We start from the raw sequence: 65,170 nt of genomic DNA, 5'->3' as shown, positions 1-65,170 counted from the left end.
TTCCCCCGCTCTCCCCACCAGCTCGTTCCCCGCTCTCCCCACCAGCTCGTTCCCCACCAGCTCGTTCCCCTCTCTTCCCCCGCTCTCCCCACCAGCTCGTTCCCCCGCTCTCCCCACCAGCTCGTTCCCCTCTCTTCCCCCGCTCTCCCCACCAGCTCGTTCCCCTCTCTTCCCCCGCTCTCCCCACCAGCTCGTTCCCCCGCTCTCCCCACCAGCTCGTTCCCCTCTCTTCCCCCGCTCTCCCCACCAGCTCGTTCCCCTCTCTTCCCCCGCTCTCCCCACCAGCTCGTTCCCCTCTCTTCCCCCTCTCTCCCCACCAGCTCGTTCCCCTCTCTTCCCCCGCTCTCCCCACCAGCTCGTTCCCCTCCCTTCCCCCGCTCTCCCCACCAGCTCGGTCCTCTCACTTCCCCCGCTCTCCCCACCAGCTCGTTCCCCTCTCTTCCCCCGCTCTCCCCACCAGCTCGTTCCCCTCTCTTCCCCCGCTCTCCCCACCAGCTCGTTCCCCTCTCTTCCCCCGCTCTCCCCACCAGCTCGGTCCCCTCTCTTCCCCCGCTCTCCCCACCAGCTCGTTCCCCCTCTCTTCCCCCGCTCTCCCCACCAGCTCGGTCCTCTCACTTCCCCTGCTCTCCCCACCAGCTCGTTCCCCTCTCTTCCCCCGCTCTCCCCACCAGCTCGTTCCCCTCTCCCCCCGCTCTCCCCACCAGCTCGTTCCCCTCTCTTCCCCCGCTCTCCCCACCAGCTCGTTCCCCCGCTCTCCCCACCAGCTCGTTCCCCCGCTCTCCCCACCAGCTCGTTCCCCTCTCTTCCCCCGCTCTCCCCACCAGCTCGGTCCTCTCACTTCCCCCGCTCTCCCCACCAGCTCGTTCCCCCGCTCTCCCCACCAGCTCGTTCCCCTCTCCCCCGCTCTCCCCACCAGCTCGTTACCCTCTCTTCCCCCACTCTCCCCACCAGCTCGTTCCCCCGCTCTCCCCACCAGCTCGTTCCCCTCTCCCCCGCTCTCCCCACCAGCTCGTTCCCCTCTCTTCCCCCGCTCTCCGCACCAGCTCGTTCCTCTCTCTTCCCCCGCTCTCCCCACCAGCTCGTTCCCCTCTCTTCCCCCGCTCTCCCCACCAGCTCGTTCCCTTCTCTTCCCCCTCTCTCCCCACCAGCTCGTTCCCCTCTCTTCCCCCGCTCTCCTCACCAGCTCGTTCCCCTCTCTTCCCCCGCCCTCCCCACCAGCTCGTTCCCCTCTCTTCCCCCGCTCTCCCCACCAGCTCGTTCCCCCGCTCTCCCCACCAGCTCGTTCCCCTCTCTTCCCCCGCTCTCCCCACCAGCTCGTTCCCCTCTCTTCCCCCCCGCTCTCCCCACCAGCTCGTTCCCCCGCTCTCCCCACCAGCTCGTTCCCCCGCTCTCCCCACCAGCTCGTTCCCCCGCTCTCCCCACCAGCTCGTTCCCCCGCTCTCCCCACCAGCTCGTTCCCCCGCTCTCCCCACCAGCTCGTTCCCCCGCTCTCCCCACCAGCTCGTTCCCCTCTCCCCCGCTCTCCCCACCAGCTCGTTCCTCTCTCTTCCCCCGCTCTCCCCACCAGCTCGTTCCCCTCTCTTCCCCCGCTCTCCCCACCAGCTCGTTCCCCTCTCTTCCCCCGCTCTCCCCACCAGCTCGGTCCTCTCACTTCCCCTGCTCTCCCCACCAGCTCGTTCCCCTCTCTTCCCCCTCTCTCCCCACCAGCTCGTTCCCCTCTCTTCCTCCGCTCTCCCCACCAGCTCGTTCCCCTCTCCCCCCGCTCTCCCCACCAGCTCGTTCCCCTCTCTTCCCCCGCTCTCCCCACCAGCTCGTTCCCCCGCTCTCCCCACCAGCTCGGTCCCCTCTCTTCCCCCGCTCTCCCCACCAGCTCGGTTCCCCCGCTCTCCCCACCAGCTCGGTCCCCTCTCTTCCCCCGCTCTCCCCACCAGCTCGTTCCCCTCTCTTCCCCCGCTCTCCCCACCAGCTCGTTCCCCTCTCTTCCCCCGCTCTCCCCACCAGCTCGGTCCTCTCACTTCCCCCGCTCTCCCCACCAGCTCGTTCCCCCTCTCTCCCCACCAGCTCGTTCCCCCGCTCTCCCCACCAGCTCGTTCCCCTCTCCCCCGCTCTCCCCACCAGCTCGTTCCCCTCTCTTCCCCCGCTCTCCCCACCAGCTCGTTCCCCTCTCTTCCCCCGCTCTCCCCACCAGCTCGTTCCCCTCTCTTCCCCCGCTCTCCCCACCAGCTCGTTCCCCTCTCTTCCCCCGCCCTCCCCACCAGCTCGTTCCTCTCTCTTCCCCCGCTCTCCCCACCAGCTCGTTCCCCTCTCTTCCCCCACCCTCCCCACCAGCTCGTTCCTCTCTCTTCCCCCGCCCTCCCCACCAGCTCGTTCCCCCTCTCTCCCCACCAGCTCATTCCCCTCTCTTCCCCCGCTCTCCCCACCAGCTCGTTCCTCTCTCTTCCCCCGCTCTCCCCACCAGCTCGTTCCCCTCTCTTCCCCCGCTCTCCCCACCAGCTCGTTCCCCTCTCTTCCCCCGCTCTCCTGTTAGCACAATCCTCCCCTCACTCCGCTCCTCTGTTTTATTCCAAGTTCTATGCCAAAGTGTCTGCTCTCTCTCTGTCGGAGGGAGATGTACATACTCTAGGATTTGAGCCCCATAATCCAGGCCGACACCCCCCCCCCCCCCCCGCCCGGTGCCAGTACTGAGGGAGTGCCGCACTGTCGGAGGTGCTGTTGATTGGGGTGAGGGGTTAAATCTAAGCCCTGTCTCCCTCTGGTGGAGGATAACTTCCTCATGGCTGCGAGTGCAAGGAAGTCGAGCGGTGTTGGGCATGGGCTAGGGCTGTTGCCAGTTTTCCCCGTGCTGTCTCGGGGTTGATATCTGCCTTTCAACATCACACACAGCCACACACAAAGAAATAAATTCTCTGGGTCGTCGTCACGTTGCTGTTTGCGGGATCTTGCTGTGCGTCAATCGGCTTTCCAGCCCCACACCAGTGAGCACGCTCTGGAGAACGCCCTTCGTCGGCTGTGAGGCGCTTTGTGATGTCGACGAGGCAGTGACGGGCGCTAGAGGAACGCAGGCGGCTTGGCGGTTGTTCCAGAGGAGCTGCTGAGCGTCACTGAGTTTGATATCTCCATGGCGACAGCTATTCTGGGAAGCGCAGCTCTCAGCTTGGAATCACTACTTACTTCCACTCCTGCTTTTCTCTCTCTCTTTCTGTGTCTCCCCAACCTCGTGTGCCCCCCTCCCTCTTGCGCTTGGAGCACCGTGCACAGTTCCGGTCTCCGTATCCCTCAGACCACACTGGGAGCACCGTGCACAGTTCCGGTCTCCGTATCCCCCTCAGTTAGACCACACTCGGAGCACCGTGCACAGTTCCGGTCTCCGTATCCCTCAGACCACACTGGGAGCACCGTGCACAGTTCCGGTCTCCGTATCCCTCAGACCACACTGGGAGCACCGTGCACAGTTCCGGTCTCCGTATCCCCCTCGGTTAGACCACACTCGGAGCACCGTGCACAGTTCCGGTCTCTGTATCCCCCTCGGTTAGACCACACTGGGAGCACCGTGCACAGTTCCGGTCACCATATCCCCTCGGTTAGACCACACTGGGAGCACCGTGCACAGTTCCGGTCTCCGTATCCCCCTCAGTTAGACCACACTCGGAGCACCGTGCACAGTTCCGGTCTCCGTATCCCCCTCGGTTAGACCACACTGGGAGCACCGTGCACAGTTCCGGTCTCCGTATCCCTCAGACCACACTGGGAGCACCGTGCACAGTTCCGGTCTCCGTATCCCCCTCAGTTAGACCACACTCGGAGCACCGTGCACAGTTCCGGTCTCCGTATCCCCCTCGGTTAGACCACACTGGGAGCACCGTGCACAGTTCCGGTCTCCGTGTCCCTCGGTTAGACCACACTCGGAGCACCGTGCACAGTTCCGGTCTCCGTATCCCCCTCGGTTAGACCACACTCGGAGCACTGTGCACAGTTCCGGTCTCCGTATCCCCGTCGGTTAGACCACACTGGGAGCACCGTGCACAGTTCCGGTCTCCGTATCCCCCTCGGTTAGACCACACTGGGAGCACCGTGCACAGTTCCGGTCTCCGTATCCCTCAGACCACACTGGGAGCACCGTGCACAGTTCTGGTCTCCATATCCCCTCAGTTAGACCACACTGGGAGCACCGTGCACAGTTCTGGTCTCCATATCCCCCTCGGTTAGACCACACTGGGAGCACCGTGCACAGTTCTGGTCTCCATATCCCCCTCGGTTAGACCACACTCGGAGCACCGTGCACAGTTCCGGTCTCCGTATCCCCCTCGGTTAGACCACACTGGGAGCACCGTGCACAGTTCCGGTCTCTGTATCCCTCGGTTAGACCACACTGGGAGCACCGTGCACAGTTCCGGTCTCCGTATCCCCCTCGGTTAGACCACACTCGGAGCACCGTGCACAGTTCTGGTCTCCATATCCCCCTCAGTTAGAAAACACTCGGAGCACCGTGCACAGTTCCGGTCTCCGTATCCCCCTCGATTAGACCACACTGGGAGCACCGTGCACAGTTCCTGTCTCCGTATCCCTCGGTTAGACCACACTCGGAGCACCGTGCACAGTTCTGGTCTCCATATCCCCCTCAGTTAGAAAACACTCGGAGCACCGTGCACAGTTCCAGTCTCCGTATCCCTCGGTTAGACCACACTGGGAGCACAGTGCACAGTTCCAGTCTCCATATCCCCCTCGGTTAGACCACACTGGGAGCACCGTGCACAGTTCCGGTCTCCGTATCCCTCGGTTAGACCACACTCGGAGCACCGTGCACAGTTCCGGTTTCCGTATCCCCCTCGGTTAGACCACACTGGGAGCACCGTGCACAGTTCCAGTCTCCGTATCCCTCGGTTAGACCACACTGGGAGCACCGTGCACAGTTCCGGTCTCCGTATCCCCCTCGGTTAGACCACACTGGGAGCACCGTGCACAGTTCCGGTCTCCGTAGTATAAAAATGAAATGGAGACACTGGAGAAGGAGCCGTAAACATTCACAAGGAATGATATCGGGACCGAGAGGTGATAAATATCGGGAAAGGCTGAACAGGCCGGGGCTCTTTACTCTGGGAAAGAGAAGGCTGAGGGGGGCTGGTGACCCGATCGAGGTCTTTAAGACGAGGGAAGGGGTTTCGATGGGGTCGAGGTAGAGAAGATGTTTCCCTCTTGCAGGGGGTGAGAGCAGAACTGGCGGCAGTGGGGGGGAGAGAGAGGGCATCGATATGAGAGAGTCACCGATAAATCCAATTGACGGAGGGGTGAATTCAGGAGAGACCTCTTTCCCCAGAGAGTTGGGGGAGGGGGGGGGGTGGAACGTGGGACCCGCTCCCACAGGTAGGGGCGAGAGGGACGATGCCGTGAGGGCGTGGTGTCCATGGTTGGTGTCGGTAACCCGAGGCGTGGCCTAACCAGGGCTCTGTGGGGCTAGAGCAATTTCAACCTCTTACCCCCTCCAACCTCGGTGACTGGTTCCTCGAGCTTAAAATAAGGGCCGGAGGGGAGGGGAGGGGGGTGGGTGGTGCCACATTGTTGACAAAACAGTTTTCTTTATTGCATTCATAAAACGACAAAGATCTGTTGACACCAAAACTGGATCTGGATAAAACCTTCACAAAATCACCTCCCCCCGCCCCCCCCCCCCCTCCCTCCCCAAAACCTTCCCCTACCCTCCCTCCCCCCACCCCCTTCCCATTCACCGACAGTAAACAAACACCTCGACAAAATGTAAAAAGCCATCGATTTTTTTTTGTTGTTCTTCCCGTTGACGTTGTTCTCCTTTGGGTCTCAGGCGGGTGCCCCGGGGGTTGGGGGGTGGGGCTGCTGATCGACGATTCCACCCGTACAAAATTCACGTCGGACTGTCGTCCCACCCCTCACCGGCCCAACAACCTGGCTCCTGCCAGCTGAAACAACTCGATTTGGAGAGCCGGGGAGTGCGGGGAGGAGGAGGGTTGGAGGGAGAGTTAAAGGGGTGATACAGGAAAGGGTTTTCGTTCTGCAGCTCTGGAAGGTGGGGGTAACCAGGATCCTGAACTCCAGCACCACCACCACCCCGCCTCTGCTTCTGCCAACTAAAACAGCTCAATTTGGAGAGCCAGGGAGTGAGGGGAGGAGAGGGAGAGTTAAAGGGGTGATAGTGGAAAAGGTTTTCATTCTCCAGCTCTGGGGGGTGGGGTTAACCAGGATCCTGAACTCCAGCACCACCCCTGCCCCCAACACCCCGCCTGGCTGCCCGCCCACCTCTGCTCCTGCCAACTAAAACAGCTCAATTTAGAGAGCCGGGGAGGAGAGGGAGAGTGCTCCTGCCAGCTGAAACAGCTCAATTTGGAGAGCTGGGGAGTGCAGGGAAGAGAGGGAGAGTGCTCCTGCCAGCTAAAACAGCTCAATTTAGAGAGCCAGGGAGGCGAGGGAGAGTGCTCCTGCCAGCTAAAACAACTCAATTTGGAGAGCTGGGGAGTGCAGAGAGGAGAGGGAGAGTGCTCCTGCCAGCTAAAACAACTCAATTTGGAGAGCCGGGGAGAAGAGGGAGAGTGCTCCTGCCAGCTAAAACAACTCAATTTGGAGAGCCGGGGAGAAGAGGGAGAGTGCTCCTGCCAGCTAAAACAACTCAATTTGGAGAGCCGGGGAGGAGAGGGAGAGCGCTCCTGCCAGCTAAAACAACTCAATTTGGAGAGCCGGGGAGTGCGGGGAGGTGAGGGAGAGTGCTCCTGCCAGCTAAAACAACTCAATTTGGAGAGCCGGGGAGTGCCGGGAGGAGAGGGGGAGTTCTCCTGCCAGCTAAAACAACTCAATTTGGAGAGCTGGGGAGTGCGCGGAGTAGAGGGGGAGTGTGGGGAGGAGAGGGAGAGTGCTCCTGCCAGCTAAAACAACTCAATTTGGAGAGCCAGGGAGTGTGGGGTGGGATAAAGGGGGCGAAAGGGGTTTTGTTCTCCAGCTCTGGGGGTGGGAGGGGATCCTGAACCCCTCCCACATCCCCACCGCCCACATTCCCACCATCCCCGATGAGGTGGTTGACGGGTGGCGATGTTCATCTGGGGCTGCGATTTCGGGGACCACGTGGTCCGCGGGGGTCGGAGGTCAGTGGGGTGGTTGAGGGGGGGCGGGAGCGAGTGGCTGAGCGGAGGGGCGGGGGTGCGGAAATCCACTGTCGCTGCGCGCCCCCCCCCCCCCCCCCCACACACTCGATCCCCGCCTCCCGGTCACCTGGTGTCCTCCAAAATGGCCGCCATTAGCCTTGTCGACGCCCACAATGGCTGTCGGCCCCTCCAGCTACCGATCCTCCACCAAAGTTGCCGAAGTCGACCCCTATCTTCCTCTGAAATGGCTGACAGGTTCTCCAAAATGGCCGACCAGGTTGGACGTGTGCCCCTAAGATGACCGCCTGTCCCCCTCCCCCGCCCCGCTCCCCATCTTCTAATTAAAAAGGCCACCAAAAAGAACACCCCCACCCAGCCACCTCTTTAAAACGGCCAACTGTGGGCTCCCGAATCCCTTTGGGAAATGGGCCATCGTGTCACGTGCTGAGCTCACCCGGCCAACAGCGCAGCCCTCCTCGAACGCAAATGGACCAGAATGCCCACCAACCCCTTCTAAAACTGCCCCTGAGGATGGCCAAGTGGTTCTCTCAAAATGGTTCCGACATTGGCCTCATTTCTCTCCCAAATGGACAACATTGGCCCCATTTCTCTCCCAAATGGACAACACTGGCCACATTTCTCTCCCAAATGATAGAAATTGGCCACATTCCTCTTCCAAACGGCCGACATTGGCCCCATTCCTTTACCAAACGGCCGATTTTGGCCCCATTCCTCTCCCAAAAGGCCGACATTGGCCCCATTCCTCTCTAAAATGGCCAACATTGACCCCATTTGTCTCCCAAATGGCGAACATTTGCCCCATTCCTCTCCCAAATGGCCGACATTGGCCTCACTTCTCTCCCAAATGGACAACATTGGCTCCATTCCTCTCCCAAATGATAGAAATTGGCCACATTCTTGTTCCAAATGGCCGACATTGGCCCCATTCCCCTCCCAAACAGTCGATATTGGCCCTATTTATTACTCAAATGGCCGACATTGGCCCAGTTCCTCTCCCAAATGGCCCCATTCCCCTCCCAAACGGCTGACATTGGCCCCATTCCCCTCCCAAATGGCCAACATTGACCCCATTCCTCTCCCAAATGGCCAATATTGTCCCCGTTTCTCTCCCAAATGGCCGATATTGGCCCCCGTTCATCTCTAAACTGGCTGACATTGGCCCCATTCCTCTCTAAAATGGCCGACATTGGCCCCATTCCTCTCTAAAATGGCCGACATTGGCCCCATTCCTCTCTAAAATGGCTGACATTGGCCCCATTCCTCTCCCAAATGGCAGACATTGGCCCCTTTCCCCTCCGAAATGGCCAATATTGTCCCCGTTTCTCTCCCAAATGGCCGATATTGGCCCCCGTTCATCTCTAAACTGGCTGACATTGGCCCGATTCCTCTCCCAAACGGCCGACGTTGGCCCCATTCCTCTCTCAAATGGCCGACATTGGCTCCTTTCCTCTCCCAAATGGACAACATTGGCCCCTTTCCTCTCCCAAATGACAGAAATTGGCCACATTCCTCTCCCAAAAGGCCGACAATGGCCCCATTCATCTCCCAAAAAGCGACAATGGCCCCTTTCCTCTCCCAAATGACAGAAGTTGGCCACATTCCTCTCCCAAAAGGCCGACAATGGCCCCATTCCTCTCCCAAAAGGCCGACAATGGCCCCATTCCTCTCCCAAAAGGCCGACAATGGCCCCATTCCTCTTCCAAACGGCCGACATTGGCCCCATTGCTCTCCCGAAAGGCCGACATTGGCCCCATTCCTCTTGAAAATGGCCAACATTGGCTCCATTTCTCTCTAAAATGGCCAACGTTGACCCCATTCCTCTTTAAAATGGCTGACATTGGCCTCATTTCTCTCTAAAATGGCCGACATTGGTCCCATTCCTCTCCCAAATGGCCGACATTGGTCCCATTCATCTCTAAAATGGCCGACGTTGGCCCCATTGCACTCTAAAATGGCCGACATTGTCCTCATTGCTCTTTAACATGGCTGACATTGGCCCAATTCCTCTCCCAAATGGCCCCATTCCCCTCCCAAACAGCCAACATTGGCCCCATTCCTCTTCCAAATGGCCGACATTGGCCCCATTCCTCTTTCAAATGGCAGAAATTGGCTCCATTCCTCTCCCAAATGGCTTCTTTCCTCTCCCAAACGGCTGACATTGACCCCATTCCTCTCTAAAATGGCCGACATTGGCCCCATTCCTCTCCCAAATGGCCAATATTGTCCCCGTTTCTCTCCCAAATGGCCGACATTGGCCCCCGTTCATCTCTAAACTGGCCAACATTGGCCCTGTTCCTCTCTAAACTGGCCGATGTTGGCTCCCGTTCCTCACCCAAACGGCCGATACTGACCCCATTCCTTTACCAAACGGCCAACATAGGCCCCATTCCTCTCCCAAATGGCCGACATTGGCCCCATTCCTCTCCCAAACGGCCGACATTGGCCCCATTCTTCTCTCAAATGGCCAACGTAGGCCCCCGTTCATCTCTAAACTGGCCAACATTGGCCCCATTCCTCTTCCAAATGGCCAACATTGGCCTCATTTCTCTCTAAAATGGCCGACATTGATCCCATTCCTCTTTAAAATGGCCGACATTGGCCCCATTCCTCTCCCAAACAGCCGACATTGGCCCCATTCTTCTCTCAAATGGCCAACATAGGCCCCCGTTCATCTCTAAACTGGCCAACATTGGCCCCATTCCTCTCCCAAACGGCCGACATTGGCCCCATTCTTCTCTCAAATGGCCAACGTAGGCCCCCGTTCATCTCTAAACTGGCCAACATTGGCCCCATTCCTCTTCCAAATGGCCAACATTGGCCCCATTCCTCTTCCAAATGGCCAACATAGGCCCCCGTTCATCTCTAAACTGGCCAACATTGGCCCCATTCCTCTTCCAAATGGCCAACATTGGCCCCATTCCTCTTCCAAATGGCCAACATTGGCCCCATTCCTCTTCCAAATGGCCAACATTGGCCCCATTCCTCTCCCAAACGGCCGACATTGGCCCCATTCTTCTCTCAAATGGCCAACGTAGGCCCCCGTTCATCTCTAAACTGGCCAACATTGGCCCCATTCCTCTTTCAAATGGCCAACATTGGCCCCATTCCTCTTCCAAATGGCCAACATTGGCCCCATTCCTCTTCCAAACGGCCAACATTGGCCCCATTCCTCTGCCAAACGGCCAACATTGGCCCCATTCCTCTGCCAAACGGCCAACATTGGCCCCATTCCTCTGCCAAAAGACCGACAGCGACTGTTTGAGGACCGAATGCACCTGCGCAGGAGACCAACCCCCCACCAAGCCCCACCGCCCCCCCCCCCTCCCCCCAACAAACACACTCCCCCCCCCCCGCCCCACTTCGCCCCTGGACTCCCCGACCCTCTCCGAAAGCCTGGAAACGCGGGGCTTTGGCGTGTCGGGGGACCCTCGGTTCGGCGCTGGTTGGTGGGGGTGGGGGGAGGGGGGTGTGGTGGTGGTGGTAGGGAGGCGAGAGGGAATGGAGGGGGGGTGGTGGTGGGGAAAGGGGGGAGGTTCGGGGGGAGGGGTCGGGAAAGGCTCAGACGGTGACCTCGGTTTTGGAGCCAGTGCGGGGCTGGGCCTGGGGGTGCTGGGCGGGGGTGGGGGCGGGGGTGGGGTGGGGGAGGGTGCCGCCGGCCTGGGGGGCCGGGAGCGGGGGCAGGGGCGGCGGCTGCTGCTGCTGCTGCTGGTTGGCGGTGGGGGGGTGGTGCCCGGGGATGAAGTGGAGCTGCTCGACGGTGCTGTGGCGCTTGGCGGCAAAGGCGTGCCGCCGCTCGGCGATGGCGGCCTCGCCCCAGGGGGCGCGGGGCGAGCCGGCGGCCGGGGGTGGGGGCTGGGGGCCCCCCGCTCCCCCGCCCCCGGCGGCCGGCGGGTGGGAGTTCATCTTGACGATCTGGTGACGGTCCAGCCAAGCGGCGGCCGGGGCGCAGACGTTGCTCTGGGACAGGGCCTTCTTGCCGAGGGGGCGCTCGGGGAAGACGGGGGGTTGGGGGGCGGGGGCGGGGGCAGTGGAGGCCGGCACCCCTCCGCCTCCCCCTCCCACTCCCCCTCCCCCTCCCCCTCCCCGCCGCACCCCACCTCCCCCACCCCCGCCCCCGCCCCCAACACCGCCGGCGCCGGCGAGCCGGTCCGGGGAGAGCAGACGCCCGCGGGCGATCGTGGCGTAGGCCAGGGGCGAGAGTCGGGGCGGGGGGAGCGGGGGCAGGGCGGGCAGCCCCTCCCCCAGCAGGCGGTCCTGCGACATGACCCGCCGGGTGTTGGGGGCGAAGTCGCGGCCGGGGGCCTCGGCGGGGTCGGTCTTCATGGCCCTCAGCGGCAGGGTGCCCCTCGCCATCACCTCGGCCAGGTGCCTCCTCTTGCAGTACTCGTCCACGTCCTTGGCAGCTGCCCCGGGGAGTGGGGGGTGGGGGGGGGGGAAACGAGAGAGGAGACTGAGTTACACATCGACGTTTCAACACCGAAAAATCAGACCGACCATCCCCCCCCCCCACACCCCCAACTCAAATCTCTCTAAAATTGGCATTGACATTGGCCCCATTCCTGTCTGAAATGGCCGACATTGGCCCCATTCCTCTCTAAAATGGCCGACATTGGCCCTATTCCTCTCTAAAATGGCCGACATTGGCCGCCATTCCTCTCTAAAATGGCCAACATTGGCCCCATTGCTCTCTAAAATGGCCGACATTGGCCCCATTCCTCTCTAAAATGGCCGACATTTGTCCCATTTCTCTCTAAAATGGCCGACATTGGCCCCATTGCTCTCTAAAATGGCTGACATTGGCCCCATTGCTCTCTAAAATGGCCGACATTGGTCCCATTTCTCTCTAAAATGGCCGACATTGGCCCCATTCCTCTCGAAAATGACCCACATTGGCCCCATTCCTCTCTAAAATGGCTGACATTGGCCCCATTCCTCTCTAAAATGGCGGACATTGGTCCCATTTCTCTCTAAAATGGCCAACATTGGCCCCATTGCTCTCTAAAATGGCTGACATTGGCCGCATTGCTCTCTAAAATGGCCGACATTGGTCCCATTTCTCTCTAAAATGGCCGACATTGGCCCCATTCCTCTCGAAAATGACCCACATTGGCCCCATTCCTCTCTAAAATGGCTGACATTGGCCCCATTCCTCTCTAAAATGGCTGACATTTGTCCCATTTCTCTCTAAAATGGCCGACATTGGCCCCATTGCTCTCTAAAATGGCTGACATTGGCCCCATTGCTCTCTAAAATGGCCGACATTGGTCCCATTTCTCTCTAAAATGGCCGACATTGGCCCCATTCCTCTCGAAAATGACCCACATTGGCCCCATTCCTCTCTAAACTGGCTGACATTGGCCCCATTCCTCTCTAAAATGGCGGACATTGGTCCCATTTCTCTCTAAAATGGCCAACATTGGCCCCATTGCTCTCTAAAATGGCCGACATTGGCCCCATTGCTCTCTAAAATGGCCGACATTGGCCACATTGCTCTCTAAAATGGCGGACATTGGTCCCATTGCTCTCTAAAATGGCCGACATGCCAGTACTGAGGGAGCGCTGCGCTGTCGGAGGTAGATGTATACACTCTAGGACATGATGAATCCTGCATCCTGCCCCCCCCCACCGTGTACCATCGCCTCCCGAAATGCAGCCTTACCGAGTCTCTTCAGCGATGAATATTTGTTGAGCTCTGGTTTCATCGCCATCTCGTATGAGGGAGGCAGGTGGGAGAGATTGTGGTAGGAACAAGAGGTGAGGAGGGCATTCTGTCTCCCGCAGGGATTGGCAGGGTTCACGTTATTCCGCCGGGAACGATCTGGGAGCAGGAGACAGGGAAAGGTTAGCAGAGACAGGGAGACAACAGGAAGGGGGAAGAGTGGGTGAGAGGGTTAATCCCCCCCCCCCCCCCTCCCTCCGATAGGGCAACGATGTCAGAAGGATCAAGCGAGGGGTGAACCTATCGTCTGAGCATTGAACGCCTCCCTGGAGGTGGGGGTGGGGGTGGGGGGTTTGGTTGGGGGAGAGAGAGAGTGCAGGACTGCGCCTTTCAGACTGAAGGTCCCCTTCAGCCCTCCGGCATCCTAATGCATCATCGAGCGAGCGCCGAACCGGTCTAATTGTCTGACCGGTCGAAATCCTGTCAGGGATAATGAGCCGGTCAGAGAGAGAGAGAGGGAGAGAGAGGGAGAGAGAGAGAGAGAGAGACAGGGCCCCCGAGGGCCAGAGCTGACCTTGGGAGAGGCAGAGGTCACCTCTGCCCCTGATCGACCTGCCTCTGCCCCCCAGCTGCCTCAAAGCGCCAGGCGTCTGACAGGGCCACGAGTTTGTGGGGGGGTTTGGGGGGGGGGGGGGTGGGTACGTGTCGGGCGAAAGGGTTGGCGAACGCCGGTAGACTCGACAGGGGAGGGAGGGAGCAGGGGGAGTCATTCCGAACCGGGGTGAGGGAGCGAAGGCAGCTGGGGGGAGGGGTGGGGGGGGTTGGGGGGGGCGGGGGGGCGGTGCAGGGGCGTCTCTTGACAGGCCCAGGGTTGGTTCCAGCTCCAGACTCACCGAGGGGAAGGGTCCCGGCGTGGGTTGGGCTCCTCATGGCCTGGTGACCCTGGTTGTAGTATCCGTCCCCTGTGTGTGTAAGAGAGAGAATGAGTGAGAGCAGGGAGCGGTGACCCGACACCAGAAGGGGACTACCCCATCCCCGAACGGCCTCAGCGACTCCGCACCCCACCCCACCCACCACAGGGGAGGAGGGGATAGAGAGAGGGGGTCATGCCCCACTCTCCCACCCGCCCGAAACCCCTCCAGCATCCCTGTCACTCTCCAACCTGAGCCCCATAATCCAGGCCGACACTCCCACCCCACCCCACCCCCCGCCCCCCAGTGCCAGTACTGAGGGAGTGCTGCACTGTCGGAGGGAGATGTATATACGCTAGGAATCTTTATTATTTTTATTCACGGGGATGTGGGCCTCTCTGGCTGGGCCCAGCATTTATTGCCTATCCCTAATTGCCCCTTGATAAGGTGGGGGGGGTGAGCCGCCTTCTTGAACCGCTGCAGCCCCTGTGGTGTAGGTACACCCACGGCGCTGTTAGGGAGGGAGTTCCAGGATTTTCTCCGTGTGGTGTAGGTAGACCCACGGCGCTGTTAGGGAGGGAGTTCCAGGATTTTGTCTGTGTGGTGTAGGTACACCCACGGCGCTGTTAGGGAGGGAGTTCCAGGATTTTGTCCCTGTGGTGTAGGTACACCCACGACGCTTTTAGGGAGGGATTTCCAGGATTTTGTCCGTGTGGTGTAGTTACACCCACAGCGCTGTTAGGGAGGGAGTTCCAGCATTTTGTTCCATGTGGTGTAGGTACACCCACGGCGCTGTTAGGGAGGGATTTCCAGGATTTTGTCCGTGTGGTGTAGGTACACCCACGGCGCTGTTAGGGAGGGAGTTCCAGGATTTTGTCTCTGTGGTGTAGGTACACCCACGGCGCAGTTAGGGAGGGTGTTCCAGGATTTTGTCCGTGTGGTGTAGGTACAACCACGGCGCTGTTAGGGAGGGATTTCCAGGATTTTGTCCCTGTGGTGTAGGTACACCCACGGTGCTGTTAGGGAGGGAGTTCCAGGAGAGAGAGAGAGAGACAGAGACAGAGAGAGAGAAAGAGAGACAGAAAGAGAGAGAGAGACAGAGAGACAGAGAGAGAGACGGAGAGAGAGACAGAGAGAGATAGAGAGACAGAGAGAGAGAGAGACACAGAGGGAGAGAGAGAGACGCGGAGAGAGAGAGAGACATGGAGGGAGAAGGAGAGAGAGAGAGAAAGAGTGAGAGTGAGACAGGGAGGGGGAGAGTGAGGCAGACAGAGAGAGCGAAAGAGAGAGAGAAGCAGAGAGAGACAGAGAGAGACAAGAGAGAGAGAGGCAGAGAGAGAGACAGAGAGAGAGATGCGGAGAAAGTGAGTGAGACGCAGAGAGAGAGAGAGAGACATGGAGGGAGACAGAGGGACAGAGACAGAGACAGAGAGAGAGAGAGACGGGGAGGGAGAGAGAGAGAGAGAGTGAGAGACGGGGAGGGAGAGAGAGAGACAGAGACAGACTGACAGAGACAGAGAGAGAGAGAGACAGGGAGGGAGAGAGAGAGAGAGCGAGAGACGGGGAGGGAGAGAGAGAGACAGAGACAGAGAGAGACAGAGAGACAGAGACAGAGAGAGAGAGACAGAGAGACAGAGACAGAGTGAGAGACGGGGAGGGAGAGAGAGAGACAGAAACAGAGAGAGACAGAGAGACAGAGACAGAGACAGAGAGACAGAGACAGAGCGAGAGATGGGGAGGGAGAGACAGAGAGAGAGCGAGTGACGGGGAGGGAGAGTGTGAGCAAGAGACGGGGAGGGAGAGAGAGAGACAGAGACAGAGAGAGACAGAGAGACAGAGAGACAGAGACAGTGGGACAGAGACAGAGAGAGAGAGACAGAGACAGAGCGAGAGACAGGGAGGGAGAGACAGAGACAGAGAGAGAGAGACGGGGAGGGAGAGAGAGAGACAGAGACAGAGAGACAGACAGAGAGAGAGACGGGGAGGGAGAGACAGAGACAGAGAGACAGAGACAGAGAGAGAGACGGGGAGGGAGAGACAGAGAGAGAGACGGGGAGGGAGAGACAGAGAGACAGAGAGAGACAGAGAAACAGAGAGACAGGGAGGGAGAGAGAGAGACAGAGACAGACAGAGAGAGAGGGAGGGAGGGAGGTTTGGGGAGGGAATCTGTGTCCGGGACCCCCTCTTGCCCCTGGGCAGGTGAAGGCTCAGGCCCCCGGTGGTGGTGGTGTTCGGGTTGGTTTTGGGGAGGTGCTGGCGCTGGTGGTATCGGGGGATTGGCAGAGAGGATTTGATGCCCTGTGCCTGGGCGGGGGTGCGAGCCTGTCTGTCTGTTGGGCTGCGGGCTGGGTCCAGGATGACTGCCATATTGCCTGAGCACTCGGAGTGCTTGCCAGTCTTGTACTTGTGAAGATGCTGCCATAGCAACCGGCACAGGCAGCGGAGAGCGCTCTTCCCTAAAACAAAAAAGCCAAATTTATGCATTTTCCGGTTTGGTTTATGCATCAGCTGTTCAGTCTCATTGTCACCCAAGTCAGAATCCTCACGGCAAATACCCTCTCCTCCTGGAGGAGGAGCGCAAGGCCCTGTCCACCCAGAATCCTGCTCAATGCACCAAGATACCTCCACTCCAGAGCCCCTGACTCTCCGTTCACCTGTGAGACTCACCGTCCCCATCCAACACTCCCAGGACAGGTACAGCACGGGGTTAGATACAGAGTAAATCTCCCTCTACACTGTCCCCATCAAACACTCCCAGGACAGGTACAGCACGGGGTTAGATACAGAGTAAATCTCCCTCTACACTGTCCCCATCAAACACTCCCAGGACAGGTACAGCACGGGGTTAGATACAGAGTAAAGCTCCCTGTAATATGTGGGAAGTCATGGGCGGTCTCTTGGAGGACCACACGTGCAGGAAGCGCTTTCAGCTGCAGAAACCTGAGCTGGAGCGGCGGCTGGAGTCGGTGTGACACGTCCGAGAGGCTGAGACCTACGTGGTGGATAAGCACGTTCAGAGAGCTGGTCACGCCACTGCTGAAGGGGCCTGGAGACAGAGGGGGTGGGGGGGGGGAATGGGTGACCACCAGGCAGGTTCGAGAGAAGTCGTCTGGAGTTTATCCCCCTGGGAATCAGATTCCCGCTTTGGAAGCCTGTTGGGGGGGGGGGGGGTCTTGGGGGGGGCGCTGGTCCCTCCGAGGGAGTGCAGTCGGAGCCTGGATTGTGGCACCTCGAGCAGCTCAGTTGTACAGGAGTGGGAGGAAGGGGGTTCATTGGTTAGGGGAGCAGACAGGCGTTTCTGTGCCCGTAGATGTGACCCCAGGGTGGTATGTTCCCCCCCCCACCGTTGGTGCCAGAGTCAGGGATGTCACCGATCGTCTGCAGGACATTTGGGGGAGGGAGGGTGATCAACCAGAGGCTGTGGTCCACTTTGGTACCAATGACTTGGGTAGGAAGGGGGAATGTGGTCCTGCAATCGGAGTTTGGGGAGCTGGGGAGAAAATTCCCCGGCAGGACCTCTAACCTCGTCGTCTCTGGATTACTCCCAGTGCCGTGTGCAAGTGAATACAGAAATAGGAGGATGAGGCAGATAAATGCGCGGCTGGAACGATGGTGCAGGAGGGAGGGGCGGTTCAGATTCCTGGGACACTGGGACTGGCTCGGGGGGGGGTGGGTAGATGGCCTCAGCACAAGCCAGATGGGTTGCACCTGAACAGAGACAGGACCGAGTTCCTCGCGGGGCGTTTTGCTAGCGCTGTTGGGGAGGGTTTAAACTAACTCTACAGGGCTGTGGGAGCCAAGAGAAAATATTAGCGAGCAATACCAGGGTGCACAAAATAACTGGGAGGGACGGATAGCACTAGTGTGGAAAACAGCAAGTTAATAGGTGAAGTCGGGGTGAGGGAGACAGTAGCCAAATCTAAATCAGGGTTACTATGCTTCTATGGGAATGCACTGAGGGATAGCAAATAAGATCGGGGAGTGACAGGAGCAGACTGCCATGTGGAAATATGATGTTGTGGCGATAACAGAGACTGGGTGTTAAATATTCCTGGGTGCAAGGTGTACAGGAGAGATAGGAAAGGAGGAGGGGTGGCGGTATTGGTTAAGGAGAGCATTGCAGTGCTGGAGAACGAGGATGTCCCATAGGGTGGTCAACAGGACTTGAACCTTGGAAGTGGTGGGGGTGAAGGGAAGGGTAAAACTCCAGGAGTTATGATGAATGGGAAACAAAGCAGCAGGTTAGCGTGTGGGGGGTGGATTCAACTTCATGGAAAATTATGAAAAAACTGAAAAGGAAGGAGAGCCCAGGAGAGACTATTGAAGTCTCCAGAACGCAAAATAGGACAGAGTGTTTGGAAAGGGTTAGGAATCTAACTTCAAGCACATCAGATAAAGGGACGACAATGAGAAAGGGGATGGGAAATACAGGACTGAAGGTGTTGTATCTGAATGCACGCAGTCTACGAAATAAGGTAAGTGAGCTTGTGGCGTAGATTGGAATTGGCAGGTATGATGTGATGGGCATCACAGAGACACGGCTGCAAGGGGATCAGGACTGGGAGCTAAATATCCAAGGATATACATCCTATCGAAAAGATAGGCAGGTTGGCAGAGGAGGTGGGGTTGCTTTGTTAGTAAGACATGAAATTAAATCGATAGCAAGAAACGACGTAGGGTCAGATGATGTAGAATCTGTGTGGGTAGAGTTGAGGAACCGCAAAGGTAAAAAAACCATAATGGGAATTATGTACAGGCCTCCGAACAGTAGTCAGGATGTGAGGCACAAGATACACCAGGAGATAGAAAAGGTGTGTAAGAAAGGCAAGGTTAAAGTGATCATGGTGGATTTCAATATGCAGGTAGACTGGGAAAATCAGGTTGGTACTGGATCCCAAGAAAAGGAATTTGTGGAATGTCTACGAGATGGCTTTTTGGAACAGCTTGTGGTGGAACCCACTAGGGAACAGGCAATTCTAGATTTAGTGATGTGTTATGAGGCAGATTTGATAAGGGAGCTTAAGGTGTAGGAACCCTTAGGAGGAAGTGATCATAATATGATAGAATTTACCCTGCAATTTGAGAGGAAAAAGCTGGAATCAGATGTAACTGTATTACAGTTGAATAAAGGCAACTACAGAGGCATGAGGGAGGATCTGGCCAGAATTGACTGGGAGATGAGCCTAGCAGAAAGACAGTGGAACAGCAATGGCAGGAATTTCTGGGAGTAATTTGGGAGACACAGCAAAAATTCATCCCTAGGAAGAAGAAGCATACTAAAGGGAAGATGAGGCAACCATGGCTGACAAGAGAAGTCAGAGACAGCATAAAAGCTAAAGAGAAAGCATACAATGCGGCGAAGAGCAGTGGGAAACCAGAGGATTGGGAAGCCTACAAAGACCAACAGAGGACAACTAAAAAAGAAATAAGGAGGGAGAAGATTAAATATGAGGGTAAACTAGCCAGTAATATAAAAGAAGATTGCAAGAGTTTTTTTAGATATAGAAAGGGTAAGAGAGAGGCAAAAGTGGACATTGGGCCGCTGGAAAATGACACTGGAGAAGTAGTAGTGGGGAACAAAGAAATGGCGGAGGAACTGAATAGGTACTTTGCGTCAGTCTTCACGGTGGAAGACACGAGTAACATCCCCAAAGTTCAAGAGAGTCGGGGGGGCAGAGGTGAGTATGGGGGCCATTACCAAGGAGAAGGTGCTAGGGAAGCTGAAAGGTCTGAAGGTGGATAAATCACCTGTATCAGATGGATTACACCGCAGAGTTCTGAAGGAGATAGCTGAAGAGATAGTGGAGGCGTTAGTGGTGATCTTTCAGGAATCACTGGAGTCAGGGAGGGTCCCAGCGGACTGGAAAATTGCTAATGTAACCCCCCTGTTTAAGAAGGGACTGAGGCAAAAGACGGGAAATTACAGGCCGATTAGCTTGACCTCGGTCATTGGAAAGATTTTAGAGTCCATTATTAAGGATGAGATTTCAGAATACTTGGAAGTGCATGGTAAAATAGGGCAAAGTCAGCATGGTTTCATCAAGGGGAGGTCATGCCTGACAAATCTGTTAGAATTCTTTGAAGAGGTAATGAGTAGGTTAGACAAAGGAGAGCCAATGGATGTTATCTACTTGGACTTCCAGAAGGCCTTTGACAAGGTGCCGTACAGGAGGCTGCTCAGTGAGATAAGAGCCCATGGTGTTAGAGGCAAGGTACTAGCATGGATAGAAGATTGGCTGTCTGGCAGGAGGCAGAGAGTGGGGATAAGGGGGTCCTTCACAGGATGGCGGCCGGTGACTAGTGGAGTTCCGCAGGGGTCAGCGTTGGGACCACAACTTTTCACTTTATACATTAATGATCTAGATGAAAGAACTGAGGGTATTCTGGCTAAGTTTGCAGATGATACAAAGGTGGAGGGAGAGGTAGTATTGAGGAGGCGGGAAGGCTGCAGAAGGATTTGGACAGGTTAGGAGAATGGGCAAAGAAGTGGCAGATGGAATACAACGTGGGCAAGTGTGAGGTCATGCTCTTTGGTAGGAAGAATAGAGGCATAGACTATTTTCTAAATGGGGAGAGAATTCAGAAATCTGGAGTGCAAGGGGACTTGGGAGTCCTAGTCCAGGATTCTCTTAAGGTTAACTTGCAGGTTGAGTCGGTAGTTAGGAAGGCAAATGCAATGTTGGCATTTATTTCGAGAGGACTAGAATATAAAAGCAGGGATGTGCTGCTGAGGCTTTATAAGGCTCTGGTCAGACCACATTTGGAATATTGTGAGCAATTTTGGGCCCCGTATCTCAGGAAGGATGTTCTGGCCCTGGAGAGGGTCCAGAGGAGGTTCACGAGAACAATCCCAGGAATGAAAGGCTTAACATATGAGGAACGTTTGAGGACTCTGGCTCTATACTCGATGGAGTTTAGAAGGATGAGGGGGATCTGACTGAAACTTACAGAATACTGAAAGGCCTAGATAGAGTGGACGTGGGGAAGATGTTTCCATTAGTAGGAGAGACTCAGACCCGAGGGCACAGCCTCAGAGTAAAGGGAAGACCTTTTAGAACAGAGATAAGGAGAAACTTCTTTAGCCAGAGAGTGGTGAATCTTTGGAATTCATTGCCACAGAGGCTGTGGAGGCCAGGTCATTGAGTGTATTTAAGACCGAGATAGATAGGTTCTTGATTGGTAAGGGGATCAAAGGTTATGGGGAGAAGGCGGGAGAATGGGGTTGAGAAACTTATCAGTCATGATTGAATGGAGGAGCAGACTCAATGGGCCGAATGGCCTAATTTCTGCTCCTATGTCTTATGGTCTTATGGGGTTCAAGGACAGAATCTATTTGGCTAGAGCTAAGGAACAAAAAGGGAGCAATTACGTTGCTCGGTGCAGTCTACTGACCACCAAATAGTGAGAAAGATGTAGAAGAACGAATCTGCGGGGAAAATGCAGAGAGATGCAGTCATTATAGAGTGACTATAAAGAGGAACTTTAATTACCCCAACGTAGACTGTGACAGTGGTAGTGTAAAGGGTGGAGAGGGGCCAAATTTCCTCGATTGCATTCAGGAGAATTTTCTACAGCAGTATGTGTCCAATCCAACAAGAAAAGACGCACTTTTGGACCTGGTTCTTGGAAATGAGGTGGGCCAAGTAGATCAAGTGTCAGCGCAGGAGCATTTAGGGAACAGTGATCATTGTACGGTACGTTTTAGGATGATGATAGAAAAGGACGATAAGCCATCCAGAGTAAGAATAATTAGCTGGGCAAGTGCCGACTTCGATGGGGCAAGAACGGAGCTGGTCCGGATAGACTGGAACGAAAGATTGGCAGGAAAAACTGTAGCTGAACAATGCAAAAAAAGACTTGGTTCGGGCACAGTCAAGGTATATTCCATCGAAAGGGAAAGGCAGGGCAAACACATCCAGAGATCCCTGGATGAAAAAGGAGATAGAAATTAGGATAAAGAGGAAAAAGTGCGTGTGTGACAGGTGTCAGGGAGAAAATAGAATTGAGAACCAAGAGCAACACAGAGGGTTCAGAGGGGAGGTGAAAAAGCATATTGGAGAAGCAAAAGAGGGCAGCAAACATAAAGGGGAATCCCAAAGTCTTCTATAAACTGTAGAAGGCTGGTGAAAGGAGGAGTAGAGCCCATTAAGGACCTAAAAGGGAATTTACACTTGGACGAAGGGGCCATGGATGAGGTGTTACGTGTATGTTTTGCATCTGCCTTTACTAAGGAGGTAGATGCTACCCAGGCCATGATGACAGAGGATGAAACTCAAGTCACGAGAAGGGTTCGAAATTGATAAGGAGGGAGTGTTGGACAGATTGTCGGTACTTAAAGTTGGCAAAGCACCAGGGAACCGATGAGATGCATCCCAAGAATATTGAAGGGAGTGAGAGTGAAAATCGCAGAGGCGCCGGCAATAATCTTTCAATGTTCCCTGGATCCGTGGGAGGTGCCGGAGGACTGGAGAATTGCAAACGTTATGCCCTTGTTCAAAAAAGATTGTCAGGGTCAGACCGGCCAGTTTAACTTCAGTGGTGGGCAAGATTCTAGAAACAATCATTCGGGATAGAGTTAGTAGTCACATGGAATAACGTGGGTGGGTAAGGAAGAGCCAGCGTGGATTTCTAAAAGGGGAAATCGTGTTTCACTAACTTGCTGGAGTTTTTTTTGAGAGGGTTGGTGAGGGTAACGCTGTGGATGTGGTGTACATGGACTTCCAAAAGATGTTCGAGACAGAGCCACACAACAAGCTTGTGAGGAAAGTTATTGCTCATGGAATAAAAGGGACAGTAGCAACATGGATACAAAATTGGCTGAGTGATAGGAAGCAGAGAGTAATGGTCAATGGATATTTTTAGGCTGGAGGGAGGTTTGTAGTGGAGTTCCCCAGGGATCGATATTGGGACCCTTGCTTTTCCTGATATACATTAATGATCTGGATCTTGGTGTGCAGGGGACGATTTCAAAGATTGCGGATGATACAAAGATTGGGAGTGTTGTGAACTGTGAGGAGGATGGTGTGGAACTTCAAAAGGACATAGACACATTGGTGGAGTGGGCAGATAGGTGACAGATGAAGTTCAATACGGAGAAGTGTGAGGTGATGCATTTTGGTGGGAAGAACATGGACAGGCAATATAAAATAAGGGGTGAAATTTTGAAGGGGGTGCAGGAGCAGAAAGACTTGGGTGTTTATGTGCATAGATCATTGAAGGTGGCAGGACAGGTGGAGAGAGCAGTTAATAAAGTATATAGCATCCTGGGCTTTATTAAAAGGGACAGAGAGTACAAGAGCAGGGAGGGTGTGTTGAGCTGGTATAAGACACAGACTGAGAGAGAGTGGGTAATAAAGCAGACAGTATCCTGGGCTTTATTAATAGGGGCAGAGAGTACAAGAGCAGGGAGGGTGTGTTGAGCTGGTATAAGACACAGGTTGAGAGAGAGCGGGTAATAAAGCAGACAGTATCCTGGGCTTTATTAATAGGGGCAGAGAGTACAAGAGCAGGGAGGTGATGATGAACTTATATAAGACACTGGGTTAGGCCGCAGCTGGAGTATTGTGCACAGTACTGGACGCCGCACTATAGGAAAGGATGTGAACACATTGGAGAGAGTGAGGAAGAGGTTTACGAGAACGGTTCCAGGGATGAGACACTTCAGTGATGAAGGAGAGATTGGGGAAGTTGGGACTGTTCTGTTCGGAGAGGAGAAGTCTGAGAGGAGACTTGACAGAGAGGTTCAAATTCATGGGGGGGGTCTGGACAGAGCCGATCGGGGAGAAGCTGCTCCCGCTCGGAAATGGAACGAGAACGAGAGGTCACAGATTTAAGGTGATTTGCAAACGAAGCGATTGTGAGGTGAGCAGCAGCTTTTTCACACAGTGAGTGGTTGGGGTTTGGAACGCGCTGCCTGGGAGTGCGGAGGAGGCTGGTTCACTCGAGGCATTCGAGAGGCAATCGGATGATTATTTCAATGGAAACAAGGTGCAGGGAGACGGGGGAACAGTTAGGAAAGTGGCACTAGGTCATAATGCTCACTTGTAGGGCCAATACAGACATGATGGGCCGAATGGCCACGTCCTGTGATGTTAAAATTCTGGGACTCCGTGATACACCGTCCCCATCAAACACTCCCAGGACAGGTACAGCACAGGGTTAGATACAGAGTAAAGTTCCCTCTACACCGTCCCCATCAAACACTCCCAGGACAGGTACAGCACGGGGTTAGATACAGAGTAGATCTCCCTCTACACTGTCCCCATCAAACACTCCCAGGACAGGTACAGCACGGGGTTAGATACAGAGTAAAGTTCCCTCTACACCGTCCCCATCAAACACTCCCAGGACAGGTACAGCACGGGGTTAGATACAGAGTAGATCTCCCTCTACACTGTCCCCATCAAACACTCCCAGGACAGGTACAGCACGGGGTTAGATACAGAGCAAATCTCCCTCTCCACTGTCCCCTCTACACTGTCCCCGTCAAACATTCCCAGGACAGGTACAGCACGGGGTTAGATACAGAGTAAATCTCCCCCTACACCGTCCCCATCAAACACTCCCAGGACAGGTACAGCACGGGCTTAGATAAAGAGTAAAGCTCCCTCTACACTGTCCCCATCAAACACTCCCAGGACAGGTACAGCACGGGGTTAGATACAGAGTAAATCTCCCTCTACACTGTCCCCATCAAACACTCCCAGGACAGGTACAGCACGGGGTTAGATACAGAGTAAATCTCCCTCTACACTGTCTCCATCAAACACTCCCAGGACAGGTACATCACGGGGTTAGATACAGAGTAAATCTCCCTCTACACTGTCCCCATCAAACACTCACAGGACAGGTACAGCACGGGGTTAGATACAGAGTAAATCTCCCTCTACACTGTCCCCATCAAACCCTCCCAGGACAGGTACAGCACGGGGTTAGATACAGAGTAAAGTGCCCTCTACACTGTGCCCATCAAACACTCCCAGGACAGGTACAGCACGGGGTTAGATACAGAGTAAATCTCCCTCTACACCATCCCCATCAAACACTCCCAGGACAGGTACAGCACGGGGTTAGATACAGAATAAATCTCCCTCTACACTGTCCCCATCAAACACTCCCAGGACAGGTACAGCACGGGGTTAGATACAGAATAAATCTCCCTCTACACTGTCCCCATCAAACACTCCCAGGACAGGTACAGCACGGGGTTAGATACAGAGTAAAGCTCCCTCTACACTGTCCCCATCAAGAACCAAATTTGGCTGTTTGCTACTCTCCGATTCCAGCCTCTCGAGTATCCACACCCCCCCCACATTCCCATCGCTCCACTATCGGTGGCCATGCCTTCAAACCACGGGGGCTTTCAATTCTGTAACGCCCTCCTTTGACCTCTCTCTCTCTCTCTTCCTTTAAGACACTCCTTAAAACCTCGCTCCTAGACCAAGCTGTTGGTCACCTATCCCTAATATCTCCCCACGGGGATCAAGGTCAAATAGTGTTCAGTAACAGATCCTACGGTGGGTCTCGGGGTCATTTCGCTGGGTTAAAAGTGACATACAAATGCAGGGCATTTAGGTGGTCAGAGGTTGTTGTGCGAGATGAGTGTGATATACGGAGACCGGAACTGTGCACAGTGCTCCGAGTGTGGTCTAACTGAGGGATACGGAGACTGGAACTGTGCACAGTGCTCCGAGTGTGGTCTAACTGAGGGATACGGAGACCGGAACTGTGCATGGTGCTCCGAGTGTGGTCTAGCTGAGGGATATGGTGACCGGAACTGTGCACGGTGCTCCCGGTGTGCTCTAACTGAGGGATACGGAGACTGGAACTGTGCACGGTGCTCCGAGTGTGGTCTAGCTGAGGGATACGGTGACTGGAACTGTGCACGGTGCTCCCGGTGTGGTCTAACTGAGGGATACGGAGACTGGAACTGTGCACAGTGCTCCGAGTGTGGTCTAACTGAGGGATACGGAGACCGGAACTGTGCACAGTGCTCCGAGTGTGGTCTAACCGAGGGGGATATGGAGACTGGAACTGTGCACGGTGCTCCCAGTGTGGTCTAACCAAGGGTGATACGGAGACCCAAAATGTGCACGGTGCTCCCAGTGTGGTCTAACCGATGGATACGGAGACCGGAACTGTGCACAGTGCTCCCAGTGTGGTCTAACCGAGGGATACGGAGACTGGAACTGTGCACGGTGCTCCCAGTGTGGTCTAATCGAGGGATACGGAGACCGGAACTGTGCACGGTGCTCCCAGTGTGGTCTAACTGAGGGATACGGAGACCAGAACTGTGCACAGTGCTCCCAGTGTGGTCTAACCAAGGGATTGATATCGAACCACTCTGCTTTTTAATTCTCTCTCTGTAGAACTGATTCCCAGTGCTTATTTTGGTGTTTACTGACCTCATTAACCGATGTTGTTCATTCTAATGATCTTCCTGTCTACCACCCCCACATCTCCCTGTTCATCTCATCCCACTTAACTCTTTAGTCTGCCGCTGTTCTGACCTGATTATACTTGCTGCCAAACCACAGTGAGCTCGGCTGAAACATTCTCAGTCGTTCTTACCCTGATTGACTTTGCTTATCTTGACCGGTGTGTACTGGCTCTTGGCCACGTGCGGAGTGGTGTCACTTTGCGAGGAATTGGTGCCCACGTTTGTCTGGTTATTTCTCTCCACATTACTCACTGAGACAGCTTGATGCCGGAGAATATCTACCAGAGCTCTGTACAGGAAGAGAGAAAGAGAGACAGAGAGAGATAGACAGAAAGAGAGAGAGAGATAGACAGAGAGAGATAGACAGAGAGGTGCAGAGAGAGACACAGAGTGACAGAGAGAGAGAGACAGAGACAGAGAGAGACAGAGACAGAGGGAGGCGCAGAGAGAGACAGAGAGCCGGAGAGAGACAGAACCAGACAGAGACAGAGAGAGACAGAGAGGCACAGAGAGAGAAAGAGAGAGGCGCAGAGAGAGAAAGAGAGAGGCGCAGAGAGAGAGAGAGAGAGGGCGCAGAGAGAGAGGGTGCAGAGAGAGAGGGCGCAGAGAGAGAGGGCACAGAGAGAGAGAGAGAGAGAGAAAGGGCGTAGAGAGAGAGAGGGTGCAGAGAGAGAGAGGATGCAGAGAGAGAGGGTGCAGAGAGAGAGAGAGGGTGCAGAGAGAGAGAGGATGCAGAGAGAGAGAGGGTGCAGAGAGAGAGAGGGTGCAGAGAGAGAGAGGGCGTAGGGAGAGAGAGAGAGGGTGCAGAGAGAGAGGGGTGCAGAGAGAGAGAGAAGGTGCAGAGAGAGAGAGGGGTGCAGAGAGAGAGAGAGAAGGTGCAGAGAGAGAGAGAGGGCGCAGAGAGAGAGAGAGGAGCGCAGAGAGAGAGAGAGGGGTGCACAGAGAGAGAGAGAGGGGCACAGAGAGAGAGAGGGGTGCAGAGAGAGCGAGAGAGGCGCAGAGAGAGAGAGGGACACAGAGAGAGAGGGGCGCAGAGAGAGGGGCGCAGAGAGAGGCGCAGAGAGAGAGGCACAGAGAGAGAGAGGGGTGCAGAGAGAGAGAGGGGAGCAGAGAGAGAGAGAGGTCACAGAGAGAGAGAGGGGTGCAGAGGGAGAGAGGGGAGCAGAGAGAGAGAGGGGCGCAGAGAGAGAGAGAGGGGTGCAGAGAGAGAGAGAGAGGCGCAGAGAGAGAGAGGGGCGCAGAGAGAGAGAGGGGCGCAGAGAGAGAGAGGGGCGCAGAGAGAGAGAGAGGGGTGCAGAGAGAGAGAGAGAGGGGTGCAGAGAGAGAGGGCGCAGAGAGAGAGAGGGGTGCAGAGAGAGAGAGAGGGGTGCAGAGAGAGAGAGAGAGGCGCAGAGAGAGAGAGGGGCGCAGAGAGAGTGAGGGGCGCAGAGAGAGAGGGGCGCAGAGAGAGAGCGCAGAGAGAGAGGCACAGAGAGAGAGAGGGGTGAGAGAGAGAGGGGTGCAGCGAGAGAGGGGTGCAGAGAGAGAGAGGGGTGCAGAGAGAGAAAGAGAGGGGTGCAGAGAGAGAGAGGTGCAGAGAGAGAGGTGCAGAGAGAGGGGTGCAGAGAGAGAGGGGTACAGAGAGAGAGAGGCGCAGAGAGAGAGGCGCAGAGAGAGAGGTGCAGAGTGGGGTGCAGAGAGAGAGAGAGCGGGGCAGAGAGAGAGACGGGTGCGCAGAGAGAGAGGCGCAGAGAGAGTGAGGGCGCAGAGAGAGTGAGGGCGCAGAGAGAGAGAGGGTGCAGAGAGAGAGAGGGCGCAGAGAGAGAGAAGCGCAGAGAGTGAGAGGCGCAGAGAGAGAGGCACAGAGAAAGAGGTCACAGAGAGAGAGAGGGGTGCAGAGAGAGAGAGAGGGGTGCAGAGAGAGAGGGCGCAGAGAGAGAGAGGGGTGCAGAGAGAGAGGGGTGCAGCGAGAGAGGGGTGCAGAGAGAGAGAGGGGTGCAGAGAGAGAAAGAGAGGGGTGCAGAGAGAGAGAGGTGCAGAGAGAGAGGTGCAGAGAGAGAGGGGTGCAGAGAGAGAGGGGTACAGAGAGAGAGGGGTGCAGAGAGAGAGAGGCGCAGAGAGAGAGAGGCGCAGAGCGAGAGGTGCAGAGTGGGGTGCAGAGAGAGAGAGAGCGGGGCAGAGAGAGAGACGGGTGCGCAGAGAGAGAGGCGCAGAGAGAGTGAGGGCGCAGAGAGAATGAGGGCGCAGAGAGAGAGAGGGTGCAGAGAGAGAGAGGGCGTAGAGAGAGAGAAGCGCAGAGAGTGAGAGAGGCGGAGAGAGAGCGAGAGAGGCGCAGGGAGAGAGAGGGGCGCAGAGAGAGAGAGGGGCGCAGAGAGAGAGAGGCGCAGAGAGAGAGGCACAGAGAAAGAGGTCACAGAGAGAGAGAGGGGTGCAGAGAGAGAGGGGTGCAGAGAGAGAGAAGCGCAGAGAGAGAGAGGGCGCAGAGAGAGAGAGAGAGGGCGCAGAGAGAGAGAGAGGGGCGCAGAGAGAGAGAGGGCGCAGAGAGGGAGAGAGGTGCAGAGAATGAGAGAGGCGCAGAGAGAGATTGAGAGGTGCAGAGAGAGAGAGAGGGGCGCAGAGAGAGAGAGAGATGGGCAGAGAGAGAGAGAGGGCGCAGAGAGAGAGAGAGGGGCCACAGAGAGAGAGAGAGAGGGGGCACAGAGAGAGAGAGAGGGGTGCAGAGAGAGAGAGGGTGCAGAGAGAGAGACAGGATGCAGAAAGAGAGAGAGGGGCACAGAGAGAGAGAGAGAGGGGCACAAAGAGAGAGAGAGGGGTGCAGAGAGAGGGAGAGAGGGCGCAGAGAGAGAGAGAGCGCAGAGAGAGAGAGAGGGGTGCAGAGAGAGAGAGAGGATGCAGAGAGAGAGGGCGCAGAGCGAGAGAGGGCGCAGAGAGAGAGGGTGCAGAGAGAGAGAGAGGGTGCAGAGAGAGAGGGTGCAGAGAGAGTGAGGGGCGTAGAGAGAGAGAGGCGCAGAGAGAGAGAGAGGGCGCAGAGAGAGGGCGCAGAGAGAGAGAGAGGGGTGCAGAGAGAGAGAGGGGTGCAGAGAGAGAGGGGTGCAGAGAGAGAGAGAGAGGGGCACAGAGAGAGAGGCGCAGAGAGAGAGGTGCAGAGAGAGAGGCGCAGAGAGTGGGGTGCAGAGTGAGAGAGCAGGGCAGAGAGAGAGGTCGCAGAGAGAGAGGCGCAGAGAGAGAGAAAGAGGCACAGAGAGAGAGAGGCGCAGAGAGAGAGGGGCGCAGAGAGAGGCGCAAAGAGAGAGAGAGGTGCAGAGAGAGAGAGAGGCGCAGAGAGAGAGGGGCGCAGAGAGAGAGAGGGGCGCAGAGAGAGAGAGGAGTGCAGAGAGAGAGGGGTGCAGAGAGAGAGAGGGGTGCAGAGAGAGAGAGAGAGGGGTGCAGAGAGAGAGAGGGCGCAGAGAGAGAGGGCGCAGAGAGGGCGCAGAGAGAGAGGCGCAGGGAGAGAAAGGTGTGCAGAGAGAGAGGGGTGCAGAGAAAGAGTGGGGTGCAGAGAGTGAGAGAGAGGCGCAGAGGGAGGCGCAGAGAGAGAGAGAGGTCACAGAGAGAAGGGCACAGAGAGAGGCGCAGAGGGAGAGGGAAAGAGGGCACAGAGAGAGAGGCGCAGGGAGAGAGAGGGGTGCAGAGAGAGGGCGCAGAGAGAAGGGCGCAGAGGGAGAGAGGGCAGAGAGAGAGAGAGGAGCGCAGAGAGAGAGAGAGGGGCGCAGAGAGAGAGAGCGGCGCAGAGAGAGAGAGAGAGGCACAGAGAGAGAGAGGCGCAGAGAGAGAGAGAGGCGGAGAGAGACACCGGCGTGGAAAGAGAGAGAGGGCGCAGAGAGAGAGGGCGCAGAGAGAGAGGGGTGCAGAGAGAGAGGGGCGCAGAGAGAGAGAGGGCACAGAGAGAGGGAGAGGGGCACAGAGAGAGAGAGGGGTGCAGAGAGAGAGAGGTGCAGAGAGAGAGAGAGGGCGCAGAGAGAGAGAGAGAGGTGCAGAGAATGAGAGAGGTGCAGAGAGAGATTGAGAGGTGTAGAGAGAGAGAGAGGGCGCAGAGAGAGAGGGGCCACAGAGAGAGAGAGAGGGGGCACAGAGAGAGAGAGGGGTGCAGAGAGAGAGAGAGAGGCGCAGAGAGAGGGGTGCAGAGAGAGAGAGGGGCGCAGAGAGAGAGAGGAGTGCAGAGAGAGAGAGGGGTGCAGAGAGAGAGAGAGGGGTGCAGAGAGAGAGAGAGGGGTGCAGAGAGAGAGAGGGCGCAGAGAGAGAGGCACAGGGAGAGAAAGGTGTGCAGAGAGAGAGAAGGGTGCAGAGAAAGAGTGGGGTGCAGAGAGTGAGAGAGAGGCGCAGAGAGAGGCGCAGAGAGAGAGAGAGGTCGCAGAGAGAAGGGCACAGAGATAGAGAGGCGCAGAGGGAGAGGGAAAGAGGGCACAGAGAGAGAGGCGCAGGGAGAGAGAGGGGTGCAGAGAGAGGGCGCAGAGAGAAGGGCGCAGAGAGAGAGAGGGCAGAGAGAGAGAGAGGAGCGCAGAGAGAGAGAGAGGGGCGCAGAGAGAGAGAGGGGCGCAGAGAGAGAGAGCGGCGCAGAGAGAGAGAGAGGTGCAGAGAGAGAGAGGCACAGAGAGAGAGAGAGAGGCACAGAGAGAGAGAGAGAGGTGCAGAGAGAGAGAGGCACAGAGAGAGAGAGAGAGGAACAGAGAGAGAGAGGCGCAGAGAGAGAGAGAGGCGGAGAGAGAGACCGGCGTGGAAAGAGAGAGAGGGCGCAGAGAGAGAGGGCGCAGAGAGAGAGGGGTGCAGAGAGAGAGGGGCGCAGAGAGAGAGGGGCGCAGAGAGAGAGGGGCGCAGAGAGAGAGAGGGCACAGAGAGAGGGAGAGGGGCACAGAGAGAGAGAGGGTGCAGAGAGAGAGAGGTGCAGAGAGGGAGAGAGAGGGCGCAGAGAGAGAGAGAGGTGCAGAGAATGAGAGAGGTGCAGAGAGAGATTGAGAGGTGTAGAGAGAGAGAGGGCGCAGAGAGAGAGGGGCCACAGAGAGAGAGAGAGGGGGCACAGAGAGAGAGGGGGGTGCAGAGAGAGAGGGAGAGAGGGCGCAGAGAGAGAGAGGTGCAGAGAGAGAGAGGCGCAGAGAGAGAGGCGCAGAGAGAGAGAGAGGACGCAGAAAGAGAGAGAGGGGCACAGAGAGAGAGAGGGGCACAGAGAGAGAGAGAGGGGCGCAGAGAGAGAGAGAGAGGGCGCAGAGCGAGAGAGAGGGGCGCAGAGAGAGAGAGGGCGCAGAGAGAGAGAGAAGCGCAGTGAGAGAGGGGTGCATAGAGAGAGAGAGGAGCGTGCAGAGAGGGAGGGGTGCAGAGAGAGGGAGACGCAGGGAGAGAGGGAGGCGCAGAGAAAGAGAGAGGGCGCAGAGAGAGAGAGAGAGGCGCAGAGAGAGAGAGATGCACAGAGAGAAAGGAAGAGGCGCAGAGAGAGAGAGAGGCACAGAGAGGAAGGAAGAGTCGCAGAGAGAGAGGGAGGCACAGAGAGAGAGAGAGGCGCAGAGAGAGAGTGAGGCGCAGAGTGAGAGGGAGGCACAGAGAGAGAGAGAGGCGCAGAGAGAGAGTGAGGCGCAGAGAGAGAGTGAGGCGCAGAGAGAGAGAGAGGCGCAGAGAGAGGCGCAGAGAGAGAGAGGGGCGCAGAGCGAGAGGGTCGCAGAGAGAGAGAGAGGCGCAGAGAGAGAGAGAGGCGCAGAGAGAAAGGAAGAGGCAGAGAGAGAGAGGCGCAGAGAGAGAGAGAGGTGCAGAGAGAGAGAGGCGCAGAGAGAGAGAGAGGCACAGAGAGAGAGAGGCGCAGAGAGAGAGAGAGGTGCAGAGAGAGACAGAGCGGCACAGAGAGAGAGCGAGAGGCGCAGAGAGAGGGAGAGGCACAGAGAGAGAGGCAGACAGAGATAGAGAATTGCAGAGAGAGAGAGAGATGCAGAGAGGGAGATGCACAGATAGAGAGAGACAGAGCAAGGCACAGAGAGCAAGAGATAGATGCAGAGAGACAGAGCGAGGCAGAGAGAGCGATGCAGAGGGAGGGAGGGAGAGGGACAGAGAGAGAGGGATGGGCAAAGAGGGATAGAGGGACAGAGGTAGAGATACAGAGAGGCAGAAAGAAGGAGAGACAGAGAGGGACAGAGAGAGACGGAGAGGGAGGGGCAGAGAGAGAGAGTGAGCGAGAGTTAGAGAGGGAGAGAGAGGGAGGCAAAGAGGGATAGAGACAGCAGCAGAGACAGAGGCATGGAGAGGCAGAGAGATGGAGAGGGAAGGGCAGAGAGGCAGAGAGAGATATAGAGAGTGAGAGAGAGGGGGCAGAGAGAGGGAGACAGAGAGACAGACACAGAGAGAGACACAGAGAGAGAGAGAGATTATCAGTCGAGACTTTTTAAAGGAAGGAGTTATATCTAAACAGGTAAAGAGTTACATGTGGGCAGGTGGGAGTTACGTGTGGGTGAGGCGGACTGAGGTTTGTATTGCCAGATGAGGGGGGGGGGGGTGGGGGGCAGCTGAATATGGGGGAGTTACATCTGGATGGGTCGGGCATTACGTGTAGACGAGTGTGGAGGGAATTACGTGTAGACGAGAGGGCTGGAGTTACGTGTAGCCGAGGGGGGTGGAGTTACGTGTAGACGAGGGGGTGGAGTTACGTGTGGACGAGAGGGCTGGAGTTACGTGTAGATGAGGGGGGTGGAGTTACATGTAGACAAGAGGGATGGAGTTACATGTAGATGAGGGGGGTGGAGTTACGTGTAAACGAGGGGGTGGAGTTACGTGTGGATGACAGGGCTGGAGTTACGTGTAGATGAGGGGGGTGGAGTTACATGTAGACAAGAGGGATGGAGTTACGTGTAGACGAGAGGGCTGGAGTTACGTGTAGACGAGAGGGCTGGAGTTACGTGTAGACGAGAGGGCTGGAGTTATGTGTAGACGAGGGGGGTGGAGTTACGTGTAGACGAGAGGGCTGGAGTTACGTGTAGATGAGAGGGCTGGAGTTACGTGTAGACGAGGGGGGTGGAGTTACGTGTAGACGAGAGGGCTGGAGTTACGGGTAGACAAGAGGGGTGGAGTTACGTGTAGACGAGGGGGTGGAGTTACATGTAGACGAGGGGGTGGAGTTACATGTAGACGAGGGGGGTGGAGTTACATGTAGATGAGGGAGGTGGAGTTACGTGTAGACGAGAGGGCTGGAATTACGTGTAGACGAGGGAGGTGGAGTTACGTGTAGATGAGAGGGCTGGAGTTACATGTTGACGAGTGGGATTACGTGTAGTTAGGGAGGGGAGTTATGTGTAGATGAGTGGGAGTAAGGTGTAGATGAGGGGAGGGGAATAATGTGTTGACGAGTGAGTTACATGTAGATGATTGAGTTACGCGTAGACGAGTGTGAGTTACGCGTAGACGAGTGTGAGTTACGTGTAGACGAGAGGGTGGAGTTACGCGTAGTCGAGTGTGAGTTACGCGTAGATGAGTGGGAGTTCACGTAGACGAGTGGGAGTTCGCGTAGACGAGTGGGAGTTCGCGTAGATGAGTGGGAGTTCGCGTAGAAGAGTGGGAGTTACGCATAGACGAGCGGGAGTTACACGTAGATGAGCGGGAGTTACGCGTAGATGAGTACAAGTTACGCGTAGACTAGTGCGAGTTACGTGTAGATGAGTGCAAGTTACATGTAGACGAGTGTGAGTTACGTGTAGATGAGGGGGTGGAGTTACGTGTAGACGGGTGCGAGTTATGCGTAGCCGAGTGTGAGTTACGCGTAGACGAGTGTGAGTTACATGTAGACGAGTGTGAGTTACGTGTATACAAGGGGGTGGAGTTACATGTAGACATGTGCAAGTTACGCGTAGACGAGTGCGAGTTACACGTAGACGAGTGCAAGTTACGCGTAGATGAGTGCGAGTTACGCGTAGACAAGTGCGAGTTACACGTAGACGAGTGCGAGTTATGCGTAGACGAGTGCGAGTTACGCGTAGATGAGTGCGAGTTACATGTAGACGAGTGTGAGTTACGTGTAGACAAGGGGGTGGAGTTACATGTAGACAAGTGCGAGTTATGTGTAGATGAGGGGAGGGGAGTAATGTCTAGATGAGTGGGAGTAACGTGACATATAGACGAGTGTGAGTTAAATATAGACAAGTGGGAGTTACATGTTGATGAGTGTGAGTTATGCGTAGACGAGTGCGAGTTACGCTTAGACAAGTGCGAGTTATGCGTAGACGAGTGCGAGTTACGTGTAGACGAGGGGGTGGATATACATGTGGACAAGTGCAAGTTACATGTAGACAAGTGCGAGTTACATGTAGACAAGTGGGAGTTATGTGTAGATGAGGAGAGGGGAGTAACATGTAGATGAGTGGGAGTAACGTGACATGTAGACGACTGGGAGTTACATGTTGATGAGTATGAGTTATGCGTAGACGAGTGTGAGTTACACGTAGATGAGTGTGAGTTACGCGTAGACGAGTGTGAGTTACGCGTAGATGAGTGTGAGTTACGCATAGACAAGTGTGAGTTACGTGTAGATGAGTGTGCGTTACGCGTAGACAAGTGAGTTACATGTAGACGAGAGGGTGGAGTTATGCGTAGACGAGTGTGAGTTATGCGTAGACGAGTGTGAGTTATGCATAGACGATTGTGAGTTACGTGTAGATGAGGGGGCGGAGTTACGCATAGACAAGTGTGAGTTACGCGTAGACGAGTGCGAGTTACGTGTAGACGAGGGGGTGGAGTTACATGTGGACAAGTGTGAGTTACATGTAGACGAGTGGGAGTTACATGTAGATGAGGGGTGGGGAGTAACATGTAGATGAGTGGGAGTAACGTGACATGTAGAGTAGCGTGAGTTACGCGTAGACAAGTGTGAGTTACGCGTAGACGAGTGTGCGTTACGCGTAGACGAGTGAGTTACGTGTAGACGAGTGCGAGTTACGTGTAGACGAGGGGGTGGAGTTACATGTGGACAAGTGTGAGTTACATGTAGACAAGTGCGAGTTACATGTAGACGAGTGGGAGTTACGTGTAGATGAGGGGTGGGGAGTAACATGTAGATGAGTGGGAGTAACGTGACATGTAGAGTAGCGTGAGTTACGCGTAGACAAGTGTGAGTTATGCGTAGACGAGTGTGCGTTACGCGTAGACGAGTGAGTTACGTGTAGACGAGGGGGTGGAGTTACACGTAGACGAGTGTGAGTTACGTGTAGATGAGGGGGTGGAGTTACATGTAGACAAGTGCGAGTTACATGTAGACAAGTGGGAGTAACATGTAGATGAGGGGAGGGGAGTAACGTGTAGATGAGTGGGAGTAACGTGACATGTAGACGAGTGGGAGTTACATGTTGATGAGTGCGAGTTATGTGTAGATGAGTGCGAGTTACGTGTAGACGAGGGGGTGGAGTTACACGTAGATGAGTGCGAGTTACGCGTGGACGAGTGCGAGTTATGCGTAGACGAGTGCGAGTTACACATAGACGAGTGTGAGTTACGTGTAGACGAGTGTGCATTACGCGTAGACGAGTGAGTTACATGTAGACGAGGGTGTGGAGTTATGTGTAGACGAGTGTGAGTTACGCGTAGACGAGTGCGAGTTACTTGTAGACAAGTGCGAGTTACATGTAGATGAGTGGGAGTTACGTGTAGATGAGGGAAGGGGAGTAATGTGTAGATGAGTGGGAGTAACATGACATGAAGACGAGTGTGAGTTACGCGTAGACGAGTGTGAGTTACGCGTAGACGAGTGCGAGTTACGCGTAGACGAGTGTAAGTTACGCGTAGACGAGTGTGAGTTACGTGTAGATGGGGGGTGGAGTTACGCGTAGACGAGTGTGAGTTATGCATAGACGAGTGCGAGTTACGTGTAGATGAGGAGGTGGAGTTACATGTAGACAAGTGCAAGTTACATGTAGACAAGTGGGAGTAACGTGTAGATGAGGGGAGGGGAGTAACATGTAGATGAGTGGGAGTAACGTGACATGTAGACGAGTGGGAGTTACATGTTGATGAGTGCGAGTTATGTGTAGACGAGTGCGATTTACGTGTAGATGAGGGGGTGGAGTTACGCGTAGACGAGCGCGAGTTATGCGTAGACGAGTGTGAGTTATGCGTAGACGAGTGCAAGTTACGCATAGACGAGTGCGAGTTATGCGTAGACGAGTGTGAGTTACGTGCAGATGAGTGTGCGTTACGCGTAGACGAGTGAGTTACATGTAGACGGGGGGTGGATTTATGCGTAGACGAGTGTGAGTTATGTGTAGACAAGTGTGAGTTATGCGTAGACGATTGTGAGTTACGTGTAGATGGGGGGCGGAGTTACGCGTGGACGAGTGCGAGTTACGCGTAGACGAGGGGGTGGAGTTACGCGTAGACGAGGGGGTGAAGTTACATGTAGACAAGTGTGAGTTACATGTAGACAAGTGGGAGTAACGTGTAGATGAGGGGAGGGGAGTAACGTGTAGATGAGTGGGAGTAACGTGACATGTAGACGAGTGGGAGTTACATGTTGATGAGTGCGAGTTATTTGTAGACGAGTGCGAGTTACACGTAGACGAGTGCGAGTTTTGCGTAGACGACTGCGAGTTATGCGTAGACGAGTGCGAGTTATGCGTAGACGAGTGCGAGTTACGCATAGACGAGTGCAAGTTACGCGTAGACGAGTGCGAGTTACGCGTAGACGAGTGTGAGTTACGTGTAGATGAGTGTGCGTTATGCGTAGACGAGTGAGTTACATGTAGACGAGGGGGTGGAGTTATGCGTAGACGAGTGGGAGTTACATGTAGACAAGTAGGAGTTACGTGTAGATGAGTGGGAGTAATGTGTAGACGAGTATGAGTTACGTGTAGACGAGTGTGAGTTACGAGTAGATGGGGGAGTTATATTTAGACGGGTGTGAGTTACGTGTAGACGAGTGTAAGTTACGTGTAGACGAGTATGAGTTACGTGTAGACGAGTGTGAGTTACGAGTAGATGGGGGAGTTATATGTAGACGAGTGTGAGTTACGTGTAGACGAGTGAGTTACATGTAGACGAGGGGGTGGAGTTATGCGTAGACGAGTGTGAGTTACGTGTAGACGAGTGTGAGTTATGCGTAGACGATTGTGAGTTACGTGTAGATGAGGGGGCGGAGTTACGCGTAGACGAGTGTGAGTTACGTGTAGATGAGTGTGCGTTACGTGTAGACGAGTGCGAGTTATGTGTAGACGAGGGGGTGGAGTTACATGTAGACAAGTGGGAGTTACGTGTAGATGAGGGGAGGGGAGTAACGTGGAGATGAGTGGGAGTAACGTGACATGTAGACGAGTGGGATTTACATGTTGATGAGTGTGAGTTATGCGTTGACGAGTGTGAGTTACGTGTAGATGAGTGTGCGTTACGCGTAGACGAGTGAGTTACGTGTAGACGAGGGGGTGGAGTTACATGTAGACGAGTGTGAGTTACGTGTAGACAAGTGTGAGTTACGCGTAGACGAGTGTGAGTTACGCGTAGACGAGTGCGAGTTACGCGTAGACGAGTGTGAGTTACATGTAGACAAGTGGGAGTTACGTGTAGATGATTGGGAAGGGAGTAACGTGTCGATGAGTGGGAGTAACGTGACACGTAGACGAGTGGGAGTTACACGTAGACAAGTGGGAGTTACACATAGACGAGTGCGAGTTACGCATAGATGAGTGGGAGTTACGTGTAGACAAGGGGGTGGAGTTACACGAAGAAAAGTGCAAGTTACATGTAGACAAGTGGGAGTTACGTGCAGATGAGTGGGAGTTACGTGCAGATGAGTGGGAAGGGAGTAACGTGTAGATGAGTGGGAGTTACGTGTAGATGAGGGGAGGGGAGTAACGTGACATGTAGACGAGTGGGAGTTACATGTTAATGAGTGGGAGTTATGTGTAGACGAGTGGGAGTAAGATGTAGTTGAGGAGAGGGGAGTAATGTGTAGACAAGAGGGAGTTACATGTAGATGAGGGGAGGGGAGTAATGTGTAGACAGGTGGGAGTTACTTGTAGATGAGTGGGTGTTACATGTAGACGATTAGGAGTTACATGTAGATGAGGGGGTGGAGTTACGTGTAGACGAGTGGGAGTTACATGTAGACAAGTAGGAGTTACGTGTAGATGAGTGGGAGTAATGTGTAGACGAGTATGATTTACGTGTAGATGAGTGTGAATTACGAGTAGATGGGGGAGTTATATGTAGACAGGTGTGAGTTACGTATAGACGAGTGTAAGTTACGTGTAGACGAGTATGAGTTACGTGTAGACGAGTGTGAGTTACGAGTAGATGGGGGAGTTATATGTAGACGAGTGTGAGTTACGTGTAGACGAGTGTAAGTTACGTGTAGACGAGGGGTTGGAGTTACACGTAGACAAGTGCGAGTTACATGTAGACGAGTGTGAGGGGAGTAATGTGTAGACGAGTGGGAGTACTGTGTAGATGAATGGGAGGGGAGTAACGTGTAGACAAGTGGGAGTTATGTGTAGACAAGTGGGAGTTATGTGTTGATGAGGAGAGGGGAGGAATGTGTAGACAATTGGGGGTTACAAGTAGACGAATGGAAGTTCCGTGTGGACGAGTGGGAGTTACATGTAAATGAGGGGAGGTGAGTTACATGTAGATGAGTGGGAGTTACGTGTAGATGAGTGGGAGTTACGTGTAGACGAGTGGGAGGAGAGCAACATGTAAATGAGTGAGAGTTACATGTAGATGAGAGGGAGGAGAGTAACGTGTAGACGAGTGGGGGTTACATGTAGACGAGTGGGGTTTACATGTAGACGAGTGGGAGTTATGAGTAGATGAGGGGGAGGGGAGTTACATGTAAACAAGTGTGAGTTACGGGTAGACAAGTGTGAGCGGGAGTGGCAGATATGTGTAGACGAGCGGGAGTGGGAAATATGTGTAGACAAGCAGGAGTGGGAGATATGTGTAGACAAGCGGGAGTGGGAGATACATGCAGAGGAGCGGGAGTGGGAGATACGTGTAGACGAGTGGGAGTGGGAGGTCCGTCTAGACGAGTGGGAGTGGGAGATATGTGTAGACGAGCGGGAGCGGGAGATACCTGTGGACGAGTGGGAGATACGTGTAGACGAGCGGGAGCGGGAGGTACCTGTGGACGAGTGGGAGATACGTGTAGACGAGCAGGAGATACATGCAGAGGAGCGGGAGTGGGAGATACATGTAGACGAGCGGGAGTGGGAGATACGTGTAGACGAGTGGGAGTGGGAGGTCCGTCTAGACGAGTGGGAGTTACCTGTAGACAAGGGGGAGTTACATGTGGACGAGTGGGAGGGGACCAACATGTAGATGAGTGAGAGTTACATGTAGACGAGAGGGAGGGGAGTAACGTGTAGATGAGTGGGGGTTATGTGTAGATGAGTGGGGGTTACATGTAGATGAGTGGGAGTTATGAGTAGATGAGGGGGAGGGGAGTTACATGTAAACAAGTGTGAGTTACGGGTAGACAAGTGTGAGCGGGAGTGGCAGATATGTGTAAACAAGCAGGAGTGGGAAATATGTGTAGACGATCAGGAGTGGGAGATATGTGTAGACGAGCAGGAGTGGGAGATATATGCAGAGGAGCGGGAGCGGGAGATACGTGTAGACGAGTGGGAGATACATGCAGAGGAGCGGAAGATACGTGTAGACGAGCGGGAGATAAGTGCAGAGGAGTGGGAGTGGGAGATACGTGTAGACAAGTGGAGATACATGCAAAGGAGTGGGAGTGGGAGATACGTGTAGACGAGTGGGAGTGGGAGATACGTGTAGACGAGTGGGAGATACATGCAGAGGAGCGGGAGTGGGAGATACGTGTAGACGAGTGGGAGATACATGCAGAGGAGCGGGAGTGGGAGATACGTGTAGACGAGTGGGAGTGGGAGATACGTGTAGATGAGTGGGAGTGGGAGATACGTGTAGATGAGCGGGAGCGGGAGATACCTGTGGACGAGCAGGAGATACATGTAGTCAAGCAGGATTGGGAGATACGTGTAGACGAGCGGGAGTAGGAGATACGTGTGGACGAGTGGGAGTGGGAGATACGTGTAGACGAGTAGGAGTGGGATATATGTGTAGATGAGTGGGAGTGGGAGATACGTGTAGATGAGTGAGAGTGGGAGATATGTGTAGATGAGCGGGTGATACCTGTGGATGAGCGGGAGATACGTGTAGACGAGCGGGAGTGGGAGATACGTGTAGACGAGTGGGAGTGGGAGATACGTGTAGATGAGTGGGAGTGGGAGATACGTATAGACGAGTGAGAGTGGGAGATACGTGTAGATGAGCGGGAGATACGTGTAGACGAGCGGGAGATACATGTAGACTCGCGGGAGATACGTGTAGATGAGTGGGAGATACGTGTAGACGCGCGGGAGATACGTGTAGACGAGCGGGAGATACATGTAGACGTGCGGGAGATACGTGTAGATGAGCGGGAGATACGTGTAGACGAGCGGGAGATACGTGTAGACGAGCAGAAGCGGGGGATACATGTAGACGAGCAGGAGATACATGTAGATGAGCGGTAGTGGGAGATACGTGTAGATGAGCAGGAGATACAAGTAGACGAGCAGGTGATACATGTAGACGTGTGAGAGATACATGTAGACGAGCGGGAGATACGTGTAGACATGCAGGTGATACGTGTAGACGTGTGGGAGATACGTGTAGATGAGCGGGAGATATGTGTAGACGAGCGGGAGATACGTGTAGACGTGTGGGAGATACGTGTAGACGAGCGGGAAATACGTGTTGACGTGCGGGAGATACGTGTAGATAAGCAGGAGTGGGTGATACATGTAGACGAGCGGGAGATACGTGTAGACGAGCGGGAGATACGTGTAGATAAGCAGGAGTGGGTGATACGTGTAGACGAGCAGGAGATACGTGTAGACGAGCGGGAGATACATGTAGACACGCGGGAGATATGTGTAGACGAGCGGGAGATACATGTAGACGAGCAGGAGCGGTGGATACGTGTAGACGAGCGGGAGATACGTGTAGACGAGCGGGAGATACGTGTTGACGTGCGGGAGATACGTGTAGACGCGCGGGCGATACGTGTAGACGAGCGGGAGATACGTGTAGACGAGCGGGAGATACGTGTAGACGCGCGGGCGATACGTGTAGACGAGCGGGAGATACGTGTAGACGAGCGGGAGATACGTGTAGATAAGCAGGAGTGAGTGATACGTGTAGACGAGCGGGAGATACGTGTAGACGAGCGGGAGATACATGTAGACGCGTGGGAGATATGTGTAGACGAGCGGGAGATACGTGTAGACGAGCAGGAGCAGTGGATACGTGTAGACGAGCGGGAGATATGTGTAGACGCGCGGGAGATACGTGTAGACGAGCGTGAGATACGTGTAGACGAGGGGGAGATACGTGTAGACGAGCGGGAGATACGTGTAGACGCGCGTGTGATACATGTAGACGAGCGGGAGATACGTGTAGACGAGCGGGAGATACGTGTAGACGAGGGGGAGATACGTGTAGACGAGCGGGTGATACATGTCGACGAGCGGGAGATACGTGTAGACGAGCAGGAGATACGTGTAGACGCGTGGGAGATAAGTGTAGGCGAGCGGGAGATACGTGTAGACGAGTAGGAGCGGGGGATACGTGTAGGCGAGCGGATGATACATGTAGATGAGTGCGAGATATGTGTAGATGAGCGGGTGATACGTGTAGATGCGCGGGTGATACGTGTAGACGAGCGGGAGATACGTGTAGACGAGCGGGAGATACGTGTAGATGAGCAGGAGATACGTGTAGATGAGCAGGAGTGGGTGATACGTGTAGACTTACGGGAGATACGTGTAGACGAGCGGGGGATACGTGTAGACGAGCGGGAGATACGTGTAGACGAGCGGGAGATACGTGTAGACGCGTGGGAGATATGTGTAGGCGAGCGGGAGATACGTGTAGACGAGTAGGCGCGGGGGATACGTGTAGGCGAGCGGATGATACATGTAGATGAGTGCGAGATATGTGTAGATGAGTGGGTGATACGTGTAGATGCGCGGGTGATACGTGTAGACGAGCGGGAGATACGTGTAGACGAGCAGGAGATACGTGTAGATGAGCAGGAGTGGGTGATACGTGTAGACTTACGGGAGATACGTGTAGACGAGCGGGGGATACGTGTAGACGAGCGGGAGATACGTGTAGACAAGCGGGAGGTACGTGTAGACGAGCGGGAGGTACGTGTAGATGAGCGGGAGGTACGTGTAGACGAGCGGGAGATACGTGTAGACGAGCGGGAGATACATGTAGACGAGCGGGAGATACATGTAGACGAGCGGGAGATACGTGTAGACGCGTGGGAGATATGTGTAGGCGAGCGGGAGATACGTGTAGACGAGTAGGAGCGGGGAATACGTGTAGGCGAGCGGATGATACATGTAGATGAGTGCGAGATATGTGTAGATGAGCGGGTGATACGTGTAGATGCGCGGGTGATACGTGTAGACGAGCGGGAGATACGTGTAGACGAGCAGGAGATACGTGTAGATGAGCAGGAGTGGGTGATACGTGTAGACTTATGGGAGATACGTGTAGACGAGCGGGGGATACGTGTAGATGAGCGGGAGATACGTGTAGACGAGCGGGAGGTACGTGTAGACGAGCGGGAGGTACGTGTAGACGAGCGGGAGGTAAGTGTAGACGTGCGGGAGATACGTGTAGACGAGCGGGAGATACGTGTAGACGAACGGGAGATACGTGTAGACGAGCTGGTGATACGTGTAGACGAGTGGGAGATACGTGTAGACGAGCAGGAGATACGTGTAGACGAGTGGGAGATACGTGTAGATGAGCAGGAGATACGTCTAGATGAGTGGGAGATACGTGTAGACGAGCGGGAGATACGTGTAGACGAGCAGGAGATACATGTAGACGCGCGGGAGATATGTGTAGGTGAGCGGGAGATACGTGTAGACGAGCAGGAGCGGGGGATACGTGTAGACGAGGGGGTGATACATGTAGATGAGTGGGAGATATGTATAGATGAGCGGGTGATACGTGTAGACGCATGGGTGATACGTGTAGACGAGCAGGAGATGCGTGTAGACGAGCGGGAGATACGTGTAGACGAGCTGGTGATACATGTAGACGAGCGGGAGATACGTGTAGACGAGCGGGAGATACGTGTAAATGAGCGGGAGATACGTGTAGATGAGCGGGAGATACTTGTAGACGAGCTGGTGTTAAGGTCCCGCGCGGTGCCGGTTGGTGGGGGTGGAGAGGGGTGGAGAGCGGGCGCCGGGGGCGGGGGAGGTGGGAGGCTTTACCTGGAGACGTTGAGGTCGTGGGGCTGCTGTGCCACCTTGCGGAAGGCCACCTTGACGCCGATGCCCACGGCCAGGCTGAGCGTGAGGACGCCGCAGATGATGTAGACGGTGCTGTTGGTGCGGTCCTTGGCGGGGTCGTAGCGGTCGTTCTCAGTGACGGCGGAGCTGGTGAGTGGCGTGTTGGCCCAGTCGGGGCTGTGGTAGTTGCTGCAGCCACCCTGGAGCAGCTGGTAGGAGCGGAACTCGCAGCAGAAGCGGTAGTGGCAGGTGCCGCAGCAGTACAGGTAGGTGCCCGAGCTGCAGTTGAAGGGGGGGTCGTACTGCCCCATCACGTCGTAGTAGCCCTGGCAGGTGTCGCCCACGGTGGCGGGGGGCACTCTGGCCACCCCCTCCCCCTTCCCCTCGTCGCGGGGCCCCCTGCCCGCCGCTGCCAGGCTGGCGTTCTGGGTGCCGGCCACGCCGCCGGCAACGCCGATGAGGAGCAGCGCCACCACCAGGCCAGGCGGGGACATGGGCACCGGCGGGCTGGCGCTGGGGATCGAGCCGGGGAGGGGGATGGGGGCGCAGAGAGAGCGCGCGGGCAGGATTTGCTCGGTCCCTTCCTCCTCCTCCTCCTTCTCCTCCTTCCCTCACCGACCCCGGCAAAACCCAACGGTCAGGGAATCCCCTTCGTCCGCCCGGCGCCTCCTCTGCCTCTTTTCCAAGTGTGGGGGGTGATGCCGTCAGTCAGCGGAGGAAGGGGACGTGGCAGCCACTCCCCGGCTTGTCCCACCCAGTTCTCCTCCTCCTTCCCTCACCAGCCCCGGCAAAACCCAACGGTCAGGGAATCCCCTTCGTTCTCCCGGCGCCTCCTCTGCCTCTTTTCCAAGTGTGGGGGGTGATGCCGTCAGTCAGCGGAGGAAGGGGACGTGGCAGCCACTCCCCAGCTCGTCCACCCCGTTCACCTCCTCCTCCTCCTCCTCCTGGTCAGGATTTCCCCCTGCGAGGGCACACAGAGGATATCAGGGTCAGTAACAAGAAACCGAACCAGCACCAGCCATCTGAACATCGCGGCTACAAGAGCAGCTCAACATCCTGGGGGTTACCATCGACCAGGAACTGAACTGGGACCAGCCATATAAACACTGTGGCTACAGGAGCAGGTCAGAGCCTGGGAATCCTGCGGAGAGTAACTCACCTCCTGACTCCCCCAAACCCTGTCCACCATCTACAAGGCACAAGTCAGGAGTGTGATGGGATACTCCCCACTTGCCTGGACGTGTGCAGCTCCCACAACACTCAAGAAGCTCAACACCGTCCAGGACAAAGCAGCCCCGCTTGATCGGCCCCCTATCCACAAACATTCACTCCCTCCACCACCGACGCACAGTAGCAGCAGCGTGTGTACCATCTACAAAATGCACTGCAGCAACTCACCAAGGCTCCTTCGACAGCACCTTCCAAACCCACAACCTCTACCATCTAGAAGGACAAGGGCAGCAGACACATGGGAACACCACCACCTGGAAGTTCCCCTCCAAACCACTCACTCATCCTGACTTGGAAATATATCGGCCGTTCCTTCACTGTCGCTGGGTCAAAATCCTGGAACTCCCACCCTAACAGCGCCGTGGGTGTACCTACACCACATGGACAAAATCCTGGAACTCCCTCCCTAACAGCGCCGTGGGTGTACCTACACCACACGGACAAAATCCCGGAACTCCCTCCCTAACAGCGCCGTGGATGTACCTACATCACACGGACAAAATCCTGGAACTCCCTCCCTAACAGCGCCGTGGGTGTACCTACCACACGGACAAAATCCTGGAACTCCCTCCCTAACAGCACAGTGGGTGTACCTACACCACAGGGACTGCAGAGGTTCAGGAAGGCGGCTCACCCCCCATCTTCTCGAGGGGCAATTAGGGATTGTCCCAGTGGAAACTCGCTGGAGCTGGGTTCACAAGCACCAGGCCTGGCTCGGTTGCGAATGGGTGGTTTTATTTATACACCCTCCTTGTTGCTGCTGTAATGGGATGTTGCATGGGTTGGATTCATTGCCAGGCTCATTACACAGGAGTGACCAATATGTGCTGCACCTTATGGAACTGCACAAAGTGGACTGGAGTTGTTACAGGAATGCATGTAACTGCGTGCTCATGTAGCACAAACAAGCGTGTTACACACAGTCCCAAATATATGTGCACACCAAAATACACAGGCTCACATGTGCACTCGCTCACCGACACACACACATGAAAACACACACACCACAGTGTCACACACTCACAGAAACGTACACACACCAATATATACAGATCCACCCGCACCAAAATGCACACACTGAGAAATACACACACACACAGACCAAAATATACAGATACACCCACACTAATATACACACACTCACAGAAACACACACACACCAAAATATACAGATACACCCACACTAATATACACACTCACAGAAACACACAAACATACCAAAATATACAGATACACCCACACTAATATACACACGCTCACCAAAACACACACACACACCAAAATATACAGATACACCCACACTAATATACACACACTCACAGAAACACACACACACCAAAATATATAGATATACCCACACTAATATACACACACTCACTGAAACACACACACATGCCAAAATATACAGATACACCCACACCAATATACACACACTCACGGAAACATACACACATGCCAAAATATACAGATACACCCACACCAATATACACACGCTCACGGAAACACACACACATGCCAAAATATACAGATACACCCACACCAAAATACACACACTCACAGAAACACACACATGCCAAAATATACAGATACACCCACACTAATATACACACACTCACTGAAACACACACACATGCCAAAATATACAGATACACCCACACCAATATACACACACTCACGGAAACATACACACATGCCAAAATATACAGATACACCCACACCAATATACACACGCTCACGGAAACACACACACATGCCAAAATATACAGATACACCCACACCAAAATACACACACTCACAGAAACACACACATGCCAAAATATACAGATACACCCACACGAATATACACACACTCACTGAAACACACACACATGCCAAAATATACAGATACACCCACACCAATATACACACACTCATGGAAACACACACACATGCCAAAATATACAGATACACCCACACCAAAATGCACACACTCACAGAAACACACACATGCCAAAATATACAGATACACCCACACCAATATACACACACTCACAAAAACACAACACACACACACACACACCAAAATATACAGATACATCCACACCAATATACACACACTCACAGAAACACACACACACACACCAAAATATACAGACACCCACACCAAAATACACACACTCACAGAAACACACACATGCCAAAATATACAGATACACCCACAGCAATATACACACACTCACAGAAACACACACACACACCAAAATATACAGATACACCCACACCAATATACATCACTCACAGAAACACACACACATGCCAAAATATACAGATACACCCACACCAAAATACACACACTCACAGAAACACACACACCAAAATATACAGATACACCCACACCAATATACACACACTCACAGAAACACACACACACACACACACCAAAATATACAGATACACCCACACCAATATACACACACTCACAGAAACACACACACACACACACACCAAAATATACAGATATACCCACACCAATATACACAAACTCACGGAAACATACACACATGCCAAAATATACAGATACACCCACACCAATATACACACACTCACAGAAACACACACACATGCCAAAATATACAGATACACCCACACCAATATACACACACTCACAGAAACACACACCAAAATATACAGATACACCCACACCAAAATACACACACTCACAGAAACACACACACACTCACCAAAATATACAGATATACCCACACCAATATACACACACTCACAGAAACACACACACACACACACACACACACACACACACCAAAATATACAGATACACCCACACCAATATACACACACTCACAGAAACACACACACATGCCAAAATATACAGATACACCCACACCAATATACACACACTCACAGAAACACACACACAACAAAATATACAGATACACCCACACCAGTATACACACACTCACAGAAACACACACACACACACCAAAATATACAGATACACCCACACCAATATACACACACTCACAGAAACACACACACACACACCAAAATATTCAGATACACCCACACCAATATACACAGACTCACAGAAACACACACACACACACACCAAACTATACAGATACACCCACACCAAAATACACACACTCACAGAAACATACCAATACACACACAATCACAGAAACACACACCAATATACAGAAAGACACAATAAAAGATAGACAGGTACCATACCACACCAATATACACACACTCACAGAAATACATAATATACTCACAGGCACAAAAGCTCACACCCACAGAAACACCCACCAATACACACACTCACGAAACACATACCAAAATACACATACTTAGACATAAACAAATATATATATATATATACATACAGGCACACCAAAATATACACACACAGAAGCACATACCAATATAAACACAAACTAAAATACACACACACAAACATACACCAATATAAGCACACATAAAAACACACAGCAAAGTACACACACAGAAGCACACACCAATATACACATACATAGAAAAACAAGCACCAAAATGGATACACATACACACACGCCAATACACACACCTTTATACACACACACACCCAGAAACGCACACCTTTACACACAGAAACACACACCAGTACACACATCTTTAAACACATACACACACACACACCCAGAAACGGACACCTTTACGGATTGAAACACACACCAATACACACACACACACACACTCAGAAACGCACGCCTTTACAGACAGAAACACACACCAATACACACACCTTTATACACACCCCTCCCCCCCCAGAAACGCACACCTTTACACACAGAAACACATACACACACACACACACACAAACATAACAATACAAGTGAAATAGGAGCGGGACTAGATCTCTCAGCTCTTTGAGCCTGCTCCACCATTCAGTACAATCACTGCTGATCTTGGGCTTTTACTCCATTTTCCTGCCCGCTCCCCATATCCCTCGATTCCCTGAGAGACCAAATACCTTTCTATCCCCAGCCTCAAATATATTCAATGATGGTGCATCCACAACCCTCTGGGACAGAGAATTAAAAGATTCACAACCCTCTGAGTGAAGAGGTTTTTCCTCAACTCAGTCCTATATGACCTATCACCGTGTTTTAGATTCCCTGACCAGAATAAACAATTTCTCGGCATCTATTCACACATAAAAAACACACACACACACACACACACACACACAGACACACACACACACAGAAATGTGCACACACATACGGCCCTGCCCCCAGCACAACAGACCTGTAAAATTCTGCCCACAGAAACACACCGAAACACACACCGAAACACACACCGAAACACACACCAAAAAACATACCGAAACACACACTGAAACACACACTGAAATACACACCGAAACACACATCGAAACACACACCGAAACACACACCGAAACACATACTGAAACACACACTGAAACATACACCGAAATACATACCGAAACACACACTGAAACACACACTGAAACACACAATGAAACACAGTGAAACACACACTGAAACACATACCGAAATACACACCGAAATACATACCGAAACACACACGGAAACACACACCGAAACACACACCGAAATACACACCGAAACACACACCGAAACACACACACAAACACCCATAACACACACTGGGCTGAATTTTTCCATTGATGAGCAGGGGGTGAGGCCCACTCGCCGACGGCAAAATGACACGGGATGACATCAGGGGGAACTCCCGACATCATCCCGCGCCATTTAAATCTTCAGGAGTTCAGGCTATTAACAGGATCACTGAAACAATTAAAGGACCTGCCCATCCAACCTTAAGGCTGGCAGGTTGGCCGGGAACCCCGGCAGCAAATAGAGAAAACATGAAACCTCATCCACGGCAGGGTCAGGTTTCATGCAGGGTTTAAAAAGTTTCAATAAGGTTTGAGTGAAATGTATGAACATGTCCCATCTCAAATGTGTGACATTGTCGCATGAGGGGGACGTGTTAAGGCTTTTTTATTTTTCTATTTTTAATCTTTGTACAGCTGTCAGCGGTCACCCTGAGGCTGCACTTAGCCGCAGGGAGATGTCTGCTTTATTGTGCACATGCGCGATAGAGCGCACTCTTGCTTTTAGGGAATCCCCCCCCCCCACCCCTGCATAGGGAACGCATAGCGTTCCCACCGGGCATCACGCTGGGGGGGGGCCTTAATTGTCCCGCCCATATTAAATGGCGGCAGGGCCCATTTCTCCGGTGAGGATCAGCTCCTCGCCCGCCAGAGAAAGGGTCAGGCCCACCCGACAGGCAGAAAATTCTGCTCCACTGAAACACACACCAAAACACGCACTGAAATGCACATGCACCAAAATGCACACGCACCGAAATGCACACGCACTGAAATGCACATGCACCGAAATGCACATGCACCGAAATGCATACACACTGAAATGCACACATTGAAACACACACACACACCAAAATGCACACACTGAAACGCACACACACCGAAATGCACACACACCAAAATGCACACACACCAAAATGCACACACTGAAACACGCACACACACTGAAACACGCACACACACTGAAACGCGCACATACACTGAAACGCGCACACACACTGAAACGCGCACACACACTGAAATGTGCACACACACTGAAATGCGCACACACTCTGAAACGTGCACACACATTGAAATGCGCACACACACAGAAACACACACTGAAATACACACCGAAATATGCACTGAAACACACACCGAAACACACACTGAAACACACACCGAAACATACACCAAAACACATACTGAAATACACACTGAAACACACACCGAAATGCGCACACACGAAAATACACACTGAAATGCACACACACCGAAATGCACACACACCGAAATGCACACACACCGAAATGCACACACACCGAAATGCACACATTGAAATGCACACACACCGAAATGCACACACACCGAAATGCACACATTGAAATGCACACACACCGAAATGCACACACTGAAATGCATACACACACCAAAATGCGCACACTGAAATGCATACACACACCGAAATGCACACACCGAAATGCACACACCGAAATGCATACACACACCGAAATGCACACATTGAAATGCACACATTGAAATGCACACACTGAAATGCACACACACACCGAAACACATGCACACAGAAACACACACTGAAATGCACACACTGAAATGCACGCACACTGAAATGCACACACTGAAATGCACACACTGAAATGCACACACACCAAAATGCACACACACTGAAATGCACACACTGAAATGCACACACACCAAAATGCACACACTGAAATATACACACTGAAATGCACACACTGAAATGAAACGCACACACACCAAAATGCACACACTGAAACACACACACACTGAAATGCACACACACTGAAATGCACACACACCAAAATGCACACACACCGAAATGCACACACTGAAACGCATACGCACACCAAAATGCACACACTGAAACATACACACACACACACTGAAATGCACACACTGAAATGCCCACACTGAAACGCACACACCAAAATGCACACACACCAAAATGCACACACTCCGAAATGCACACACTGAAATCCATACATGCAGCAAAATGCACACACACCGAAATGCACACACTGAAATGCATACACACACTGAAACGCGCACACTGAAACGCGCACATACACTGAAACGCACACACACTGAAACGCGCACACACACCAAAACACGCACACACACTGAAACGTGCACACACTGAAACGTGCACACTGAAATGCGCACGCTGAAGTGCACTGACTGAAACGCACACACTGAAACGCGCACACACACTGAAACGCGCACACACACTGAAACGCACACACTGAAACCCACACACACACTGAAATGCACAAACTGAAACGCGCACTCACACTGAAATGCACACACTGAAACATGCACATACACTGAAATGCGCACACACAATGAAACGTGCACACACACTGAAATGTGCACACACACTAAAACACACACACCCCAAAACGCACACACACTGAAATGCACACACACTGAAACATGCACACACACTGAAACATGCACACACACTGAAACGCACACACTCCAAAATGCACACACACACTGAAATGCACAGACGCCGAAATGCACACACACCAAAACGCGCGCACACTGAAATGCACACACACACCCCAAAACGCACTCCAAAATGCATGTACACCAAAACGCATGCACACCGAAATGCACACACACTGAAACACACACACACCGAAACACAGACTGTTAGGGGGAAGAAAGTAAGGGAGAGTTTATTATAAGGGAATGAATTACTTAAATTGGAATCTACAGGCAGGGCAGCGCAAACCAGTAAATCAACAGTTAACCAGTTAAACCAGATGAACTCTGTACACCTGCAGGGCTTGCAATCACCAGCAAGGTCCTGGGAGCTAGACTGGACATGAAGGAATTAAAAATAAGATAGATTGGGTGTCCTGGGTGTCAGACTGGAGATTTAGGTTGGAAAACCACTAAGATCAAGTGCGCTCTTCAACAGATAGGGGAAGGACAGATGGTCCCAGCTTAGATAGGAGGGAAGGTCTCTGCCTGGGTGAAAAGTGGGATGTACCTGATGCCAGAGATGGACGTGATCAGTAAAGTATAAATACGCTGAACACTTGTAATTGAGCAGAGTGCTGACTCAAGCTGCATTGAGATGGTTCTCTCCTTGCGATTGCTCGAATGAATGATCGTGACCTGTACCTGAGCCTCCTGCGGTCCGTTTGTCAAAGTGACCACAACGGATTGACGTAGTCGGCAGGATACTCGGGTCAGATCCTTGGGGGCGGCTCTGCAAAGTGGGCGAGTGTATTTTATTCAAAAACAAAAATAGCTGGAAAAGCTCAGCAGGTCTGACAGCCTCCACGGAGAGGAAGACAGTTCACGTTCCGAGTCTGTACGACTCTTCATGGGACAGGTGGAGCTGGATGGAGGGCCAGTGATAGGTGGAGGCGAAGGATAGATTGCCAAAGATGTCGTAGACAAAAGGACAAAGGGGCGTTGACGGTGGTGATATTAGCTAAAGGATGTGCTGATGGGGATATTAAGGGTAGCAAGCTAGTGGCAGATGGCCCTAGTGGGGTTGGGGTGGGGGGAAGGGATCGAAATAGGCTAAAAGGTGGATACAAGGCAAAGGATGGAAATATATTTAAAAATAATGCGAATAGGTGGAAAAAGAAAACTATATGTATAGGAAAAAAATATATATATTATTAGAAAAAGGGGGATCAGAAAGGGGGTGGGGACGGAGGAGAAAGTTCATGATCTAAAGTTGTTGAACTCAATATTCAGTCCGGAAGGTTGTAAAGTTCCTAGTCGGAAGATGAGGTGTTGTTCCTCCAGTTTGCGTTGAGCTTCATTGGAACAATGCAGCAGGCCAAGGACAGACATGTGGGCAAGAGAGCAGGGTGGAGGGTTAAAATAGCAAGTGACAGGGAGGTCTGCGTCATGCTTGAAACACACACACACACACCGTAACACACACACCCCGTAACACACAAACCGTAACACACACACCCCATAACACACACACACCGTAACACACACACACCGTAACACACACACCCCGTAACACACACACCGTAACACACACACCCCGTAACACACACACCGTAACACACACACCGTAACACACACACCGTAACACACACACCCCGTAACACACACACTGTAACACACACACCCCGTAACACACACACTGTAACACACACACACCGTAACACACACACCCCGTAACACACACCCCATAACACACACACCGTAACACACACACCGTAACACACACACCCCGTAACACACACACACCGTAACACACACACACACCATAACACACACACACCATAACACACACACCCCATAACACACACACACCGTAACACACACACACACCATAACACACACACCCCATAACACACACACACCGTAACACACACACCCCGTAACACACACACACCGTAACACACACACCCCGTAACACACACCCCATAAAACACACACCGTAACACACACACACACCATAACACACACACCCCATAACACACACACACCGTAACACACACACCGTAACACACACACCCCATAACACACAAACACCATAACACACACACCCCATAACATACACACACCGTAACACACACACACCGTAACACACACACACCGTAACACGCACACACCATAACACACACACCATAACACACACACACCGTAACACACACACCGTAACACACACACCATAACACACACACACCGTAACACACACACACACCGTAACACACACACAACACACACACACCATAACACACACACACCGTAACACACACACCGTAACACACACACCATAACACACACACACCGTAACACACACACACCGTAACACACACACCGTAACACACACACCATAACACACACACACCGTAACACACACACACCGTACCACACACACACCATAACACACACACACTGTAACACACACACCGTAACACACACACCATAACACACACACACCGTAACACACACACACACCGTAACAAACACACACCGTAACACACACACCCCATAACACACACACACCATAACACACACACACCGTAACACACACATACCGTAACACACACACACCATAACACACACACACCGTAACACACACACACCGTAACACACACACCCCGTAACACACACACCCCGTAACACACACACACCATAACACACACACACCATAACACACCCACACCGTAACACACACACCGTAACACACACACCATAACACACACACACTGTAACACACACACACCGTAACACACACACACCGTAACACACACACCATAACACACACTCACCGTAACACACACACACCATAACACACACACACCGTAACACACACACACCATAACACACACACACCATAACACACACACACCGTAACACACACACACCATAACACACACACCGTAACACACACACACCGTAACACACACACACACCGTAACACACACACACCGTAACACGCACACACCGTAACACACACACACCATAACACACACACACCATAACACACACACACCGTAACACACACACCATAACACACACACACCATAACACACACACATCGTAACACACACACCGTAACACACACACACCATAACACACACACACCGTAACACACACACACCGTAACACACACACCCCATAACACACACACACCATAACACACACACACCATAACACACACACACCGTAACACACACACCATAACACACACACACCATAACACACACACACCGTAACACACACACACCGTAACACACACACCCCATAACACACACACACCATAACACACACACACCATAACACACACACACCGTAACACACACACCATAACACACACACACCATAACACACACACACCGTAACACACACACACCGTAACACACACACACACCGTAACACACACACACACCTTAACACACACACACCAAAACAGACACACACCGTAACACACACACACCGTAACACACACATACCGTAACACAGACACACCAAAACACGCACACTCCGTAACACACACACCGTAACACACACACCGTAACACACACACCCCATAACACACACACACCATAACACGCACACACCGTAACACACACACACCGTAACACACACACACCATAACACGCACACACCGTAACACACACACACCGTAACACACACACACCATAACACGCACACACCGTAACACACACACCGTAACACACACACACCGTAACACACACACACCATAACACACACACACTGTAACACACACACACCGTAACACACACACACCATAACACACACACACCGTAACACACACACACCGTAACAGACACACACCGTAACACACACACACCGTAACACACACACACCAAAACACGCACACACCGTAACACACATACACCGTAACACACACACACCATAACACACACACACACCGTAACACACACACACCGTAACACACACACACCAAAACAGGCACACACCATAACACGCACACACCGTAACACACACACACCAAAACACGCACACACCGTAACACACACACACTGTAACACACACACACCAAAACACGCACACACCATAACAAGCACCGTAACACACACACACCAAAACACGCACACACCGTAACACACACACACTGTAACACACACACACCAAAACACGCACCCACCATAACACGCACACACCGTAATACACACACACATACACACTGTAATGCACACACACCGTAACACACACACCCCGTAACACACACACACAATAACACACACACACCATAACACACACACACCGTAACACACACACACCATAACACACACACACCATAACACACACACACCATAACACACACACATCGTAACACACACACACCGTAACACACACACACCGTAACACACACACTGTAACACACACACCCCATAACACACACACCGTAACACACACACCCCGTAACACACACACCGTAACACACACACCCCATAACACACACACACCGTAACACACACACACCGTAACACACACACACCGTAACACACACACCGTAACACACACTGTAACACACACACACCGTAACACACACACACCATAACACACACACCCCATAACACACACACCATAACACACACACACCGTAACACACACACCCCATAACACACACACACCATAACACACACACACCATAACACACACACACCGTAACACACACACCATAACACACACACACCGTAACACACACACACACCGTAACACACACACAACACACACACACCATAACACACACACACCGTAACACACACACCGTAACACACACACCATAACACACACACACCGTAACACACACACACCGTAACACACACACACCGTAACACACACACACCATAACACACACACACCGTAACACACACACACCATAACACACACACCGTAACACACACACACCGTAACACACACACACACCGTAACACACACACACCGTAACACACACACACACCGTAACACACACACACCAAAACAGACACACACCGTAACACGCACACACCGTAACACACACATACCGTAACACACACACACCAAAACACGCACACACCGTAACACACACACACTGTAACACACACACCGTAACACACACACCCCATAACACACACACACCATAACACACACACACCATAACACACACACACTGTAACACACACACACCAAAACAGACACACACCGTAGCACGCACACACCGTAACACACACACACCGTAACACACACACCGTAACACACACATACTGTAACACACACACACCAAAACACGCACACACCGTAACACACACACACCGTAACACACACACCGTAACACACACACCCCATAACACGCACACACCGTAACACACACACCATAACACACACACCGTAACACACACACCGTAACAAACACACCCCATAACACACACACACCGTAACACGCACACACCGTAACACACACACACCGTAACACACACACACCATAACACACACACACCGTAACACACACACCATAACACACACACACCATAACACACACACATCGTAACACACACACCGTAACACACACACACCATAACACACACACACCGTAACACACACACACCGTAACACACACACCCCATAACACACACACACCATAACACACACACACCATAACACACACACACCGTAACACACACACCATAACACACACACACCATAACACACACACACCGTAACACACACACACCGTAACACACACACACCATACCACACACACACCGTAACACACACACACCGTAACACACACACACACCGTAACACACACACACACCTTAACACACACACAACAAAACAGACACACACCGTAACACACACACACCGTAACACACACATACCGTAACACACACACACCAAAACACGCACACACCGTAACACACACACCGTAACACACACACCGTAACACACACACCCCATAACACACACACACCATAACACGCACACACCGTAACACACACACACCGTAACACACACACACCATAACACGCACACACCGTAACACACACACACCGTAACACACACACACCATAACACGCACACACCGTAACACACACACCGTAACACACACACACCGTAACACACACACACCATAACACACACACACTGTAACACACACACACCGTAACACACACACACCATAACACACACACACCGTAACACACACACACCGTAACAGACACACACCGTAACACACACACACCGTAACACACACACACCAAAACACGCACACACCATAACACACACACACCGTAACACACACACACCATAACACACACACACACCGTAACACACACACACCGTAACACACACACACCAAAACAGGCACACACCATAACACGCACACACCGTGACACACACACACCAAAACACGCACACACCGTAACACACACACCCTGTAACACACACACACCAAAACACGCACACACCATAACAAGCACCGTACCACACACACCCCATAACACACACACACCATAACACACACACACCGTAACACACACACACCGTAACACACACACACCGTAACACACACACACCATAACACACACACCGTAACACACACACACCGTAACACACACACACCATAACACACACACCGTAACACACACACACCGTCACACACACACACCGTAACACACACACACCGTAACACACACACACCGTAACACACACACCCCATAACACACACACACCGTAACACACACACACCGTAACAAACACACACCGTAACACACACACCCCATAACACACACACCCCGTAACACACACACACCGTAACACACACACACCGTAACACACACACACCATAACACACACACACCGTAACACACACACACCGTAACACACACACACCGTAACACACACACCCCATAACACACACACACCGTAACACACACACACCGTAACAAACACACACCGTAACACACACACCCCATAACACACACACCCCATAACACACACACACCGTAACACACACACACCTTAACACACACACACAATAACACACACACCGTAACACACACACACCGTAACACACACACACCGTAACACACACACAGCGTAACACACACACCCCGTAACACACACACACCGTAACACACACACCCCGTAACACACACACACCGTAACAAGCACACACCGTAACACACACACACACCGTAACACACACACACCGTAACACACACAACGTAACACACACACCCCATAACACACACACACCGTAACACACACACCCCATAACACACACACACCGTAACACACACACACCATAACACACACACACACACACACCGTAACACAAACACACCGTAACACACACACACTGTAACACACACACACCATAACACACACACCGTAACACACACACACCGTAACACACACACACCATAACACACACACCGTAACACACACACACCGTCACACACACACACCGTAACACACACAAACCGTAACACACACACATCGTAACACACACACCCCATAACACACACACACCGTAACACACACACACCGTAACAAACACACACCGTAACACACACACCCCATAACACACACACCCCATAACACACACACACCGTAACACACACACACCGTAACACACACACACCATAACACACACACACCGTAACACACACACACCGTAACACACACACACCGTAACACACACACCCCATAACACACACACACCGTAACACACACACACCGTAACAAACACACACCGTAACACACACACCCCATAACACACACACCCCATAACACACACACACCGTAACACACACACACCGTAACACACACACACCATAACACACACACACCGTAACACACACACACCGTAACACACACACACCGTAACACACACACAGCGTAACACACACACCCCGTAACACACACACACCGTAACACACACACCCCGTAACACACACACACCGTAACACACACACACCGTAACACACACACACACCGTAACACACACACACCGTAACACACACACACCGTAACACACACACCGTAACACACACACCCCATAACACACACACACCGTAACACACACACCCCATAACACACACACACCATAACAAACACACATCGTAACACACACACCGTAACACACACACCGTAACACACACACCCCATTACACACACACACCGTAACACACACACCCCATAACACACACACACCGTAACACACACACACCATAACACACACACACACTAACACACACACACATACACACTGTAATGCACACACACCGTAACACACACACCGTAACACACACACACCGTAACACACACACCGTAACACACACACACGGTAACACGCACACCATAACACACACACCCCATAACACACACACACCGTAACACACACACACCGTAACACACACACACCGTAACACACACACCCCATAACACACACACACCGTAACACACACACACCGTAACACACACACACTATAACACACACACACCGTAACACACACACCCCGTAACACACACACACCGTAACACACACCCACCGTAACACACACACACACCGTAACACACACACACCGTAACACACACACACCGTAACACACACACCGTAACACACACACCCCATAACACACACACACCGTAACACACACACCCCATAACACACACACACCATAACAAACACACATCGTAACACACACACCGTAACACACACACCGTAACACACACACCCCATTACACACACACACCGTAACACACACACACCATAACACACACACACCGTAACACACACACACCGTAACGCACACACACCGTAACACACACACCCCATAACACACACACACCGTAACACACACACACCGTAACAAACACACACCGTAACACACACACCCCATAACACACACACCCCATAACACACACACACCGTAACACACACACACCGTAACACACACACACCGTAACACACACACACCGTAACACACACACACCGTAACACACACACAGCGTAACACACACACCCCGTAACACACACACACCGTAACACACACACCCCGTAACACACACACACCGTAACACACACACACCGTAACACACACACACACCGTAACACACACACACCGTAACACACACACACCGTAACACACACACCGTAACACACACACCCCATAACACACACACACCGTAACACACACACCCCATAACACACACACACCATAAACACACATCGTAACACACACACCGTAACACACACACCGTAACACACACACCCCATTACACACACACACCGTAACACACACACCCCATAACACACACACACCGTAACACACACACACACTAACACACACACACATACACACTGTAATGCACACACACCGTAACACACACACCGTAACACACACACACACCGTAACACACACACCGTAACACACACACACGGTAACACGCACACCATAACACACACACCCCATAACACACACACACCGTAACACACACACACCGTAACACACACACCCCATAACACACACACACCGTAACACACACACACCGTAACACACACACACTATAACACACACACACCGTAACACACACACACCGTAACACACACACACCATAACACACACACACATACACTGTAATGCACACACACTGTAACACACACACCGTAACACACACACACACCGTAACACGCACACAACATAACATGCACACACCGTAACACACACACACCGTAACACACACACACCCCGTAACACACACACACCGTAACACACACACACCATAACACACACACACCTTAACACGCACACACCGTAACACACACACACCGTAACACACACACACCGTAACACACACACACACCGTAACACACACACACCGTAACACACACACCCCGTAACACACACACACCATAACACACACACACCGTAACACACACACCCCGTAACACACACACACCGTGACACACACACACCGTAACACACACACACACCTTAACATGCACACACCGTAACACACACACACCGTAACACACACAACGTAACACACACACACACCGTAACACACACACACCGTAACACACACAGCATAACACACACTCACCGTAACACACACACACCATAACACACACACACCGTAACACACACACACCATAACACACACACACCATAACACACACACACCGTAACACACACACACCATAACACACACACCGTAACACACACACCGTAACACACACACACACCGTAACACACACACACCGTAACACACACACACACCGTAACACACACACACCAAAACAGACACACACCGTAACACGCACACACCGTAACACACACACCGTAACACACACACCCCATAACACACACACACCATAACACACACACACCATAACACACACACACCATAACACACACACTGTAACACACACACACCAAAACAGACACACACCGTAACACGCACACACCGTAACACACACACACCATAACACACACACCGTAACACACACATACTGTAACACACACACACCAAAACACGCACACACCGTAACACACACACACCGTAACACACACACCGTAACACACACACCGTAACACACACACCCCATAACACGCACACACCGTAACACACACACCATAACACACACCGTAACACACACACCGTAACAAACACACCCCATAACACACACACACCGTAACACGCACACACCATAACACACACACACCGTAACACACACACACCACAACACACACACACCGTAACACACACACCATAACACACACACACCATAACACACACACATCATAACACACACACCGTAACACACACACCATAACACACACACACCGTAACACACACACCATAACACACACACACCGTAACACACACACCATAACACACACACACCGTAACACACACACATCATAACACACACACCGTAACACACACACCATAACACACACACACCGTAACACACACACCCCATAACACACACACACCATAACACACACACACCATAACACACACACACCGTAACACACACACCCTATAACACACACACACCGTAACACACACACACCGTAACACACACACACCGTAACACACACACACCGTAACGCACACACCGTAACACACACACACTGTAACACACACACACCATAACACGCACACACCGTAACACACACACCGTAACACACACACACCGTAACACACACACACCATAACACACACACACACCGTAACACACACACACTGTAACACACACACACCGTAACACACACACACCATAACACACACACACCGTAACACACACACACCGTAACAGACACACACCGTAACACACACACACCGTAACACACACACACCAAAACATGCACACTCCGAAACACACACACACCATAACACACACACACCATAACACACACACACACCGTAACACACACACACCGTAACACACACACACCAAAACAGGCACACACCATAACACGCACCGTAACACACACACACCAAAACACGCACACACCGTAACACACACACACTGTAACACACACACACCAAAACACGCACCCACCATAACACGCACACACCATAACACACACACACATACACACTGTAATGCACACACACCGTAACACACACACCCCGTAACACACACACACCATAACACACACACACCGTAACACACACAGACCGTAACACACACAGACCATAACACACACACACCATAACACACACACACCGTAACACACACACACCGTAACACACACACATCGTAACACACACACACCGTAACACACACACCCCGTAACGCACACACACCGTAACACACACACCGTAACACACACACACCGTAACACGCACACACCGTAACACACACACACCGTAACACACACACCGTAACACACACACACCGTAACACACACACTGTAACACACACACACCGTAACACACACACACCAAAACACGCACACACCGTAACACACACACACCGTAACACACACACTGTAACACACACACCCCATAACACACACACCGTAACACACACACCCCGTAACACACACACCGTAACACACACACCCCATAACACACACACACCGTAACACACACACACCGTAACACACACACCGTAACACACACACCCCATAACACACACACACCGTAACACACACACACCGTAACACACACACACTATAACACACACACACCGTAACACACACACACCGTAACACACACACACCATAACACACACACACATACACTGTAATGCACACACACGGTAACACACACACCGTAACACACACACACACCGTAACACGCACACAACATAACATGCACACACCGTAACACACACACACCGTAACAAACACACACCCCGTAACACACACACACCGTAACACACACACACCATAACACACACACACCTTAACACGCACACACCGTAACACACACACACCGTAACACACACACACCGTAACACACACACACACCGTAACACACACACACCGTAACACACACACCCCGTAACACACACACACCATAACACACACACACCGTAACACACACACCCCGTAACACACACACACCGTGACACACACACACCGTGACACACACACACCGTAACACACACACACACCGTAACACACACACACCGTAACACACACACCCCGTAACACACACACACCATAACACACACACACCGTAACACACACACACCGTAACACACACACCCCATAACACACACACACCGTAACACACACACACCGTAACAAACACACACCGTAACACACACACCCCATAACACACACACCCCATAACACACACACACCGTAACACACACACACCGTAACACACACACACAATAACACACACACAGCGTAACACACACACACCGTAACACACACACACCGTAACACACACACAGCGTAACACACACACCCCGTAACACACACACACCGTAACACACACACACCGTAACACACACACACCGTAACACACACACACACCGTAACACACACACCGTAACACACACACCCCATAACACACACACACCGTAACACACACACCCCATAACACACACACACCGTAACACACACACACCATAACACACACACACCATAACACACACACACCATAACACACACACACACACACACCGTAACACACACACACCGTAACACACACACACTGTAACACACACACACCATAACACACACACCGTAACACACACACACCGTAACACACACACACCATAACACACACACCGTAACACACACACACCGTCACACACACACACCGTAACACACACAAACCGTAACACACACACACCGTAACACACACACCCCATAACACACACACACCGTAACACACACACACCGTAACAAACACACAG

The 65,170-nt window shown here is 52.8% G+C and overlaps 1 protein-coding gene across 1 annotated transcript; it reads right to left on the bottom strand.

Annotated features, from left to right (window-relative positions):
- Positions 1-10,682: 10,682 nt before the first annotated feature.
- Positions 10,683-43,912, bottom strand: LOC121274673 (protein shisa-6-like). The gene is made up of 7 exons (XM_041181966.1): positions 43,401-43,912; positions 26,265-26,422; positions 15,884-16,150; positions 13,677-13,745; positions 12,784-12,942; positions 11,250-11,527; positions 10,683-11,111 (listed from the first exon to the last, which is right to left on the bottom strand). Exons 1-7 carry the CDS (start codon positions 43,910-43,912, stop codon positions 10,683-10,685), a joined length of 1,872 nt encoding a protein of 623 aa, XP_041037900.1.
- Between the last annotated feature and the right edge of the window lie 21,258 nt (positions 43,913-65,170).

Source organism: Carcharodon carcharias, assembly GCF_017639515.1.
Source record: "Carcharodon carcharias isolate sCarCar2 chromosome 37 unlocalized genomic scaffold, sCarCar2.pri SUPER_37_unloc_12, whole genome shotgun sequence".
Taxonomy (NCBI): Eukaryota; Metazoa; Chordata; class Chondrichthyes; order Lamniformes; family Lamnidae; genus Carcharodon; species Carcharodon carcharias.
The sequence above is the reverse complement of the archived record's forward strand: the minus strand, read 5'-3'. Positions and strand labels throughout refer to the sequence as shown.

Bases quoted from the DNA above. Each gene is read 5' to 3' on its own strand.
- LOC121274673 (XM_041181966.1), bottom strand. From the start codon at position 43,912: ATGTCCCCGCCTGGCCTGGTGGTGGCGCTGCTCCTCATCGGCGTTGCC. The intron at 12,943-13,676 runs GTGAGTCTGGAG...TCCTGCTCCCAG, and splicing joins CGCCGGGACCCTTCCCCTCG to ATCGTTCCCGGCGGAATAAC. The intron at 11,528-12,783 runs GTAAGGCTGCAT...TCCCCGGGGCAG, and splicing joins TTCATCGCTGAAGAGACTCG to CTGCCAAGGACGTGGACGAG.